This window comes from Corapipo altera, unplaced genomic scaffold (assembly GCF_003945725.1).
Source record: "Corapipo altera isolate COAL_440 unplaced genomic scaffold, ASM394572v1 23, whole genome shotgun sequence".
Taxonomy (NCBI): domain Eukaryota; kingdom Metazoa; phylum Chordata; class Aves; order Passeriformes; family Pipridae; genus Corapipo; species Corapipo altera.
Window position 1 is genome coordinate 5157008 of NW_020884878.1, and position 68056 is coordinate 5225063.

At 45.4% G+C, this 68056-nt stretch overlaps 2 protein-coding genes and 2 long non-coding RNA genes across 9 annotated transcripts; 3 read left to right on the forward strand and 1 right to left on the reverse strand.

Moving 5' to 3' along the window:
* Positions 1-11941: 11941 nt before the first annotated feature.
* On the reverse strand, positions 11942-36417 carry TRMT61A (tRNA methyltransferase 61A). 4 transcript variants are annotated; one of them, XM_027638338.1, is made up of 4 exons: positions 36204-36417; positions 32617-32976; positions 22548-22814; positions 11942-13356 (listed from the first exon to the last, which is right to left on the reverse strand). In XM_027638338.1, the coding sequence occupies exons 1-4, from the start codon at positions 36205-36207 to the stop codon at positions 13028-13030; spliced, it is 960 nt and encodes a 319-aa protein (XP_027494139.1). In that variant the 5' UTR covers positions 36208-36417; the 3' UTR covers positions 11942-13027. The 4 variants fall into 4 exon arrangements, with proteins under 4 accessions (XP_027494139.1, XP_027494140.1, XP_027494138.1 ...); XM_027638339.1 differs by lacking the exon at positions 36204-36417 and adding an exon at positions 35693-35798; XM_027638337.1 differs by lacking the exon at positions 36204-36417 and adding an exon at positions 35547-35652.
* Positions 35410-39487, forward strand: LOC113944798. 2 transcript variants are annotated; one of them, XR_003526801.1, is made up of 4 exons: positions 35410-35511; positions 36519-36697; positions 37741-37846; positions 39407-39487. It is a non-coding gene; the product is annotated as an uncharacterized LOC113944798 (long non-coding RNA). The 2 variants fall into 2 exon arrangements; XR_003526800.1 differs by lacking the exon at positions 35410-35511 and adding an exon at positions 35754-35851.
* Positions 37853-38613, forward strand: LOC113944799. The gene is made up of 2 exons (XR_003526802.1): positions 37853-38015; positions 38223-38613. It is a non-coding gene; the product is annotated as an uncharacterized LOC113944799 (long non-coding RNA).
* Positions 39488-40121: 634 nt separating the features above from the next.
* CKB (creatine kinase B) lies at positions 40122-49768 on the forward strand. Of its 2 annotated transcripts, none has more exons than XM_027638334.1 (8): positions 40122-40245; positions 41110-41322; positions 42454-42608; positions 43544-43676; positions 44587-44758; positions 46229-46352; positions 47047-47236; positions 47826-49768. In XM_027638334.1, exons 1-8 carry the CDS (start codon positions 40122-40124, stop codon positions 48002-48004), a joined length of 1290 nt encoding a protein of 429 aa, XP_027494135.1. In that variant the 3' UTR covers positions 48005-49768. The 2 variants fall into 2 exon arrangements, with proteins under 2 accessions (XP_027494135.1, XP_027494137.1); XM_027638336.1 differs by lacking the exon at positions 41110-41322 and adding an exon at positions 41785-41972 and having other exon boundaries at positions 40135-40245; positions 47826-48189.
* Positions 49769-68056: the final 18288 nt, after the last annotated feature.

Genomic DNA, 68056 nt, shown 5'->3' on the forward strand with positions numbered 1-68056 from the left:
TCTCATTATAATTAACTTTCCCTGCTGGCATTTTCTCCTAGTTGCCATTTGCTGAGCTGTTGGATTTCCCTCAGGGAGAAGCAGCTGCAAGACCACATCACATATACTCCGTAACATGGACTTTGGAGAAAAGTGGGAGGAAAAAGAGTTGCAGATTTGTAGAGATGCAAAAGACACATTTAAAGCTGTTAATGAAATGGCAAGCTTTTAAAAACAAAGCATTTTTATGAATAAGAGAAGCTCATTAAGACTTCTTAAACATTGCCGGCTCTAAGGAAGGGGCATTTTCATTTACCTGTGTGCTGTGAGGAAGAATTTTTTTAGATTCTTGATATTTACATTGTGACCAGGCTATATCTTGTGAAGATCTGGGGAAAAATGGCAGATCACTTTCTTTACTAAATTGAAGCATTGCCTGTGTGGAACTCAGGCCAGCGGGATGCAGGTGAGAGGAGCAGGGGATGCCCGAGGCTGCATCACACCACTGCCTATTTAATGTGCACTACCACAGTCTGTCTCCCTGCTAGTGTGTGTTACAGCTGAGCTTGGCTATTGAAACTCTGCTCCAGAGACCTCCAAACACTTTGCTTTCATATTAGATGAAGAGTACAGAGTGCTTATTTCATGCAGAGATGGGGCTGAATTATGTTGGACCTTTCCCAGGCTTTCAGAAATATAAACTGTAAACCTGAATGATGTAATTATGACAGATCTTTGTTTCACTGTACGTAAGCATTCTATAATACATTAATTTACTGAATAAACCACTAATATGCTGACTTTACAAAGCACCCTTCACTTTGCTTTCTGCATATAATCGATCATCATGTCCATGTGGCCTTCGTAGAGTAGAAACTAATATTATAAACAAGCATGTTAGAAGACTTAAAATGAATAATGAATGGACAATAGAATGCTAAGGGCAGAGCCACAAGCAGTGTCTGGCCCCGTGCTGGCTGACTGCAGAGTCCTTGCCTGTGATAATGCTGTGCTGGACCCAAATGACCCATCCAAGGTTGAACACAGAGACTGGTTTGGCAGCAGCAAGCAGGGACATTGGCCCTGCTCCATCTGCTGAAGCTTTCCTGTAGGTAATCACATTTTCCTTGATTTCTTTGTTTTGAATTTGCAAGAAACTGCCCTGCAGATGGAGGGATTCATTCCCCAGAGAGGGGTGGGGGCAGCCTCCCTGCCTGTGCCCTCTCCAGATTGGCACTGGCTTTCCTGGAGTTTAGCATTTCCTCGGCGACAGGCCTGACTGGGAGGAGGAGGAGTAAAAGTGGAAAGACTAATTTCAGCAAGGAACATGGAAAAAGCCTTCCCAGTTCTGGGGCGTGAGTTCCTGAAATCGCCTCCTCCCTCCTCATGTGCTCCTAGTGAGAAATGTGGAGACAGCATGGTACCTCTAGTGGGATAACATCAGCATCCCAAGAGGTGACAGGGACATATGGGCACTGCACACCTGTGATCCTCCTGCTCTTGCAGCTCAGAGCAGCACTGCCCCTGGGGAACATCCACCTCAGGGGGGAACTTTCTGTGGCTCCCCAGCCTTTGCTTTGCAAGTGTGTATTGATGGCTGAGAGGGATTGTTTGTGGTAAGGACACAACAGCTTCATTTCCCCCAAATAAAACCTTTAATGCAAGAAAACCCCATCCGTAACTGATGTCTGAAGTCGCAGAACGAGCGACGCAGGCAGGGAAACTATAGAGGTGATTAGGGAGATAAAGCAAAGGCTGCTGACTTCACTGCCTTTGCACATGCCCAAGTACCAACATGCCTTTTGGGGCATAAACTGACCTATTCAAGATGCACAAAGCCACGAGATGGGAAAGTTGTCCCTGAGGTGCCACTGCTGTGAGAGCACCTTGCACTGTTCCTGCTCTTGGGCATCAGCCCCAGTGCCACTGCACAGCCCGGGAGCTGCCTGAGGAAGGGAAGAGATTTAAACTGACACATTAAAGAGACCAAAATGAAAAGTTGTGGGAGCAATTGAATAAATGCTTCAGAGCTGCTAGAGCTTGCGCTCGAAAATAGCACAGAGGAGGGGGGTTTAAGCCCTGTACTGTATTTCCAAGTGGCCCTCTGGATAAATTGGCACAAATTCCAGAGGGATTTTAACTACAAGGACGAGGATCCAGAGCCTATGTTCAGACTGTCCACAGGCTTTAACCATGTCATGGATTTCAGTTCCATGAGGCAGGGACAGGAATTTGGGAAGGGAGAATGCTTATAATGTGCATCCTTGCACAAGGTTTATTAGGATTATTTTTAGGATATTTATCTTACCTAGCCAAAAGGGTATGAGCAACACAATCTCCCTTCAAATAAAAGACTACATGGTTTTGTGAGGAATGACACAATAAACATGTACTTAGTGAAAGGCTCGGGACTAGGGTTAACTTTTTTTTGTCTTGATTTTCCTGTTAAATAAGTAATTCTGCAGTTAAAGCTTGGTTGGTAGAGAAGTGTGGTCTTTTTTTTTGAAACCAACTTTAAGCTGCATCATGGGGAAAGTGTCTCTTGGACTTCCCAACTACTTCTCTTTCTGTAAGGTGGTGGTGGGGGAAGAGCTGTGAAAGCAGAGTGGATGTTATTAGGATTCAGTTTATTCCTGCTGACTTTCCCCAGCTACTGTGCTGCAGTGCAAAGCCGCTGTGCTCTGAACCGTGGGAAGGCACAGAGCTCCGCTGAGCAGGTTTGCTCCAGGTCCTCCAGAAGTGAAAGAGGAATTTGTCCTTCTGCTGGCAAAACCCACGGCTTATGCTGTTGCCCCCCAGAGCAGCACAGTTCCTTATCCATGGTTAAACCAAACCAAAATTCTTTGCCACCCACAGCCTGTGCCCCTGGGGAGCTCAGCCTGGTGCTCCCTGGGTGCTGTGGCCGTGCTGGAACTCAGATTCCAGCACCAGGACATTTGTCAGATGTTTCTGCCTCTTTCATCTGCATTTCAAAGATAATGAGCCAAACGCATTTCTAGTGTTATTCGTTTAAATTTCCTCATTAACTCTAATTGCACTGGGTATGGGAATGGGCCCTAATTGCACTGGGCATGGGAACAGGGACTCCAGGCAGAGACATGGCAGCCTCCGGCTCTTGAATGGCAAGGAAGGAAAGCCTTAGGTGGTGATGACAAGGGGGAATCGTTAGAGACACCTCATGTACAGGTATCCCCCAAGTAAGTGTGGAAGGTGACAAGGGCTGGGCTGTTAATGAGCTCAGACCAAAGAGCAGAGCCTGCCTGGCCCATCCAGCATGACAAGCTCAGTGCCAGTGAATGCACCCGAGAGACCTCCCATAAAACCAGTGGAATCAGGAGGGCACCTTGACTGTGTGTGACTAACCAAGCAGGAAGGCAAAAACACCTCCTTAAGGCACCTGGGATTTAAGGGTGTCACCTTATGCATGACAGGTTTAATTACAGAGAGACCTTTCCAAGTTTGTCCACATTATTCCATCAAATGCCAAGCCTGGGAAGGCAGCACCCCTCTTTGGGACCAGAGCTGAGCCCCATCTTCCAGTGCATTTTTTTAGGCTCTTGCCTGTCAGTGGCAGTTGTTGGACAGAGCTTGAATCATGGGCCCAGTTCCTTCTTTGTATGAACGCTGCTCTTGCAGGCAGACAGCTGATTTTACCTCTTCTCTGAAATTCTGTGAATTTTGGACCCCGTTCAAGACTGAACAAATCAACTGGGACTTTCCATTGTTTGCCGTGAGCTTTTCAGCAGCTGTTATTGTTCTTCATCATCCGCTGGAACATTTTTGATCAAGTTATTGTTGTCCCCTGAGGAAGCTTTTAGAAGACTTTCAGAAGGAAGAAACCTTCATATATTGGCAAAGCGATTTTTTGGTTTCATTCCCAGGGCCATAGTTAGACTTTTTCCTTTTTACTGACGTCATGGCTTTTGGATGTGTTCAAACTAACTCGTGGGTGAATTCAATATTCATCTTTGCAGCTTCTGCTACATTTTCCTTTTTATCCCACGGTGGTTTATGGCCACTAGTTCTTACAGAACCATGTTTAATTTCCACAAAAGAGTGAACTAAAGACAGAAAAAGGTCTTTATTCTTGAAATGGTTAAGAAAAAAAGTCAACTGCTGTTGCTTAGTATCCCAATGTCTTTATTTTATTTTATTTTAAGGTTATAAATCTTTTTCCTTTGCAAAGACTTCTCACACATATCTCCATCTGTAGCCATTTTTCTAGTGTGTCTGGGTTTTGTCTCTCTCTTTCTGTGTGAAGACTGATGGGCATTGTCAGCTTTTTCCAAAGCTGCAGATTTGGAGATCCAGAAATCTACTAATTAGTTCATGTTTAATCTGCATGATCTGTAAGGACAGTTCTGGAGTCTTGCAGATTTGTTCCAGCACTGTCAAATTATGCTGATTAGATTGGTAAAAGCCAAAAGAAAAGCATAAATAGCAATTATTTTAAATAAATTCCAGGCACATAAAGACTGATTTTAGCCTGGAGTGGTGCAAAATTTCATGAAAATTGCAGTGTGTATTTATTGCATTTTTTTTCCCTAAAAGAAGTGGAAGAGTTGGACTTACAGTTGTCAGAAAAAAACTGAAATGTGATGGGCCCTTCCTGGCGCTACAGTGGCTGTTGCCCTTGTTTTTGGGGTGTAATAAGAGTTTAAACAAGTAATTTAACAGTCTTGCTCTCTGGTCCATCACAAATTCAGGCATGGGAGCCAGGAGGTTTAGCTCCCCAGGCTGCTCTGCAGGTAGGAGGCTCTTTCTGTCATTGGTCTCACAGGACTGCTGCACTTGCTAAACACAAAGGATAAATACAGGGCAGAAAACAAGCGGAGTGCAATTTCAATGTTTATGGACTCAGCTGAGCAAGCCCGCTGGTTTTCAAAGGCTTGCAAATGTTTAGGAAACAAAAGTCAGACGGAAAACCTCCCATCTTACAAGTGGGCAAAAGTGCTGTTAAGAACCACTAGAGTTTTTCAAGATAAATCTTATTATGTGGTTGAAAACACAACTGGAACTTGACTCTGACTTGCAGCAAGCAGCCATTACATGTTTTGGGAAGTGTCACGGAGCTTAAGACCATCGCTGCCAGGAAAGTACAGAGGGGCTTTGGAGCAAATGGGCATGAGCTCCTAGATTAGCTCCACTTAGTCACGCTCTGCAAGGAGGTTGAAAACAGCTCCCGTGAAAAGTAAAAGCTTGTCCTTCCCTCGGAGAGGATGACAGTGGTCCTCTACGGCACTGCTCAGCCTGGAGCAGCCTGCTGAGTGCTGAGCTTCTGTCTCCTGGTGCTGCAGCCCCAACACCTGGTACCATGCATCCATCAGCTCACACTGCCCAAGACAGTAGCCCTCTTCCCTCCCCCTTTTGCATTTATGTGCTCTGAGTTTCACCTGCACTTTATTGCCCAGTCAGTCATTAAGAAGGACTCACCTGTAAAGTCCTTCCGCAGTTCTTCAGAAACTGTCCCCATCCTTACTGCCATAAATAGCTGTGCACCATCAGCAGACTCCCTTGGTTAAGTGCTCAGCCCTTTTTCCAGGTCATTTATAACAATGTTGAGCTGCACAAGTACCAGCACAGACGCTGGGACGCCATCCGTGACCTCCACACTCCTGCGAGACCCAACCAAGACCCTGACCCTCTGTCCCTTATCCCTGAATCCATTACTCAGCCTTATTTATCCTACAACTAACAGCTTCAGAAAATGCCTTAATTCTACTAGATTCCCTAGCTTTTTGCATGGGTGGCTCTGCAGCCTTACTCACGGTCTTTTAATTTTTGGGGTCTATTATTTTGGAGTGTACCACTGAATTCAACCACTCTCAGGTGCTCTATAAGAAAGTGGAGCAGGGACAGAGGAAAACACTGACTACGTGGTGTTTTTAGCAATTAGCAGCCTTTGTGGTGTTGCTGCTTTCTTGATTTTTACTTGAGAAAATCACATGCTGGCTGGTATTCTGTAAAAGTGCAACAAGATGTGACTGTTTTCTGCTAGTGTGACTGCACTGGATCCAGACTACCCAAAACCAGTGCCGTGTTTCATCTGGTGGGGAAAAAGCACAGGATCTATCTATAGTCACTGATCCTTCTAATTCACAGGGAATTTGGGAGGTTTTTTTCAGCTCTGATAAAACTAATGCAGCACATAAGCCTCTTTGAGTCACCCTCTCTGCTATAAGAACTACCAAAACCAGCTGATTTCTATGAGGCAGATGTATTTATAGGCTTGGGATAGAATATAGATTTTTAAAATGCCACTTTTCTGCTTCAAAGGGAGACTTACATTTTTAATCTGTATAAAATTAATACAGCTAATTAATGAAAATGGCTACAGAGTAAAATGAATTAAAGTTTCAGAAGATCACAAAGCATTGATATGGCTGCAGGCTCTGATTTAGTAATGAGTCATGACATGGTGAATATTATCTGACTATATTTGCATCCAGGTACTGTAAGAACTTGTGGGCACTGAGGTGCTGCCATGTGGCAGCTTTGCTCGGGAGGAGCTTCTTTCTGAGCATTAGGAGAGCACTATTATTTAGGAAGGACCTGTGACCCTTCTAGGAGTGGGAAGATCTGGGATGTCAGGTCCTGTTTTCCATCCTGCCACTGACTTGCACAATCCCCTTATGCATCAGCCTTTGAAAGCAGCATAGTGCTGTACAATTCCCAAAGAAGCCTACGCAACCAAGGCCCAGGTGATCAAGGGAGTTGTGCTGAAATCCCACTGAAATAAATAAGAAAGTCAGTAGGAGGTGGGTCCTGAAATCCCTTTACCTTCTTTGAGAAATCTCCCTAAAGTAGAGGTACCACCATGCTCTCACAACAGCAGCAGGTACTTCCATCTCCTGCTGCAGCCATTTTGCAAATCCCTTCCCCTCTCTGAGTAAATGTTTGCAGGATCAAAGTCAAACTGCATGAGAAATGAGGAACTGTTTCCTTACGAAGCAGAAATCACGTCTCACATGGAGATTTATCATGCAGAAGAATTGCACTTTCTTCTCCTAGGGAAACACGCTGCACCTTGACTCTCAGACTACACCTCTGTCAGAAGAGGTACAGAAGGAGCTGGCAGGTGCAAAGGCACTTAGTCTGAAGGAAACACCGAGCCCTGCATATTCCCTTGGAGGCAGAAAATGCTCCAAAGGATAATGCTCCAGACCCAGGCTGTTCCCGAGGCTGGGAGGAAGCCCTGGGCGGTCGTGTGCAGGTCACAGCACGTCTGATTTCCTGGTGGCTCGCTCAGCTGTGCCAGGTTTCATGCACAGAGCTCAGCCCACCTGGGCCTCTTGGTGCTGCTCTAATGCCAGCAGAGCACAGGGGCTGGGTGTAACACCAGCAACCCCTTCAGAGGGGACACAGTCCCATTTGCAGTCCATATAGAAACCCTTAAGGAGTCCAGTGCTGCCATCCTTGCTCTGAGGTGTGTCCACAGGCTGGTAATCAGCCGCAGCCACGAATATTTGTTCCCTCCACTGAAAAAGGGCACTTTCCCCTCTCTTTAAAGTGCTCTTAAGATCAGTGAGGAAATGTTGACAATAAAGGATCCCCCTGGGAGCACTGGGTGGTAAAAAGTGGAAGTCAACCTTCTGTCTGGGAAGATTTGTGTGCTTGTGGGTTTTATATTCCACTTAAGTATTATCCATTTTCTTAAATGTTTCCACCTTATCTGACAGAGGACACAAAAACACATCAAGAGAACATGCAGAAACTACAGCTAGTTTCTTGGTTAAACCTGATTTTTCAACAGAGGCAATCAAATCTCTTTCTTTTTCCATGCTCTTGCCCAGTTGTGTATTGAAGTGGGTGATTCTTTGTTGTCTAAACTGTGTATTTTGCTAAGATAATTTAGACCATACTGTGACTCCTGTAACAAAGCGTGACATGACATACGTGTAATCCAACAGGCTGAGCTGACTGCAGACTTATTTTCCTCTCCCTCTCTCCTTTCCACTCCATCAGTTGTAGATCCCACCCTACATGCTTTGTTAAAACAGCCTGATTGAACCAACATCCTCACTAATGAGCATTTCTGATCCATGGCTTTCCAGGGCAGAAGATGGAATTTCCCAGGGAATTGTGTCTTCACTGTAAATGTCCAGAAAGGAAGAACCTTCTCCCAGAAATCATCTTCTGCCTTGCTACTGCTTCTTTCCCTTATTCCTCCAAGCAGATTTGGTTTTCACATCCAGCTGATTCCTACAAATAGGTGGCTTTTGATTTTTTTAAATTATTCTGAAAGTGCTTTATGGACAATTTCTAAGGGCATGGGGGACCAGTTAACAAGTATTACAGAGCCTAAATCATCATCTTCCTCACCTCTGAAATGGAATACAATAAGTTCTGTCTCAGAATATTTTGGCATCGTAAATTTTCATTCCACATGCCCAGGGACCAGCCATGCTGAGTTGCAGACACGTGTTATGTGTAACTACTGCAAATGTATTTTTGACTTGAGGAAGGAGGGGGGACTACAGCTCCCCCAAAGCAACATGAGGGAGAGGAAAATGCCCCTGCAGACTTCCCCTTCCTGCACGGTGTCTAATACAAAGGGAGGTTGCTAAAGCAACAGTTTCTCTTAGCTGACTAGACCTAGTCATGCACATGGGCTTCATGCTGAATCAGGATCAGAATTCGGGAAAAGATGGAAAAAGCTCCTTCTTCTACTTATATATCTTTGACTGCTCAGTTTGCACCTCTGGGAGCAGAAGCTGTGAATTCACTCAGTCCTGGCCTCTGACATATCCTGCAGCTATCCAGGCTCCTGGGGAGATCTCCACAGCTCCACTGGAACTGCTCACGCAAACTGCCCTCTTAACAACTATAAAGGAATTCGGTATTTAGGATAAACCCACTCAGCCTCCACCGAATTAACTTCAGGCTCAGGTCTTCAGCAGCTCGAATGCTACTGCACTGTGCCATGGCAGCATCGCCGCTCTCCACAGGGTGCCTGGTCAGGAGCACTCAGGTGCTTCTCCCCTCAGCACCTCACAGCAGCCGTACCTGCAGGGCTGATGGGGCGGCAAAACAGAGCCCTTCTCCTGCACTCCACTAAAGAGAAGAGGAAACCACTTGCCTCTGCCCAAAACCTGGCTGTACAGCCCAAGTCTGTGACGCTGGGAGCAGCAGGAAGAGCTGGTGTATGGCAGCAGTACAGCTGTCGGCTCCGGGACTGAGGGCAGGGGCAGGGAGATGATGGGAAGGGACCATTCATGGCAAGGGAAGCCCAGTTGTGGGTGACTGACCTTAGCAGCCAGGTAGAAACACGCAGGTAGAGTGAGATGCCCACAGGGCAGTGTTCCCAGCTGGCTTTTGCATTTGTTTCTATCAGCATATCAGCCAGCTCACCTCAGAGTTTAAAGCTGTGGCCCTGTGGCAGAGGAGAACAGCCTGTCCTGAACAGCTGCAAAAGGACACGGAGCTCCTGGGTGAGATATGCAGGTAAAGGGCTGGATACCAGTGAGGATTATTTTTATTTCACTAATTAATTCAAGGTTTCTCTGTTCCCTGTGTTGATACTGATGCAGATTCATTCCTGTTTAGAAGCTGTCACGTAGGGAGAAAGGAAATAACACAGTCTGGCTCCCCTCTTTTGGCATCCGAACAACATAATTCCTCAGGAGCACTCGAGAGGCCAAGCAGCATGTAAATGCTTTCCCTCATGGTGACACAGATGGAACTTTCTGGTACTAAAACAACCCCCTTTGACTGGTCACAGCTGCACGTACCTTTGCTGTAACATCATGGTTATGCAATGCTGACTCTCCCACTTTGCTCTTATCGTGCCTCTCTCATACTTGTGCAAATAGAAGCCAAGACGGAGCCCAGCCACGGCCTCCGAGAGCCCAGTCATTTCCCAACCCTCCTTCTCTGAGCCTGCCCTGCTCCCACTGGCACAGAGGTGAGCTGGGAGCACCAAACACCCAGAAGGGCACAGTTCTCCAGGCTCTGTCCAGAAAGAACCTGGTAAGGCAGGGACACACAGGCTGCTCAGTGCACTCCTGCACCTGAATGATGCAGACCCTGCTTCATGAGCACCCGTATTCACAAAGACATCGCTGCATCTCTGGGCCCCCCTCCTCTCTAGGTCACCATGACTTCCGCACTCATCCCGTTCACCAGGACTAATGGAGCACAGATGTGCTCTCAAGGGAGCGAGCGTGAACCAGAACCCTCATCTCTGGAACACTTCCCAGGAAGAACCATCTCCTCACCATCACGTATCCCAAAGTACCTAAGGAGAAGGCAGAGCAGGAAATAAGGCAGAAGAGTGAGTTCTTGGCATTTTTGCTACTTTATTCCTTTAATGTTCTGAAGCAGGATTTATGATTTTCTTCAGAGATGACTGTTGTGCTAGCAGGTAGGCAGGAAACAACCACAGTGAGATACAGATCTGTGATGCTTTAATTAAAGCACAGGTAAAAACAGCAGCAGAGCTCTGAGTGTTTCACAAGCCTCCTCTTAGTCACTGCTGTGTGCCTTGCAGGCTGCAAGGTGTCACAGACTGCTCTCCATGCCAGCTTCCGGGGCACGGAGCACAACGGGACCTGGCTGTCAGGCAGAGCTGTGTCCTAGTGCTTGTCCACAAGGACTGAGGGATCCAAGTGCACAGCAGCAGTGAAAACGTGCAACCTGCCAACTGAACTGCGCCAGGGCAGGAAGAAGAGGTGTTTTGTTCCAGACTGGAGAAGACCAAAATGTATTAAAAAGAGAAATGAGTCTCTGGAAGTGTGGCCCAGGCACATTTCCTGCGGCATGGCAGGAAAGACCCACGTTTCTGATTTACCACTTTTAGGAGGGAATGTGGCCAGAATGCAGAACACAGGTGACCACAAGCAGCATTAAACAGTGGGGGGTCTGGCAGCACAGTACCACACATGCTGGACAGTGTGGGATCCTCCCTGTGACCCTGACAGCAAACCAACAGCAGGAAGCGGTGCTGAGCTGCTGACCATGGCTGCCATTGGCAACAAAAACACAGAAGCCTTTTTAATATTGCAAAGGCAGAAATGAAATCCTTCTCCTCTTACGCAATGCTTGCCCTTCCTCAGCAGGGATCAAATCAATAAGGGACCAAGCAAAGTCAATGGTTTATTTCAAGGGGTTTTGAATTGGGCTTTGTAGGCAAAAAGGCATCAGCCTTGTTTCAAACTCCATGAAGACACATTGGTATTTCCATTCCGTGTCTATTTGTAGGATAGAAATGTGACTTTGCTCCTTTTTAATCCTGTTTAAATGTTACATTATTTTAAAATAAGGTCTGTTAGGAAAAAAGAATCAAGTTCAGGGCTGGAATTATCCCTGGAGATGCTTGGGTATGCCGTTTGTTAGTGAATGAGGATCACCCCCAAGAAAGTTAAGAATAGCCTTGTGGCATTAAGGTTGTATTTCTCCATCCTCTCTTCTGGTGTCTGTCAGTACCTCAGCCATGCTCCTGTGGTGATCCCAGCACACACAAACATGTGCATATGCACACACGTGTCATTATAACACAGCCACCAAACCCCATACACAGTGTTAGCAGTTTACTGCATGTGCCTGGAGAACATTAGCAGAGGCAGAAAGGGAACTTTCACATAATTTAGGGAGAAATGCTGCAGTTGTAGGCCAACTTACATAACTGATTTAGCTCAACAGAATTGCTTTCTGCCTTTAATCTGCTCAGCAGTTTATCTTTGCTGTCGTGATCGGTTGAGCTTTCTTTAAACCGTTATGGATTAGCGTTCTGCTATAACACGTTAAAAGCTTAGCTTTGTTTATTTTTGTCAAGAATGGGGGAGGGATATCAGGTTAAATGTTCAGGCAGCAGTTTATGAATGGCTGTTTCTCTTACAGGGCAATCAATATGTTCAGGTACCGAAGGCAAAGCACAGCTAAATGCTTTGAGTGACAGCACTAGTGGCTGGAATAGAAATATCTGCGACTTTACTTTTAAAAATAAAATAAAGGAGGAACTTAATAAATTTGCATAATTATTTTAATCTATAAATACAAAATGTAATCCAGCATTCAAACAGTTCATCACACCCACCAGCTCTGTATGGAAGACCAAAGAGTAAATGATCTGAAAACTTAATTAATAAGGCTGGTTGAGGATTTTACTAAGTATGCATTATTGATGCAATTTGGAGACAGAAATCCTGCCAAAAGCAATCTTTCTGTCATTCAGCTGCAGGAAAACAATACACCATAATGCAAAGAAACCACCAAACAAATGGAACCTCAGCCACTTACAAAGAGGTGTTCAGATAATATTAACCAGCTGTTCAGTGAATTTTCACAGTGGATTCATCAAATATAAAAGTGGATGTTCCATTAGAAATTGACAGTTTGGATCCAGGTTCAAATTTCTACTACAAACTGATGAGCACAATATACCAATTTAAACTAAATCCATTAATTACCACACTTCTTTGACCTCTGTGTAATTGAAATGATTTGCAAATGCCAGTCTGGAATGGAGTAAGAGTTTGTGCTCCTGAACGCTGCCAATAATCCTCTGGAACACTATTCCAAGGAAACACTAATTCTGTGAACAGTTGTGTTGGCAACCCTGTAATCTTGGAAATTTCTTATCTAAAATGGAGGAAGGAGGCACTTTCACATTTTTAAGAGGAACACAGACACTAGAAAAGTTTAAAAACCAAAGTGTCTAGTGGTGCTAGGAAAAAACAAACCCCATAAACCTCGGAAAGTAATTCAGAAAAAAAAGGAGGAAAAAAATCCAACTTCTTTGCAATTTGTATGTTGTTTGTTTTGCCTTCTTATCGGAAGAAATCTTTATTCTGCTCATTCCACTGAATGGCCATTCACTATTAATTTATCTTCTTTCTGACAGCAAGTAGAGCACCATTCCAGAATTTCAACATTCCCTTGATGCTGCTCTGGTTAATGCTTGTGTGCTATTTAAACAAAGCATATTCCAACTAAATCTGACTATATATGGAATTCCCTGACAAGTAAAAATTTGGATGCCTTACAGAAAAGTGCCATGAAAACAGAACACACACAGAACCCACTCCAGACGGCACAAACTCAGCTTGTACTAAACCAGGCTCTTGGTGGCAAAGGTCAGGTACCCAGTGTGCCCCACCATCTCCCTCAGTGGCACGCCACTTTTGAACTGCACAGTCCCTTGCTGCAGATTAGCACCCGGGCTACCTTGGTTTGATGGGTTGCTGCTGTCAAAGCCAGTGCCAGAATTATCCTCAGCTGCTTTTCCAAGGTCAGGGATTTGCAAGCTAATTGTCCTTACATTGTACACTCGGAGCAGAATTTCCAAGGTGTTAATCTCTGTAAAACCATATTCTTCCATGGCTAGGCAGGTCCTTTGAACTTGTTCGATGCAGGGGGAGAAGGAGCAGATGCGGCCACCTGCAAAATAAGACAGGTGTTGGAAAATAGGGAAAAAACCAAAACCATACACTTTTAATCTTTTTTACAATGTCTCCCAGATGCCCGTAGAATTACTGTTATACAGACAAAGTGAAAACATTCCTCAAGAAAAACTCCATGAGGCAACTCTGTGTGTTTAAAGTATCAGCACAAAATCAAACTCGGACGACCCCACGAGCCACTTCAGACCCTTTAAAAACCGCAACAGCAAATTCATTCATCTCCCACATCCAATGTTGCCCACCACATTTGTTCACAGTAAAACTGTTAAAAATCGATCCCTTCAGAGCAGTGGACTCTTTTGGAATCACCATCCAGAGTTCTGGACTGAGGCCCCAAAGTGAAGCTGGCACGTACACAAAGCCAGAAGTCATTCTCCACACGCTGTACAGCGCTGCCTTCATTCGAGTACAGGCGCGCGTGCACACACCCCCTGACAAAAGCGGCTGTGTTTATTTGGGAACGATGGTATGCGTGTGCAGAATAAAGTGATCTCTCCAGGCCATAGATGGAGTGCTGTTAAGGCTTTACCCTTTTAGTCAAGCTGACTAGCACGACTCCTGAGCATTAAAGCTTACTGGATATCACATCGGGCAGGCTTACAGCAAATGCTGTAAAACTCTAGGATAGGACTTTTAAGTGACAAAGTTAACACTTGTCTCCTTGTCTGTGCACAGTTCTGATTTTTGATTCTAAATACAGAGTATTAATAGGCCCCTTACACCTTTCTAAGTGCTACAATGTCACCTTAGCAGCTGAGAATAGAATGATTCAGATTTACTCCAAAAAGCCACAGCCAAATCAGATCAAAGAATTATAAGGACACTGTCTGCCATAAAGCCAGGGCATGTGCTTTCACCCAGGACACAGTGTCCCCCAAGGCAACTGCCCTTCCTGAAAAGCTTTTGTGCAGGAGGAAGGAACACTGGGCAATGCAGCTTTAGCTATTGTTTTACTTATTACAACTAGGTGAAAATGCCTGCTGACCTGATTTGCATTCCCTCTCAGTCCTCTCCCAGGCTCATCCAGTCAAGCTTTCCAATGCCAGTTGTCTAAGTAGTTAAAGAACCCGTGCAAGTCAGAGCAAAGCATCCTGCTAAAAATAGAGGCTATGCTGGGACTATATGAAGCCTGCTTTATCTCAAACTCCCCTTTTTTTTTTTTTTCTTTTTCATTTCTCAAGTCAGATCTCTAAAAAAAGAAAGCATCAGGTCTGAAAGCATCACTGTAGCACTCTAGTTACTGTACAGCAATGATGTGCTGGGTACTGCCTGGGGAAGAACACTTTCCACAACCACTAATCCACCATACACTAAGTAGGATTTAATTTTAGTCCTGAAATAAAGTCTCCGCAGCAAGGGGCTCTTACCATGGATCTTCGGAACAAAGTACCCTGGACAATTAATTCCCTGGAGTGACAATTAAAACTCAAATCTAATAATCACCTGCAAAATTAATGCTGGTATGTGACTTTATTAATCAAGTCTGTGGATGCTGATTTAATTGCACACCCAGTCCGTTAGCTCCCACAGAATTAGATTTGTGTGTTCATCAGGATGGCCAGCAGTATCAAAATGTTTCCCAATCAGACAGCTAACCTTTTCTGGCCAAAGCACTACACACTTCTACCATGTCTGTAGATGTAAAACAGAAAAGCTAAGAAAAAAAATTCTGTTACATAATTAGAAAGCTACTGTGAAGCACATTTGTTATAAAGAAAAGATTTTATATTCTTATTGTGTAGGGAACTGAGCAAATGTCTAACTTAGCTAAATGTCAGATCACAATTACTCTTTGTCTGCAAAGCAAGAATTTGCAGAGCGACCAGAGACTTACTACTATTTCATTCAGGCTTTTTGGGTTCGGTGTTTTATATTGCAATAAAAAAGCGAATTATATTCACATTTACAATAAGTCTGTTCTTATTTATTCTGACTCCAAGGGGTTTAAGATATGTTTAGGCTTTTGAATTCACATGCTCTAGATTTACAGTCAAAAACTCAGAAGTCTGCACACAGCTGTTGCCATACAAGCTGCAAAGCCACCTACGGTTCTTGTCAAGGCTTCAATTAAAGGCAGAGCACCCGTCCTTGTGCCTCGGGGTGGTCAGCTGAGCACAGCACTGTCAACACCAAACTTGGTGAAGATTTATCAGCCTGCCTCCTCCCAGCTGCTGGGGGAAGTAGGGTTACAGAAAACAGGCCTCCAAGCTGTTTGGTTGGGAAGAAAGTTCTTGCTTGCAATAGCCAACATCCAGAGGGGAAGAGCAAAAAATAACGTTACTTGACTTACTGCGCTGCTGGAAGCTTCTCAGCTATGAAGAGTGAGAAAACAGTGGAACTGCTGGTATTCCATGTAACTGAGACCATCCAGTGGGTTTTAGTAGTTCTGCCAATTTTGTTTTTTCTCCTTTCATACCTATTGTTCTGGATATTTTTATACATCTCCTCCAAATAAATATACCTACGAATAGCTTAGAAGCAAACTCACCAAGCATCTATCCCTACAGTTCCTAACAAGTGGGAGAGGGGTCCCCTCTCCTTTTTCCTGTACACACTATCAGGCAGGCCAGATCTGACTTGCAGGCTGGATTTGTTTGATTAAGCAGATATTAAGAGAAGACTGGAAAGCTACAATTAGCAGAAGGTTGGAAGGCAAAAATGAAACTGCAGTTCCAGACTGTGAGAGGCTGTCTAAAATAGAAACATTTGGGAAGTTTCAATTGCTATGGTGTGTTTAGACCAGAAAAAAATGTAGAAAACCAGCATGCAGAAGGGCATGCTTATCTGTCCTAGGAGCAGAGACACTGTCATCTTCAATAGGCCAGATGCTTCTGAATTGTCCACACTGTGGGCTGCCCTCTGTACCCCCCAGGATTACCAGCTAGGCAACACCCCTTCTGTCACAATCACCAAACAGATATAAATCTAGATTTCAGCATTCACAGTTCTCAGATTCTTTGAGAGCCCTCTTGTCCTTTAGACACCAAGAGGCTTTTAGAGCTTAAAGGACTTGAATATGCATTGCTTTGTCTTGCCAAGCCAAGGATTCCTCAGTGAATGAAGAAAAGACATGTACTCCCTCGCTCTCCACTGGCTCACTGGGGCACCCTGCTCTGTCTGTGGATCACAAGGAGGTGGACTAGACTTGTGAGCAATGATAACATCTGAACGGCAACTTTATTGTACAAATTGCATTTGTGTTCTTTCAGAGATCTCCTTTTAGGAGAGCTACCGTTCCTAAATTTGGTTAATGAGATCTATGTGTCATCATAAATTGATATAGTAATTATGAGAGATTAATCCTGTTCACATTGGGAAGCTGTGTGAGCTTTTTGATCTGAAGAGCTGTCTAAAAATGTGTTTATTCATGTATAATGCATCTGACAAGTGTTACAGTTGAGGAGAAGAGAATAATGAGACTGTATGAAAGACTTAAGTTTTTTTCTACCTTCAATTTTACAGGGAGTGAGTTAGTTTGAAACATTTAATGGAGAGGTTAAATGTCCCAAATCCATAGGCTGGAACAAGCCCACACAGTCCTGGCAACCATTGTAACCAGCAAGAGGGTTGAGAGGATACGAAAACTGAAGTACGATTCAGACTGCAATGATTAGAAAAGAGAGTTTAAGGGAAGGGGCAAATTAAAGAGAAGATTTTAATCCACATAGCACTGTACATTTTAACAGACAGGATCTAGCTGGTAATTGAGGGACACACCATTGCACTCTACAAGAGGCCAGTGCCTCAGAAATTGCTTCTTCTTCAAGGACAGTTCCGAGAATATTCCTGTGCAACTCCAACAAACAATTTTGTTTCTGATTTGTCTGAGCAAGGACTAACACCTCTACCAGTTCTATTGAGCTAATAACTGCACTTGGTTTCAAGAATGGAAAATCTCAGTGCTACCCAATTAACAAGAACTCCAGTGCATGCTTAAGATACAGAAAACGTGTCCAAGCAATGTGCTCTTCTGTAGGTTATATGTCACACACGCTGCAGTTTTTTCATCATTCCATTATTATTCAGCAGATGCAAAAAGAACACATGTAGTGCAGCACCATTAAGTTTCAGGGAAAAGGGCCAGTAATTTTAGAAATGATTCCGTGATGTAAAGAATACAACACAGCATTTTTACCTCTGGTAAAAGAACACAGCTCTGGGTTTTGAGACTTGGCTGCACTGTCATAATTGGAAGATTACATTACAAAGATCTCAAGGAAGAAAAAAAATCACACAGGCATTATCATTGTGTAGGGGCGAGGCAGGAGAGTCACCGAGCAGCATCACTGTGGCATTTACTCTGTGCTAGTAGGACACTAAAAATATTGCCTCTGTAAAAGGGGACAGAATGTCCTTTAAGTGCGTGTGCTCGTGGGCGATTTGATGTAGCTTCCCTGACAAGTGAAATTAGAGGATTTGGCTGCTGAAAGAAATTAAAGGATATTTCTTGATTCAGAAAAGAGAATTTTCTCCAAATCACTTGCCAGCTCATTAATAGGATCTTGATGTGATTTTTTCTGCAAATGTGACCTTAACCTCTGCATTTGTAGGTGCTTCATCCAAAAGGAATTTATTCCTGCTCATTACTATGGGCTGGAAAAAGCATGCAACAAGGAAATTTAAAAATCAGTTGGCTCCAAATTGGGGAAGAAAACCTAACAACTTTCTTTAAGTATACTTTAATCCCGAACTACTTCTCACAAACCATGTAAAAGCCAGTAGCTTTGGCTGGTTTTCCACAGTGTAGATTTTGATGCAGAAATCCTTCTGCTTAATTCTCTACACGTGAGAGAGTCACCTGTACGTCAGGCCAGACCCACTGTGTGCACCTGACCTACCAATCCCTGACAGACCCAAGCCAGGGTGATGCTCTCACATGAGATACAACAACTGGGGCTGGCTCAGCAAACAGCCAGTGTTTGGAAAACAGAGGAAGCTGTTTTGTGGGTTAGCACCAGGTCCTGGATCCTAGTGGTGCAGCTTTGCACTAGACCAGATGGCCTCTCAATGTTGAGAGTATATGCTGCAATTAAAGTCAGTTTGTGGATCTTTAATCACCCCTTGAGTTAATTCTCCTTGAAATCAAAGCAGGTGCTACACAAGCAAAAGCTGGTGCTGGTATTTTAGCAAGCATTTATTGCTTCATCCATTTGTTCCAAAATAATATCCTGGGGACACGAGAAGTGGTGATACCAACCAGTGCACCACTTGCACGGGTGGAGGATGACAGCATGCCAGACTGTCAGGCTCCTCTTCCTGCCCCAACACATTCCCTGTGTGTTCCTGAGGTAGCCTGACCCCAAACAACATCAGCCTCGATGTCACTGCCCCCTTCTCAGTGTGACTCATCCTGGGGTACTCCCTACTCAGACACCACAGGTGCGAGAGTTTTGGAGAGGCCATGGATTTCAGCTGCTCCTCAAGGCCACACCTGGGTGGTTTAAAAATAGGACCACCAATAACCTCTAGTTCTCAAGAAAAATAGCCAGTGAGACTTTCTGAATGGACATGGTATTCTCTGAAATCCCAGGGGAGGAAGGAGGCAAGCCCAAATGAAAATTGAAACTAGCTAAACTAGGCAATGCCTTATCTGCACCACAGGTGACTGGGAGATGAGATATTATTTATGCTCTTATACAGCCTCTGTAATAACCAAACCTGGCAGGTTAGGACAACAATCAATGGCTATGCCAAGGGAGAAAAATGCAAACTAGACCTGTCCCTTGTGTACAAGAGAAACAAATAAAGGACTTTGGAAATTAAAACCAGCTGTACTACAGAGTACTGCTGAAGGCCTTCTGTCATGGCAGGAAACACAGAGGCCAAACAGAGAGATGTTCAAAGGGAACGTTACCTGCAATGTTTCTGGGGGGGAGGGAGAATTGACAGTACCATGTTGCCTGATTCAGGTGGTATCTCAAGGATCATAATTTGACAAACTCATAATTTAGAGGCTTTATGATACTCAAGAGGGAACAGAAAGTCTGAATTTAAGAGTAAAATCTTTAAAGAAAGAAAGGCAATAAAAGAGGGGTGATTTTAATAATTTTGTGACTCAGACTGTTAAACACCACCAAGGACCAACTTAAAATGCAAGAGGCCAACCCAACCTAATATATGGCTGTATTTTTTCATCTCCCTACCTAAAAATTTAAAATCTATATGAAAAGTATTGTACCAGTGAGTTTCTCCCTCATTTTCCACAGCCTGGGAAGAAATAGACAGTATTTATGAGGGTAGAGTAGGTGGGTGCAGAATTATATTCAAAGCACTACAGTATTCAGCTGTGAGATGACTGTGAGTCAAAAGTTTCAGGGCATTTGAGAACTATAGAATATTGAGGGTATTTTTGTTACTTCACAGTTTTCTCATTTTCTTAATTTTTAAAAATTTAGCCTGAAGGGGTTAACAGCAACTTTGCAAAAACCACCAAGGTCAGATACTGGGAACAGCAGCTACGATTACAGAAAAGCATTAATCAGCAGATGCTGCAAAAGAAAAACAGTGCAGGTCTGGAAATGAAAGCAGGTTCTGCACTGCAGCAGTGCCTGAGAGGTATTACAAGCAGCATTTCTGCTGGAAGTATGACTGGTGAAATCACCACAAAAGGATGCAGCTGAGATGCAAACCTGAGCGTTGGCAGAGTGCATCACCAGAGAACAAGAACCTTCTAGTCACAAACCCACTGTGCCGTTTTTTATTCTTTCAGCTCTTCAGAGGTTGGCACTGCTTTAAATGGGAGCCCAAGCTGCTGTAAGTAGTGTATTTACAGCATGCTGCAAGGCACAGTGAGTGATAAATGTACTCTGTAAAGAGGATCATTAACACTCAGCCTACTAGAAGCTGCAACTACTCAGGACCTTGAGCTTAAGTAGGAGAGAAAATAATTTGATAAGGTTTTGTTAAGGTTAAGAACTCTCTCTTACATACTGTCTCAGCTGAACTCTACCTTGGGTATTGTGGTTTTAATTGAATTTGCTATATATTGAATTTGCTTAGCTGTGCTTTCATTCAAAATATCTTAAGACTTTAGGTACTAAATTACCACTGTCTGGCAGTACAGCTGTGATATTTGCATGGCACATCACAACCACAGTGTGAATGGTTCAAATGTGACCCTGTCCAGATCCGAGAGAGAGAGGGCATGGACAGAAAAGAGTGGCAGGACTCATTTTCTCCAGTGATGCTTTATCACTGCACTAACCCTCGGGTTGAGTAACAGGAGTATGTGCACAGACTGTCCTTACTGCAGAAGAGCTTTAACTATTTGAAAACAAACAAAGGAGCACTATAAAATTATCTGCCTGTGGTAGGGAAAAGGAAGCAGTTACAGATAACCTGTTCTGTTTTAGATTTTGCAGCAGTAAAAAGATCACAAAACTGCCTGCGTGATTTGGAATAAAACAGACAAGTGTGTAAGTTTGCACATACTACTACTGCAATCAATTATATTTTATATGGAAAATAAAAACAGTTTTTGTTTCTATGGAAAATAAAAAAAAAAAATGCCCCGAGTCAGTCAGGTACTATGAAGCCCAGAAGATGAGCCTTAGACTACTACCAGATCTCAGACACAGGTGGCTGTTTGCAGCAAAAACTGCAGCAAGGATCAGCAACTTCGCCTTTGGAGTGGTTCATAAAGTGCATGACGACACTTCACAAACACAAAATGTGGGATTTTGAAGTATGATTTATATTGCCTCAGCAGATGTAACCACTTAGCATAGCACAGAAAAGTACAGCCAGATGGTACGGCCAGTTTGGGACTATAATACCTTTTCTAGGATTTTAAAGGCTGTAGTAATACAAAGATTCAAAACTTGGAACTGTTCAAGCAGCCCTGCTTAGTATTCCAAGCATGCACCACTTAAATAATTCAAATTGGTCTGCGCAATGCAGCGCCTTCTAAGCTGGTAAGTCAGCTGAGTGTTGTGCTCACTAGATTAGATAATTTCAGCATGGGAAGGGCATTGTACAGTGCAGTGATTTTTTTTTTTTTTCCCCAGGACATACTGGAAAGCTGCTACAAATTGAACTGTAACCACTGCAGGTACAGAGTGCTAACAAGTCTTACTCTACCTTTAATGAAAGTGTGTATTATACTGGGATCAGAAAGCTTTCCAGAAAATTTTCAGTAGTAACTGAGGTAGCCTAACAGTGGGGTTGGTCCTGACTCAGCAAGGTAGTGCACGTTCAGTGACCTTTAAGATAAAGCTTAAATCTTGTGATTTCAAGAAGATTTATCAATTCATTTGAAGTCAGGCCCATGATTACATATTTTAACAAAGAACTGGGCCTTGGCACACAATCTAATTTTACTAAATTCACGTCCCAGCATGGGCACTGTTCAGCACTCCATGCTCTCTTGCTTAGAAAAGTCACTTTCGTAGGTGGAAGTAATTTGGCACAAGTTAGTTCAGATCCACACTAGTATAACATTAAGTAGGGGAAAACTTATTCCGGGATAAAAGAATTATTTAATTCACTGAAGGTTATTTTTCAATAGGGAAAAGATTCATAATAAAGTGATGAAATCGGTGCAAAACCTCAACAGCAGTTCTCACTTGCTGTCACCATCCCAGAATAACTGGCATAAGCTAGAACAGCCTTTATGTTCCATTCCCACTGCATCCAACAGCAAACTTCTCACTCGCTCCAACCGCAAAGATTTAGGGCAGAAACTGGCAAGCATATTTAAGTGTAACCACATTTTTTTTTAACATTACCAATGGGGTGCTCTGTTAAATAGGCACAAATCTGCAATGATTGATGTGAACTGAGGCTGAACACCTTTTATACAAACACCTTTCCACTGAATTGCCCAAGAAATTTGCTTTCAGCATTTATTGTTACTTCTGCTTCCCACACACCTCAGATCTAGCAAAATGCACTTGGACAAAGGTTCAAAGGGTTTTTTTATGAACTGCCCATGCTAATTGTGGCAGCTCGCACAGGCCTGTAGGAAAAAATTGTTCTTCTCCTTTCAAATCTTCCACTGTAAATTGAAGATGCCTTTTGAAGGTTTTTCAGCCTTAGAAACGCCTAGAGACTTTGACATTTGAGAACAGTGATCACACAGTGGAAGGGAGCAGATCTAGCGCATGGCTCAAAGGCAGAGATGTGTGTGTGCACGGTGCTTCCTGAACAAAAAGAGATAAATGCAGTTACCTTCAGCTTTTAACGCTGACTTCGCATGTCCTATGGCTTCCCATGGAGATGGAATATCCAGGAACACTGCGTCTGCAATGTTTGAGACACCAAACCCGTTTTTGCAGACGTCCTGGTTGGTCACGGTGACCAGGTGATCCACCCCGTGCTCCCGAAACTCCTCCCGCGCCTTCTCGGCCCTTTGCTGGTGGAATTCCACCGTGTACAGGTGTCCTGTGGGAGCCACTGTGCGGATGAGAGCATGGGAGAGGGATCCACTGCCTGTGCCTAGAAAAGACAAACAACTCGTGAAACGCCTTTTGTCAATGCCAAACATCAGAACACAAGTCTTCTCCATTAGTCCTCCTGCTTGGAACACTTATTCAAAACCCAAATGAACAGAAACCAGTGGCTCAGATACTGAAAGAGAACAGTTCTTCCTTCACAAGGAGAGAGGGACTAAGAGGCCTAGGAAACAGTCTTTAGGGTCCTCAAAGCATTGCATCTGGCAAACTCAGGACCTGTCCTATCTCCCTGGAGTAAAAAATTAATGCCAAGGGTCAGCTATAGCTTTAAGAACTGCCACAAGAGAGCGTGAGGAAGTAAATGCAATGGGAAAAATTCAGGGAAATTAACTGGAGAAGGTTTTTTTTTTCAAAGCACCAGGCTCTTCTAGGGTGAAAAGAGATTAGGGCAAATTTTAACGGATATTCAAAATCTTACACTTCATTAAACAAAGAAAAGATTTTGGCAAGGGTCCGTGCTTGAAAAGTCCATTAATATCCACGCAAACAAATGGCCTACAGGATATAGAGTTTGCTTTGCCCAGACCTCTTAAGAGACATCCTCAACTCGCACTGAAATTATCCAAAACTAAGGCCTGCTGGCTCCTTGCAGCCACAGTGACTGAACATCTGCTTTCACGTGTCACTTACACACGTACACACCTACACAATCTTAACTTACTGCAATGAGATCCATCACAAACCTGAAACTGTAGGTAACTGCATTTGCCACGTACAAACAGGGACTAACAAGGCACAGATTTTTCCTTGTTTTGGTTTGATAATTTAGGAAACTTATTTTAAATGATCCATTGGAGTATTAAACAGATGAGTGACTAATAATGAACATTTTCACTGAAGAAAACACCCATATACCAATTCCCATTGCAAATTATACTCACTCAAGTGGCATTTAGGAGAGCAACCCCCCAAATTCAAAACACCGCATCCAACCCAATTCAAAAACCCTCAGCAAATTATCTGTGTTAATTGATTCATAATTCTGTGCTGGGAACACATTTCTCCTGTAGAAAGAAAATCTATTTCTAGCCATCTTCAATGATTGTTCAGGTTAAATTTCAACCTGAAGCAAGTTCTTTCAACTAACATAAATCTTAAAACACTTATAAGGGGCGGAATCTGACGTACAGCAGCTCAGAAAGGAAATTAATTAAGGGGCACAGGGGCTGGTACAGCTGCTTAATTGGAGCAGTGCTTTCCATAATCATACAGGAAGTCCAAGTTCACTGACAGATCCAAGGTTCTTGCCCTCTAGTCACACAAGGGGAGAAACACTGTCGTGGCAGTGTATTTAATCCGACAGCTCTGAAAGGGGAGACCTTCAGACTGTAAACAGAGCTCAGGGCCCAAGTTTGCCACCGGATCAACCAACGCCACCGCGGAATCAGCTCAGCTCCTCTGCTTCCCTCTGGGAGGGCTCTGACCCCAGTGGGCAGACTGGCACCCCCACCCCCAGCTTTAGCAGGGCAGATTAGAGGGGGAGGAAGGACCTACACATTTTTGCACTGGCTTCAGAGAGGTCCAAGGGAAGAGAGAAACTGCGACACATGCATTTAATAAAGTGAAAATCCAGGCATTTGTGCCAGTATTGAAATAATGCAAACAAAAAGCAAAACACACTTAAATGTGCTCACATCAAAAACTATCTAGTTAGGGCACTTGTAGGCTCTTAAATGTCAACACAAACTTTTCCCTGGTCAAAAGGAGCACAGCAGCCATGTGGCTGAGAAAACTCAAAGATATATGTGCATAGAGAAGAAACAGCATTCCATTGACTTCTTTTTTAAATGACAAAAGCAGGGAACTGTTGTTCACAGAGTGCTAAAGGCTGAAATTCTGCCTTTACATTTAATGACATAAGGGAGGATTACACTACCGAGAACTATTGTAAAATGAGGGAATTTAATTATTTTACCTCTCAAAGGGGTAATGCTGCACACTTTCTCCATCTCTCTCTGCTAATCTAGAGGAGTGAACAGAAGGCCTGTCAGCACAGCTGGGCTGTAAGCAGAAGAGAGAGGCAGCTTGTGCATGTATCCAGTTTCCTTTTTCATATTCTTTTACATTTTTAATCACTTTCCTTTTAAATCTGCTCTTAAAAACACCACAGAAGATATGGTTTGTCTACTTCATAGGAAAACCCATTAAGATTTTTTGTCTTCTTTTCTGATACTCCTTTTTTATTTACAAACTCCAAGCCAAACCCTGAACTAAACCCAGGACTGCCTGGAAGTCACTACTTGCAGGTGTATTACAGCAGAGCTTTTGTTAAAAAAGGTTGCCAGGAATTATTTATTGTTGACTGGCTACTGCAAACATGAGAACAATACATATGTATCACATTTTAACATATCAAATTCTATCACATTAACATCGTTAATGAGAGTATTTCTGATGCTGCTGCCTGCCTTCTCTGTAACAACACCCTCAAAACTGCTGAAAACAAAGAACAAGGTGGTGAAGAATTACACACCATTGTCGAATCTCTTCTTGAAGACATGACAGATTCTGAATCCAGATCTGTGAAATGATTATGACCCTCTACTCTCATGTGCCTGATAGTTCTGCACACTTGATGTGATCCATTAATAACATGAGAGTCTGGCATAAGTCCAGACTCACCACATGCCCCTAAGGTCCAATCAGTACTGTCTACAGAGGTCAGGAGTTCAACCCTATGTTTCTGTGATGTTGTAGAAGGGGAAATGAATGTTTATGTTCACCTTCTTCCCTGTATATCTGCAATGTTCCACATTTCTGTCCTCCCACCACCTTCTCAATTAATTTTCAATTTCTGTTTGTGCTTATTTTGAAATCACTACTAAAAAAAAGCAGTATTCAGCAAAATAACTCAAAGAGTCTTAGGCACCAGTTTTCACTAAGTTCTAGCTCAGTACCAGTTTCACTGAGAAATGAAAGTATTCTAGCATGACAGGGAATCAGTCAGGACAGCAGCAAGGAGTACTACTGAAGCCATGTACTAGAATGCTACCAAACCAGAGATATCATAGCTGAATTGCCTGTATAAAATACAGGCAAAAACCTGAATGTCAAAAATCACTATTTTACATCAGAAGAGGCAAGATAAGAACTGGAAGAACTTCAACAGATTTTCATTCGCATACAGGTGCAGTGAAATGCCTCTGTTCCTCATCTGACCTAGAAGAAGAATATAAGACACCTAGAACAATAGAGTTTATAACTTTTACACCAGGATGCTCCCTTTCTGACAGCCTGCACTATAAATAGCCTTGAAGACTGTTTGCTCTCTACCACAGGACAATGCCCATCTAACTACTCCATATTAATCATGAATGGATTCTACAGGAGAAAGGTAAAAGAACGACAAAACAAAGACATTCTTAGCAGCTGCTGCTTTAGAGCTCACTTAGGTGAGCACTTGTGTCATTGCTAATTTTCACTTGGAAAACGTGATGCTCTTTCACACTGACTACTCTGTGATCTCAAACATCTTAGTCAAAGAGCAGACATCTGCATTGCAGGCATTCATGAGACACCACAGGGTCCCCAATATGCCACACTCCAAGCTCAAGATCTGAGGAGGTGGCACTGTGCAGGGGATCAGTGTGCAGACTCGGAATGTGGTCCATCTCAGTTCAAAGACAGGAATTAAAATCCTCTGTTAAACACACATGGGTTAGGTGGCTTACAACCCTGCACACTGATGTAGCCCTTCTTGGGCTCAAGCACATGCTCTTCTCCTTCTCCAACACATTTAAGCTCAGGGGAGCGTTTCTGCCCTCTTCTCCCAAGACAAGGAAAACACTGCAGTTTTAGAAGGATTTCAATCCTAGCAAGTGGACACCTAGATGAAACACTCTAGCTCAGCACCTAGTGATACTTCCAATTGCAGACAATAAACTACTGACCAGGCAAACTCCTTGATCCTGGCCCTGACCTCCAACAGATCTGTTCTTCTCACTTATTTATCTGTTTTTCTCCGCTTATTTAAGTAATGGCTTTTCCACAGAGAAGCCTCCACACAGCTACCTGGAGACAATGTCCATGTTAAGATCATTTCTCACCTTCTCAAAGTTGCAGTGGACAACATTTGAGCTGTTCAAAAATAACACATGCTATTTCATCACAGAATACCGTCAAGAGAAACACAGGTGTCACCACAGCATCGAGCACAGTGCTTGACTGATATGGAATACAGAGTACATTTTTACACTATTTTCTGTTGTCTGCTTTTCTTATTGCAAAGGGATATTTGTCTAATCTCCTGGAATCCCATCCATGCCATAAACATAAGTGACCTGATTCTGTGTTCCACTAGCTTTCCTCTTTGCAGGCTACTGCTTGGCTTGTCTTCCCTAGAAATTTCTCATCAGGGGATCTTCTTTTTAATAAAGGAACTACAAATCGTGATTTAAGATCTATAGATGTTTACAGTGCCAAACAAAATCATTTTGGAATAAAGCTGAATAAGCTCCTAAGTGCATATATAGGTTCATATTGCTTGGAAACACGAAAAGAGAAAAGTACACAGTATGTTATTTAATTCTGGGTCTCTACAATACCTAGTAACATTTTAATATAACTAAAGCTTCTGATGCAAAATCTGGCTACCGAAGATATTCTGAAATGAGTAAATACAACAAAACAATGACAGTGTTGCTGTGTTTGTCTCCTAGCTACGCCACTTAGACCTAGCAAATTGTAAGATGGGTCATGAGTCAGCCATGAGAACGGAAGGAGCCTCAAACCAAGGGAAAATTAATCTTTAGACAGAGCTAACAACTCCACAACTAAAATCTGTCAAGAAACACTGAACAGAGGAAGACTGCTCACTGTACATGACAAGTTTATGTAACCAGAAAATCATTAATGACTTTTAATGAATATATGAAGAGATATTAAGCATCAGATGGAAATTAACCCAAAGATCCTACTGTGAAGATAGTCAAGGGCACAAATCATGGTGCCAGAGGTCAAACACAGCAAGAGCAAGGACAGAGAGGAAGAGGAAGAGAGGAAGGGAGAGAATTTCAAGGAGATGAACTGGTGGCTGAAAGAGAAAACAGCAAATCAAAAAGTTCCCTTACAGTCAAGGAGTTCCCTTTACAGAAGATTAGCTCGCTCTCCTGCCTACCTGTTGTGGACACCACGCTGAAGCAGGAATTTTAGGCAGCAGGTTGGAGGTCAGAGAGGGCCACTGCTCACTGACCAAACTGAGAAGTTGAGAGAAGAATAGTACGGAAGCTTGAAGGCTGGCACTGCCTACAAAAGGATTTAAGAACTAATATTTCCTTAGAGATTCAAGAGTCTTCTACAGAATGGATATAATATGGTTAAGTTCAGAGATGCATGAGAAGTGAGCTCAGGTGAAATTACAAGATGAAAGTGAGCCCAGAAAGTCTGGAAACAAATGTTTTTAGGGTATGGACAGCATTCCACATCAGCTGCATGACAGCCACAAGTCTGAATACATTGCAGTGATGCCTCACGTGATCACTTTTGGTTCATAGAATCATCACAGAATCACAGAATGGTTTGGGTTGAAAGACATCTTAGAGATTCTCTAGTTCCAACACACCTGCCATAGGCAGAACACCTTCCACTAGATCAGGATGCTCAAAACTCCACCCAACCAGGACTTTGACACTTCCAGGGATGGGGCATCCACAGCTTCTCTGAGTGGCCTGTGCCGGTGCCTCATCACCCTCACAGTAAAGAGTTTCTTCCTAATATCCAGTCTAAAGCTGCCCTCTGTCAGCTTAAAGCCCATTACTCCTTGTCCTATCACTCCATGCCCTTGTAAAATTCCCTCTCCAGCTCTCTTGTAGCCCTTTTGGGTACTGGCAGGTGCTATAAGGTCTTGCTCCAACAGGTCCATGTCCTCCTTATGGTCCTTCTGTTGAGGGCCCCAGAACTGGGCCAGTTCAGTGCTTTGGTGTGGCAAGAGAATACTGTGCTCTGTGACATTTGTGTTGATAAGGCCATTCTAATTCTTCAAGAGGTGCTATACAAGGATGAGGTTTTCTAATTCTCTCACTCTAACCTGAACAGCTGCTAAGAGGTAGATAAGGGAGACATTATGAAACACAGACATTAATTAGTATGAGCACATTCTAGAATCAAATACTTCCAAACTTTGGTCTATACATTACACTAAAGACAGAGCTGCAAACAATTTACATATTCCTATGGCACAAAAATTGTAAAGACATGAGCAGGATTTGTCAAAAAGTCTATAAGCACTTCAGAAGAGTCATTAGCAGACAGATGACTTGCTGGGACTCCACAACTATTAATGATTTATTAAGTGTCCATGAATCATTAAGTCGTCACTAATTTTTTATGAGTGTACTTTTAACAAAATCTATACCCTGGCTGTGAGTTTGAAAATTTCATAATTGTTTTTGAGAGGCTCTAGTGTAAGGCTGGGCAGCAGCTCTCATTATCCCTTTACTTAGAAACCATGAGGACCCAGAACACTGTTCTCAGCCTTCAGAAATTCAGTCCATGAGCTCAGAAACCCATTGCTGTGTGGCAATGAATAGGGTTTAGCAATTTTTAATTTGGGATTTAGCTGAAGGGAAACAAAAAAATCCAATTAACATTTTCGCTCATGTGAGTCTGATTTTGCTGAATGCTGAAGGATCACTGGGATGGTGCTTAAAGTACTTTTAACTAAATTACATTTTGTCTAAATACTATGCTCCATCAAAGCCAAAATATTTCTGAGATTTATCAGATTAAATGAGGTTTCACAGTGCTGCACTGTGTAATTCTGAGGGTAACCCTGAGCAATTCTGAGGGTTAGGACAGACATTTGTTTAGGTCTCACCAGGGAGACAGGACAGTAAAAAAGCCTCCATCTGTGGAGACTAGAAAGAAAAACACACATTTGTTTTGAAAAAATATCTGAAAGTTTTCATATTGGTTCCAACGTAGCATAAAAATAAATGTAAACCCCTCAAAATCTATTGACAAATGGAGTTGTTATATTACAGGCAGCCTTACCTGGGAAGCTGACATCAAGACTAGTTTTGGAGAGTGACACAAAAAAGAAAGATTCAGCTTATTCCTTTATCTAGACAGTTGCTGCACATGCAGTGAACACAAACTGGATCAGAGTTACCTGACAAGAATAAACTTTCACACTATCAGGCCACTTACAGCAGGTATTTAAGCAGCTCTCTCGAGTATCCTTTAATTCTGGGAAGATCAGGCTGCTAAAAACTGTATCCAAGCAGGGAATTCCTCAGACCAGAAAGCAATGCTTTCAATAGATCTTAGCTCCAATATTAGTGCTAACATTTTTAAGATCTTAACATACCTTTATAAATTAGAAATTAGCAGAAGACAGAAAGAGGATCATATTCCTACACCCCCGTAATGAAACATCAGGCAGATGCAGAGTTCCCTGACTGAGTATGCCTGGATCATTTTAATTATGCATGTACTGCTGACAAGCTTGCTCTTTATGTGTTTATTAAAGATTATTAAAAATAGTAAAAACTGTATGAATACGTTTGTATCTTTTATGACAAACACAACTAATCAATTTAAACCATATAATTCAAGTGATATAAAATTAAGCCTTCTGGTTATTCTACTCCATTTTTATAATCACATACAAAAGATCATTTATACTCGTATTCACAGCATTACAACACGACACAGAGGGTATTTCATCTTACTATTTCGATCCTTTCTTCACACAGTTGTGGAGACTAATGCACAGTTCTGCTTTGCTTACACTGTGTAAATGCAGGGCACAATTCCACATTCCAATCAGCAAGACAAGAGGAAAGGAGCCCGGGCTCTTTACAGAGCCTGCTTTGCCAGTACATACAGCAACTGTGTGTTTAAGTTCAACTTCAAATAATAAAAAAGACATACCTCCATGCTAATTAATGCTCAAAACACATCTAGAACCAGCAGCAGCAGGAGCAGACTCAAGTGTCATTGCTAGACCAGACTTCCTGTCTTGTTTCTACTCATGGCCACTGGGCTGGTTCTGTGTAGCACACACGAGGTTAACTGAGAACTAATGATTTTGGATCACTGAATACCATCTAATTTGGGATGGCACCAAAGTAGATTACATCACCACACTGGAGGCTCTAGTTGTCAATGCCTGTAAAATTTGTAATTCAAAGCAAATCTGAAGTAAGATCTCTTGCTTCAAGGTTAACCAGACAGATTTCATGCAGTACTTCCCTTCTTTGTGAACAGTGAGCCTTTCAAGCAAGACAAGCACAATTTCAGCAGTAAAACTGTTCACTTTTCCTGGACAGCTTAAGTTGCAATACATTGATAGCACAGGCATTAAAATAAACCTGGGGGCAGCTTCCCATTAGCAAAAAGAATTATTTGTGGCTATGATTTTGGACTTGTAACATTTTTGGAAATCATCAAATGTTTCCATTTCTTAGCTCTTTAGATAAACAAGTAATCTAACATTTTCATTCTCCCTAGGCACCTTTGACGTTACTGAAAACATTTTAAGTGCTGCTCTGTACATTTGACTATTCCAAGGGAGCAGGAACACGGAACAATTCAAATCTCCCCCTCCCCCAAATAATTTGTTGTGGGTTTTTTCCCCATCCTGTCTAAACATAGCAGGGAGGGAAAGAGGTGAAGAGCTCCCTGATGAAGCTACTCCCCGTGACAAACCTAAAAATGCCCGATTGTTCTACAAACCAAATTCCAAACTCAAAGGACCCAACCATCTTCACAGTGTCAGAGGCTTCTGCACATGGCTTTGCCTGTTTCGAGTGCTGCTGTACAGCAACCAGCTCAATGTACTGGTTCTTAACCAGGGTACAACTGGATGCAGAGATAAGTGGTCCTTATGCCTGAAAAGTTGCCCAAAATTATGTTTGAGTGGGAACAGGAAATGTTAAATGCAGGAAAGTACAGTGCATCACAGTCCTGTCATGCTGATCCTTTGTCATATCTATGCTTGAAAGGGAAGCATATGAAACTGCTTCATAAAAACACTCAAAGGAAACAGCCAGAAAAAACAAGGACAAGCTACCTCATTTCATATTTTTTCAAACTATAGAAATGCACTCAAATCAAGCAAGCTTTATACTGCCTGCACTAATAAAGTTATGAAGACATTATTATGAACTCTGTGTAATCAGGAAAATATCTATTTATGTAAAATTTCACTCCTTACTTCCAAATTAAGCAAAATCACGAAAGCTGTAATAAATGAAACCAAGTTTTGAAGAACACATCATCCATTGTATTATATCAGTGATTTTGCATGTAGTTGTGGTGCTACAAGTAGATCACACTTGGGAAGAGAAAAACAAAATATATGTACTTACATGGTATCACTTCATATAAACACTGCCACTTTATTTCCCTCATTAGTTCAACACTCTATCATCAGAATCTCTTCCATGAGGCCATCTCAGCTATATTCTCTGAAACTGCAAATTCAAAGCTCAACTTTTTATTCAAATCGTGTATTTAAAAACATTTTAAAGTACTTAACAACAGTTTTAGAAAAGGGAAGTGAAAATGTGTACATACTTGTTCTAAACAGATGAATTAATCAAACACATACTCAGAGGTACATCCATACACAAGGCCAGCTTACTGAAGTAGCATCAGTTGTTGAAGAAATAGCAGCTGGTAACATGTGCACATGAAATAAAATTATTCAATGTGTAGGCTCAGAAAATTGCATCACAGCGGGAAAAAGCTCACCTTTCAGCAAAATATAAAGAAAACCCAGTTTTTTCATGGAATTGTTGGTGTTAGTTCTTAATAAAGGATTTCAACATAGTAATTATTACCTGATTCACATACTATGGAGCCTGGCTTCAGTTCTAACATCATGGTGATTATAGAGATGTCAGTGGAATACAGAATCTGTGTCCTGTGAGGGAGATTCATGGTCCACAGTTCTGGAGTTGGATGAAGAATGAACACCCATCCTCCCTTACTGCAGGTCACTTTGGAGCCGTACTTCTTGCCTATGAGGTCTGTGGAGTGCCTGATGACCCCATACTTAGTCTGTGTTACAGTGCCATGCTGGACTTTCACAGGAAACATGGATTCGTGGCCCAGGAACACAATAGCTGTGTCACCATCCTTTATGGTATCTCCATATTCAACAAAACTCATTGTGACAGTTGTTGGCTGATGACTGACGCCTAGAAAAGATTAAATAGGTCAGGAGAGTTTCGCAGGATCTGAAAGTACAGACATAAACCCAAATAATTTTATTTTCCCCAGTACAGAACAAAACCACACTGTGCAAATAAGACGTTAGGAAGAGAACTCCAGGAGGTTCAGAGACCTCCCCCCCCACACACACTGCACTCCTAATCCAATTAAAATCAATGGAAAAACCTACAGATTTGAATATAACCAGTATTTTTCCTGGTTTATGGTACATTTTAAAGAAAAATCGGGAGATACATTGTAATTTCTCAGCCTGCTCCAAAATGCTACTGAGAAACTTGTACAATTAGTGCAATTAGTACCAATTTCAGTACTTTGTCCAATTCCAGTTCATCAGCACTCAGAGCATGTTATTAAGCAGTAACTTTTATTCCCATTTTCTTGCTTATTTCTTGGTGATTTACAATGTAAAGACACACTACTACTTGCCTTGACATAAATCACTAGTTATTAAGACCACTAACTAAAGTTTACTTGACAGTTCTCCAACTGGAGGTTTAGAGATTGGATAAACACCGTATCTGCATTAATTTATGCATAAATTTTACTAACTACATGGGAAAAAAGAATACTGTGGTCTTTAATTTGCCATTGGGGGTGCAAAGTAATTGTCTGGGAAGCAATCTGGGCTGCAGCTAAAGGTAAACAACCAGTTGCAAACTAATGCAAACAGTTTTATCACTTCAGCCCCGTGGTCTTGGAGCTGTTTAGAGAATTACAATTAACTTTTGTTGGCTTTGAGTAGACAATCTAGAAATCAGAAGGCAGCTTACAATGAAACCTGGCATTGCCTTTCAGATAAGGCAGCTAAATATGTAAGCTGCAGGTTGTTCAGTTTGTGGAATTAATTTTTTAAGGAAGTAATGGTGATCCCAAAGTAAGAAATTAAAGCCTTTGACAGAAGGCTTTGAAAGTCAAATTTCCGCTACTTCTTCCACAACATAATCAAAAGCAGCATAACTTTTAGTTTCAGAGTAATGATTTGGTTTCAGCACTTTTGCATTGAACGTGTAGCAGCTTGGTCCTGCTTCATTGTTTTAATTAAAAACTTTCAGTTCTGGAACTGTAGTCTGGTTTTGTTGACCAGAACTCCACGTAGCTCAATTTGCTGTTAAGCAGCTACATTTATAATTTCAGTCACTGACGCCGATAAACAGATGTGCTTGTGGGCAAAACTTCCAAAGCTCATGACACGATTATTGCGTAAGGTGTTCAGATGCCAAAGCAGAACAAGCCTGTCTGGATGTATGGTGAAACAGTAAGAATGAATTCAGAAATGTATACATACAGGATGTTGTGAGATAGCACAAATGCTGTGTTTTATAGCTTGCACCTTCTGATTACATTCATGTCTTAATCGCTCATAAATGATACCTATAGTTCTCATTGTAGATACTATTAATGCAGTGCAGCTTTCAGCTCTCAGAACAGTGCCATTTGAAAGGATCTCCACTGTAGTCCATTTCTTTCACAGTATTTACTGCAACTACACCCATGTGCAAAAGCAACATTCCTGCAGCATGTCTGCAGGGACACAGAAAGAGCTCCCTTTGATCACACAAACTGGCTCCCAGTTTCTTTGCCTTCCTTTGAGCCACTACACTTAACACAGCTCATTGTCACAGCAGTGAATCACAGAATCATAAAGGTTGGAAGAGACCTTCAAGACCATCAAGTCCAGAAAGTCCAGTCCATGTCAGTGCACACTGACATCCCAAGTGACTCATCTCTCAGGCTCAGATCTCTACCTGGCACATTATATTCATTTACTTGGGGTAAAATTGGTGTCTGTGACAAGTTTTGGAAGTTTCTTTGCCTCCCCTCCCCCCATTGCAAGGAACAGAGTTGAGCTACAAACACTTGAAATATTTTCCATTCCCTCCCAGTGCAGAGGCTCCTGCACTGTGTTACACTTCTCCTCTGGGCAGCAGACAGGGGATTAGAGGAGCATTACTGCTGCCACACGGTGCTGCCAAGTGGGGGGCAATGGCAGTGTGTGTGTGTGGGAATGGCAATGGGGGAATGGGAGTAGGGGCATGGCAGTGGTGGGAATAGCAGTGGCGAGGAGGTGAGGCAGGGCCTCCTGCCACGGGATCAGGACTTTTCTGCGGCCTTGCCATGGCTGCAGCGCCCTAAACCCAACGACCCAGGCGATCCCTCGACTGACATAACTCTGACATAACTCTGTGCTCCGTTCAACCACAGCCCAGGTATACCTCTCCCTCCCCTGAGCAGCTGCCACAAGAACCTGGCAGGCTGCCTCTTCCCCCTCCTGCAGCCTGGCAGCTTGGCATGGGGGCAGGGGAAGCTCCCGAAGAGGAGGAGGAGGCAAGCACAGCCCTCTCGCCCCCCCGGGCTGGTGAATCGCTCCCTGCCCGCGCTCCGACAGGTGACCCCGGTGCCAGAGCCCCCCTCAGCCCCCTCCCGCGCCCCGGCAGCGCATCAGCCCGTCCCTGCGGCCCCGGGAACCTCACGGTTGTTCCGGGCCCGAAGGATTTAACGCGGTATTTGCTGCGGGAGGGGGATGAGAAGCACGGACCGGGCAGGGAAGGGGTCAGAGGCGGGATTAGCCTGCGGCAGAGCAGCGTTAACCCGTGACGGCTCCGCGGGGGGCGGGACCGCCCTCGCCCCAGCGCCTGTGTCCCCCAGGCAGCCGCCGGCAGTCCCCGCATCCCGAGCCGTTACCTCCCCAGGCCCGGCCCGGCCCGGCCCGGCTCGGTTCTCCTCACACGCGGAGCCCGCCCAGCGCCTCCTTCCGCCCCGGTCGCAGGCTGCTGACGCTCCCGTCGCCTCCGCCCCCACCAGCCCTGCCTGGAGCCGGGGAGTCGCCGCCGCTAGTGCCCGGTGCGGTCAGACCCTGTTCTCGCCGCCCGTTCCCCTCAGCCCGCCATGCCCACAGTCCCATCGAGGCGCCTGTACCCCTCAGCCCCCTTGAGTCACCTGTACCCCTCAGCCCACCATGCCCACAGTCCCATCGAGGCGCCCGTCCCCCTCAGTGTTCCTTGCTGGGACCCTGAGTAAGGGGGGACAGCCACTGACTGCCCTCAGCAGCCCCCCAGGCACCTCTCGATGAGCTGGCCGAGGTGCTCCTGCCTTGGGCAGCTGCCCTCTCTGTGAAACTTGAGAGGTCCCAGTGGGTCACTGTTGAAAGCCATAATGAGGACTGGTGGCCCCAATGGGAACTTGAGTTCCTCACCCATCCAATGTGTGAGGAATCTCGAGGACTACCACCAGGAGGGCTGAAGCCCCTTCCCCAGGGAATGGCTTTGCCTTTGCCATCAGCAGACCCAAGCCTTGCCTCCAGTGCTTGGGGAATGGAGCTTCCAGAAAGTTCCTCCTGCCCTCCCCCAGGGCAGCCTACTTGGGGAAAGGCAGCTCAAGGCCAACCAGGCTCCTCACAGGGGTTTCATAAGGCTGCAGGAGAAACCACAATGTGGGCTCAGAAGCAGCAGAATCGTTATCTAACCCCCTAACAGCATGGTACTAACTCCTACTTGTGTCTCATGTTTAGGATTGAAGTGATGTGGAGAGCCCTGTGTGCCCTGGTGGTACGGGGGATGTAATCAGGAGGCAAGGAGAAGCAAAGGAGGAGAGTATTGCCTCATCTTCTGCTCACAACAAGCCCAGGCCACCTGGCATGGGAGGGGTATGGGCATAGCAGAGAGCGTGTGAATCACCCTGGACGTGCAGGTAATGTTCCCAGCTAAATCAGATAATGCTCTGTACTGTGCTGCATTCACCAGTAACCTGTAATACACAAAAATGGAGAAAGTCATCCTTTCACAATCACGACCACAGTAACGGAGATCTGTTTAGATGATGAGCTGTGACTTTTTTTGTGGTTCCATCAAGTAAAAGGGATTTTTTTTTCCCATTACCTTCAGTGAGAACATATTTTTTGTTATGATGTTGACCTACCCATAGCATAATTGCAGTAGTCTTTGTTAGTTATGAAACTCTCCTCCATCTAATCTAAACATAATGTATGCAGTTTCAGAGGTTTCTTAAACTGCAAACTCCTACTCAGCTGTTTTTCTGACTGGCAATCATGGCTCTACTTTGCCTTTATATTTCACCCACTTTGTTTAATTTTCTGACATTTTTAGTGTCATTGGCTATATTTGTCATTGTTTATGTTCTCATGTCCTTTCTTTCCCGTGATGAGCTGATGTTCAGATCACTGTGGGCCTGACTGTGTGCAAGATTGAGACACTTAGCAACTCCTAGTTTCCATAGGCCCTCAGCTCACTGGAAACTATCAGTAATTTTCAACAGACTGCCTAAGAAGTGAGAAAAAGTACACCAAGGATAATAACTAGGCAATTACATTTTAAGTGATAAATATAAATGGGAAGAGAAGTTTCACTTGACAAGTTAAGCAGATGCAACTATAACCCATTTCTTTAATTTACTATTACATGAGTGTTGTGTTTAATTTTCAAGTGCTGTTTAGTTGTCAATTAAGAACTGGAGACAATTCAGTTGTTTATAGCAAACTACTTTCTCTTGCTGTTTCCTAATTCGGAATATTCTTCTACATTTTTAAGAAAATGTTTATATCCTAAATCTTCAGCTTCATCTTACATTCACGCAGGTAATTTCAGAAGACACATTCACTAGCCAGCACCCATCCTCTCTTGCAGTTGTACACTGCACAACATTTATAATTAAGCCTCTTAGGAAGTTAGCTGCATGGCCCATGATTAACTTCCCTTAATTCTTCATTGTTAAAGCTCAGTGCAGAGATCTCTGGAGTAATCACCCCACCTTTCCATCCTGAGCTGCAGAACTCAACATGTATAAGTCAGTATTCGCTAAGATACCATCCCAGCATGGAAAGTGAGTATTGGCTCCTTTATCACAGTCTAACAGGCCATACAAGCTTATCCAAAGCAAGTGCTTCCCAGCAGATGAGGCAGATAGAGCGGGTGATCAGAGGCTGTTGACACAAGGCACAGCATCTGTAATTAAGTCACCAGGGAAGCTGGCATGGGATGCTCTGACAAAGGTAGGATCCAGTTTACACACAGCTTTCAGCAGATCTTAAAATGCTGTCTGAGTAAAACCCAGCCACTTCTGACTTACTGCACACTAGAAGTTTGTCAAGTAGTGGTGAGGGAAAAGGGGTAGAGAGTGCACTGTTTATTAAACATATAAATTGGACATATTTTAGTGGTTTTGCACCCGTGACTCTCTTTCCATATCTGCTTCTCAGACCAAAGTTCTGTGAAAAACAGATGTCTGTTTGTGTTGGAAATGCTGTAATGTATGGCACACTGAGATCTACTACCTGCTTATAATGACTGGTGTTCCCTGTTCTGCAAGACTGGGAGGGAAAGAGCATATCCAATGAACAGAAGTAGATCCTTGGATTTTGGATCTTGGTGACCTTGACTCCACAAATCTACTGAACAATTACATTACAGAACAGTTGATTGCTTCTTTGTTTGTGTGGCAATAGATTATGGAATAAGGTGAAAGGAGCCTTCAGAACCTACCCTGATATGATTTTTTTTTTCTTTTTGTGAAGAACACCACCACAAAAATATGGTATAATTTAAGAAAATGGTTTTAGTTTTATTTCTATTTCAAATAAAATATTAAAAATACATGTTTTACATTAGAAAAATCCACAATCAGAATTATGTTTGCAGCTGAGGTAATCCAGCAATGCTATATTTATATTTTAATTTATTGAGGACTCTGGGTACAGTTTTATGCTTACATTCATTTAATACTTGTTTAGCCATGGCATTACTTACAATTTACACTATTCTGAAGTGTGAGCGTTGTGTGAAACTAGTAATATGTAGGGGAAGATTCTGTGAGGTTAAAAGTGCAGAGCAGTCCTAGAGAGAGGATTTGTTCTTTGATCCGGAAGATAAGAGGCCGGACTTGTACAGATGCTGAGCCCTTGGCTTCTCCTGGAGATCTGTATATTCAGCATCTCAGTCTACCAGACCTGGAATAACTCGGAAATCTGGATGGCAGCCAAACACAGTATATTTTTATTTCAGGCAGTCTAGGCTTTTTATTTTGCAATGATTTTTTTCTATACGTACATTATTATTTTTAAATCCTAAGCAGTTCTGTAAAGTGCCCTCACTTCTTGTTGTTAGGGTGAGGGTACTGGTTGTGGTGCTGAAAGGATTGTGGTAGGGAAAGAGTTTTAGGTCATGTCTCCTGACATTCACAACTTGTATCAAGGAAGGCAACTGTGGGACTCAGATCCTCATTCACGTGGATAAAAATACACTGTTTGGACAGGAGGATAATAAACATGGGTTCTGCTGAGAGAAACACACATCAGAGAAAGATAAAGATACTATTATGTAAAGGTGAAAGTCAGATCAAGACAGTCATTCACATTGTTAATATATTTATTTCTGCAAACATCAGGATTCTCAGCTGCATCTTGCCCTTGGGACAAACCGGCTCACGAAGAGACCAGTGGAAGTCACTATTTTTGAGAATTTCAGGTGAGCTTTAGATGGGTCGGATTGCAGAGTTCCTGTGCCCATCTTTAGCAGGAAATCACCCACTCTCCAATAAAAGCTTAAGACTTCTTTTTTTTTATGGCACATGACAAGCAGAGGATTCGCTGTGCTTTACACAACCACCCTACTTCCTTTCACATTAAACTGTAAAACGAGCCCACGGCTTCGCAGGTGCTGGAGGCGAGGTGCAGGTCCTCCCTCAGCAGAGCCGGGCTGCTGGGGGCTGGGCGCCAGATCCTCACCCGCCTCAGGGGCAGTTACTGACAGTTACGGCCAGTGCTGACATTACATAACCCTCAGTTTTGGGATGGCACGTTATCACACCCGCGGCTGAATCCTCGACCGAGGTGTGAAGAGCCAATATTCATGGCAACGAGCCATGTTGGTGCACGATGGCGCAGAGAGATGGAATTCTGCCCACACATCGGCGCTCAGCGGAGGCGCCGCGGCTCCCTCGGCTCTGCGGGAGCGGCCCCAGGGGGGGTCCCCCCGCCCCCGCGCGGCCTCCCCAACGCCGAGCAAAATGGCGGCAGGCGCGGGACCGGCCGGCAGCGGAGCGTTGGCCCCGCCCTCGGGCGCGCGGCCCAATGGAATGAATGGGCTATAAATAACGGCCAATGGGGCGGCGGTTAGCGCTCTATATAAAAGGGACGCAACGGCAGGATCGGGGCTCCACTCCGGCTCGGGCGTTGCGGGGCGCGGAGCAGCGCGGACATCCTTGCTATAGCTGCGGAGCCCTCGGTAAGTACCGGGGCAGCCGCTATGCAACCTTAAGACAAGGGATTTCAATTTTTTTGTATTCTTCCTTTTTTTCTTTTTTCCGTTTTGGGTTTTTTTTTTTGTTTTGTTTTTTTTTTTTTTTGGTCCTTTTTTTTTTCCCCTGCTCTGTGGGGTGGAGCCGGTCCGGCCGAGGAGGGGAGCGGGGGACGGCGCGGGGCAGGGGCGCAGCCGGGGCGCGGGGCGCGACGCAGGTGCTCACTGGGCTGGCCCCGCTTTAAAACCAGATTAACCTGGTATTTAGCAGGGTAGTTACATATGCTCGCCCCGTCCAGGTCCCCCGAGGGAGCCGTCTGTTGTGTAAGGGCTTGTCGGATGCCGCCCGCCCCTCCGCTCCCTGGCCGGGGAGCAGCCGTTGGTGCTCAGGACCTTGTGGTCCGGCAGCACTGGGAGGAGGCGCGGCCGCGCTCCGAGGGCGCAGCGGAGCCGCCCCGCTCACCTGCCGGTGGACCGGGGTCCCGGCGGAGCCGAGCCACCCCTGCCCCGCGGCCACCCGGCCGCTCCCCCCGCCCCGCAGCCACTCGCGGGGTCTGCCCGGCGCTGCCGCGGCCGCTCCCGGCGACCTTGAGGGCGTCCCCTTACCCGGGAGGCGGGAGAGCCCCTGCCCCTGCGACCAGGAGGGTGAAGATGGGGCCAGGCTGGTGGAGGTGAAGAACTTCTGTTTTTTTCCTCCTTCCTGGCGCTTGTGGAAGCGGTGTAGCAGCAAAGGTGTGAAAGGCGCGGGTGGAACACGAGCCAAGGTGACCTTGCCTGGGTGCCTGGCGTTCCCCCGGGCGGTTCGGAGGCTACCAAGCCCCCTGTGATAGGCTTCCCCTCTTTCTCCCTTAGTGACTACGGTAGGGTCAGCCATGCCCTTCTCAAACAGCCACAACCTCCTGAAGATGAAGTACAAACCTGAGGATGAGTACCCTGACCTGAAAGCTCACAACAATCACATGGCCAAGGTGCTGACCCCGGACCTGTACAAGAAATTGAGAGATAAACAGACCCCCAGTGGATTTACCCTGGATGATTGCATCCAGACTGGGGTTGACAACCCAGGTAATGGGACCGTTAGATCTGCATAATGATCTGTTCTCCCTCCTGACTGGAAGTGCTTCTTGACAACGGCACCCAAAACTCTTGAGCTACTGAGGGGCAAATCTTGCAAAGCATTGAGAGACTGCGCTAAAGGCATGGCCTTATTAAGAGGCTGTGCTCCTTCAAGCCATGTTCCATGCTGTGATCTGACATATCAATTCCCAGACACTTCAATTATGTAACTACTCTGCTAAATACTTTAAATCTGAAGGAAAAAAAAAAAAAACCACCAAAAACCTCTAACCAAATACATCCTAATTATAATGCAACCAGGGAGGGAGGAGGGGGGAAATGTTGGCTTACCTGGCTGTCCTGGTCTGTTCTTATTCCAAACTGGTTATGTGATGTTCTCTAGCACTTCTATGAAAAAGGGGGAGCAGATGTGTTTACATGTTAACATTACAGTATTTATTTTTACTCTAGCAATATCAAAATGGCCCAACTAAATAATCAGAGACTGCCTCCTGATGAGGAGTACCCGGACCTGAGCACCCACAACAACCACATGGCCAAAGTTCTAACCCTGGATTTATACACGAAACTGAGAGACAGAGTCACGCCCAGTGGCTTCACCCTGGATGATGTCATTCAGACTGGGGTTGATAATCCTGGTAAAACGCGTTGAGAATATTCCGTGTGAACCAGCTGAAGTAACTGGTGCTTTTGAATATGGTGACTTAAAACTAATCTTGTGGAGGTGGTATTTATGAGCAGACTACAGAAATGTAGCTCTGTAGCAGAAGGAGCAAAAAAGCGAAGCATGCTTGCTTACAGCAAAGCATGATTGTTTAGACATAACTTCTATCCAGTGATCTAAATTAGTTAGTAAAATTAGATGTGCTGTGCAAATTTGTCCTAAACCAAGCTTGACAAAGGAGCATGGTTTAATGACAACAGCTATGGGTTTCCATAGCACTGCATTTGATTAACTGGATGAAGTGCAAAATGTAGGGTCTCTCCAAATGTTTTTATGTAAGAATGAATTTCTAAGTGACTAGACTTGCCACTAAAGAACTTGCCTGGTTAGTGCTGCGCTGGAGTACAGCCAAACGTCACCCAAACTTAGCTCTTCTGACTTTATTACCACTTCAGGCCATCCCTTCATAATGACAGTAGGATGTGTGGCTGGTGATGAAGAATCCTATGACGTGTTTAAGGAGCTCTTTGATCCAGTTATTGAAGACAGGCATGGTGGCTACAAACCAAGCGATCAACACAAGACCGACCTGAATGCTGATAACCTGCAGGTATAAACTTCTGATCGATTACAGGTTACTGGTCTGAGGACTGTAAAGTTGTTGGCAGCTGCCTAAACTGATTGTTCAGGCTCTGTCCCCTCACTTCCATGGAGCACAGACACATGGGCTGTGAGTCTGATGCAGTCAGACTGAAGAGTTTGCTGCTGTAGGATGTCAGTGGCTGGGTAGAACCAGGTAGCTGGCATGCAGCAGGAGCTTGCCTCAGGTGCTGCTGTGGCACAGGTTGTGCCAAACACCTTCTTTATGTATTTCCATGAACCATGGGCTGTAGTAGTTAAGCCTAAACAACACTGTCCTAGGAGTCATGGCCTGTCATAAAAATTAAACACTTCCTGCTATCTGATCTTGGATCTTAAATATCAGCTGATGATATTGTCATAGCTGATGATGGTGTCATACTATAGAATAGATATTATGGCTAGGAGTAAGGATTTCTGCCTGTTTTATGGATTTCAAATGTTACTGTAAACTCTAGGAATTCCTGATGACATGTTGATGGGCTTGCTATAGGTCATACTGAAAATAAGAAACTTTGGAGAACAGTAATAAATAAGTTTTGTTTGCAAGAGTAAACACCTGCCTGAAGAAGGTTCTGCCTCTTGTTGATACTTCTAGATTGCAGATCTGAAGGGGTAAGAGAAGCCCAGATTGTAGTCTGAAATGGACATAAAACTGGTGGTCTGGTGGTATCCCTGTCCTTTAGGACTACTTAGTAGCTGTACCCTTGACCTCTAAGCAAGGGTTGTGTCACACATACTTGACCTAATGCTGAAGGAAATAGTCCTGCAGCAAGACATGGTATTACAGACCAAGTAGTCAATACCTCAGGTGTAAGGTGTGTGTTCAAATGTATGAGAGCTACGTGTATTTAGGGGAGGTATCTTGGTAACAGGGTTGTACTCACTGGTTTCCTAATCTTGTAGGGAGGTGATGACCTGGATCCCAATTATGTGCTAAGTTCCCGTGTCAGAACTGGGAGAAGCATCCGTGGATTCTGCCTTCCCCCGCACTGTAGTCGAGGAGAGAGGCGGGCTATTGAGAAGCTCTCTGTTGAAGGTAAGTGAGAACTGGGTGCATCAGGGAAATATGTCTGTCCTTTGTGCAAGAGCTGTTCTTTGCAGTTTGAAAATGGAGGCAGTTGGCAAAAGCCACCTCCCGGGAGACTTGGTCTGAACATGAAGCCTTCCCTGGAAAAGGCTCATTGCATTAGCATTGCCTCAGCATTGCAGTGTGTAGCTGAGAGCAAGAGCACGTGTCAGAGGGAAGCTGGGCTGCATTCGGTTGACCTTTGCTGATCTCAAGAGCTTCTCTCTATGTGTGGTGAAAGAAGTTGGTTCGTCAGGGCTCAAACCTGAAATGTAACAGGTATGTGGCAACTACAGGGCTTGAGTCATGGGTGTGCAGTATTTTATGGCTGCTTTTAATTTACTTTCATTAATGCTCAGCTTGTTTAGAGGTGTAGTCTTGCTGCAAATCTGCAGCTGAGTAGAGTAAGTCCTAGTTTTCAGTGAAACTCTTCAGCTGGAAGTTGTTTCTGTTACCTTCCAATGCCATTAAGTGAAAGAATGATGATATGCTCAAGGTGCATATTCTGGAGGCTGGGAGAGTGGTTGTTCCAAAATCTCTCAAGGGCAGGATAATAGTCCTTGACTAGAATAATACTGTTTGTTATATTCATAACCTTGGTTCTCCTTGGAAGAAAGCAGTCCACTTGTAAGTTCTGCAGCAGTAACGATTCTATACCGCATGTAAGGGAACAAAGACTTCTATAAGCCTGGAAGGTGCAGACACATCATCTGATACTGCCTCAAGTTCTGCAATACCACAAAGGCATTGCCATTGCAGATGAAAGCAAGGGAGGAACCAAACGCAGCAGATCAGACATTGCCATACTGTGTGTGTGGTCTGTAAAGTGCTGGGAATGTCTAACACCTTTGGTCCCATCCTGAAAGTGCCTCTCTTTCAGCTCTGGGTAGTCTGGACGGTGATCTCAAGGGAAAGTACTATGCTCTGAGGAACATGACTGATGCAGAGCAGCAGCAGCTGATTGATGACCACTTCTTGTTTGACAAGCCAGTTTCTCCTCTTCTGTTGGCATCTGGGATGGCACGAGACTGGCCTGATGCCAGGGGCATCTGGTGAGTATGTCTGGAAGAATGGAGTTGTATGAGATCTCTGCAAAAAAATATTGTAGCTTTGGTGGTGACTGGTACTGTTGGGCTAAACAGCAGCTTCAACTTGTAATACTGAATCTATTGAGAAACTCTGGGGAAAGTTGCAGCTCAACCTGCAGAATTTGGACAAGTGTTATTATGCTGGTAGGAACAAGCCAGCTTGGCTAGCCTGGAACCAGAGCCTGCCCATCCAGCCCTGGTTAGTGAAGCACCAGAGGAAAATTGAATCAGCTTATAAAAGTAGATCACTTCTAATGGAGCAGATGTACCACTACATTCAGCTCTTGTCCAGGAGTTGAGAGTAACTTGTGGTACAAACCATAGCAGTGTCTTAGCTCAGAGTTGATCCTGGATGCATAGTTACTCCCTTGGAGTCTCATGACTTCTGCTTGCAGAAACTCACTGGTGCTGGACTAGTATGACTTTACCTGTATTAGTGATGAGATTTACCCCTGTCCCCAGAGACTCAGTGACAGGAGTTGACTGATGCAGAGGTATGGAATGGAAGGATTCTGCTTGTTAGATGTAGGTCACCTACATAAAACTCTGCATCTCAGGAGCTTCTGCAGCATAATTAGCTTGCTCCCTTGTAAGTTAAGGGCTAGGTTTTCATCACCAGGAATGCTCCAGTCTTATTACTGCAGCTGTTTCAGTACAACCCAGAGGAAGCACGCGTTGTTTCTGTAGGTCACCTTTAAGATTGCATCATCTACCTGCAGATTGCCAGCACCAGATAGCGCTGTCATCTGAGCATGACTAATCTACAGACTTGAAGGGTAATGTCTTAGTGTTGTCTGCATAAATAACTTTCCTTGGGTACTAGCTAATTTTTGATCCTAATCAAGTTCAGAAATTACCAGCATGATAAATATCATCGGAGGGAGTACTTGCTGTCAGCTGCAAGCTGGGACAAGAGAGTCCCATTGTTCAGAGATTTTTACAGCATCCTGAAAAGCCCTGATCAAAAATTAATAGTGAAAATAAGATATAAAATGCAATTTAACAGAATCTGACAATTCTGATAAAAAAGCTCTGTTATACATGGTCAACATGGTATAGTGATGTCCATAACATAAGGCTGCCTCAGAGTCTGTAATGGTCACCCTTTTGCAGACTGCTGAGCAGATGAAATAGCTTAAATTTGTAAAATGGGGCCACAGGCGAGCTAGGGGGTTGAGCAGATTTTAGGGTTTGATATTGTAAGAGTAGGTAATGCCATGTTATTACTTTGATCCGTTTAGATAAAGGCCAATTCAAACTACCTCTTGAGAAGAGCAGGTCTATACTTAACTGCATAGACAAAAGAAGTAAGATCCGTTTCTTTGATGAAGCAATTAAGTGAGCCTCTTGAAATAAAAGCTACAGTGATGAGCAATTTAGTGCTCTTCAAAATGAGAGGTGGGAAGACAACGACTTGTTTGCTTTGTCCCCTAGGCACAATGATAACAAGACCTTCCTTGTTTGGATCAATGAGGAGGATCACCTTAGAGTTATTTCCATGCAAAAAGGTGGCAACATGAAGGAAGTATTTCATCGCTTCTGTACTGGGCTAACAAAGGTAAATCAACGTTTCCTGAGCTGGTATGTGGTTCTCTAGTTAGAGCTGAAATGCAAACTTCAAGCCCCCTCCCGAGTCCTGCATGGTTGTGTTTCATAGCCTGGATCTCTGGAAACATCATGATGAGGTTCTGAGCTGTGAGGGCTCCAAAACACCTATATTGGTAAAAAGCCTTGCAGCTATGAAATCTAGAATACATTTCTGATATGGTGGCACCCTTATCCAAATGTCTAAAATGTACTTTAAAGAAATTTCACATAGTTCTCTAAAGTTCTGAGACACCTTGGGTGGGAGGAGAAATTGCATGAGGATGGGAAAAGCTGGACTGAAGTTTTTAGGCTGGATGCTGTTCTCTCCTAGTTTTGATATGAACTTCATCTTTACCAGCCCCTTTCCTGATCCTTACAGATGTGTCAGCTTGACATGTACTAAACCAAACTTTCCAGGAGATAGTGATGTAAGAAATGTAGCTTTTAAATTTAGCCTGTCTCAGCACTAGGAGCAAGATTAAGGCCTTAAAAGCCCCTTGTTGGTGGCCCTTTTTTCCAAATGGAGGGGGCTTATGTGACTGAAATAGCTGTTCCAAGTGTTGTGGCTGTTGCTAGGTGACTGAAGCTGTAAATGAGCACTAATGGATGTCCTACATCCTTCAGGCAGAGAACAATCTCTAAACATCCATTCTTTCTATTTATAGATAGAAACTCTCTTCAAGGCCAAAAACTACGAGTTCATGTGGAATCCACACTTGGGCTACATCCTGACCTGCCCATCCAACCTCGGAACAGGGCTCCGTGCTGGTGTGCACATCAAGCTGCCACACCTTGGGAAAAATGAGAAGTTTGGAGAAGTCCTCAAGAGGCTTCGGCTGCAGAAACGAGGCACAGGTGAGAGTTGATACACTGATGGCCAGGTTGGTGTGCCCTAAGACACCATCAGAAGCCTGGCTACAGCCAGAGCTGTGTCTTGTTCACACTGTCCTTGCCTGTCAGACCATCCAAAAGGTTCCTTTGTAAAGCACATGGAGAGAAAAAAAAGTCTTTAAATCATTTATTGGAGGAGTTGGGGATGCCAGTGCTCTGCTTACACTGTGCTGTGTGTGGCTCTCTGGTTGTGTCCTGTGTGTCGTTCTGAGCACCAGATAAGGTGGACCTGGTGGCAGCTGTTTGCATTGTAAGCAGGGATGGAAATCCTGATTTACCCACCACTGGAGCTATCTCCTAGTCAGAAGTTATTTCTGACCATGGGTTAGCTTGCTCATGGGTCAAAAGAATAAAGACCTGGCCTAGTGACAAGGTCTGTGGTTCATGTTGGCAGTCACATGTGACCTTTATCTCCCTGCACGCAGGAGGAGACACCAGTGGCAGCTTGTAGAGAATCATCTTGCTGTGTCCCCACCTCCAGCTGGTGAGGGAAGAAAGGCAGACTCACCTGCTCTGGCTGTGGTCAGTGTTCTAACTAAATCTCTTGCTGCAGGTGGTGTGGACACAGCTGCTGTTGGAGGAGTGTTTGATGTCTCCAATGCTGATCGTCTTGGCTTCTCTGAGGTGGAGCTGGTGCAGATGGTGGTGGATGGTGTGAAGCTGCTCATCGAAATGGAAAAACGCCTTGAAAAAGGCCAGTCCATTGATGACCTCATGCCAGCTCAGAAATAAAGCACTTTATTCTCATGCTTCCTAACTTATTGGATGAATAATAAAAGGTCACTCCAATTCAAACCCTTGGGGTCAGAGCCCACTTAGTTACACTGTAGAGAAGTCTTCCATCCATCTGTGTTAGAGTTTATTTTTTTGATGGTTGAGATGTTGCTCAAAATGAAATAAACTATTGTTTGGCCTGAGATGTCTTAGATATGTTAACTGAATGTCTTTGAGATTTAAGTGACTTGGTTTTCATAGTTATGCTAGATGGGCTGGTTTTGTGTGCAAGCACATCTTCCTGGCTGTGCTGCTGCAGACCACCTGAGTTGAAATGTTAAAGCAGAAGTTGAACCTTTAACTTGATTGTAGTTGCTGTAAATTTGAGAACTAGTGTTAAACATGAGTCACTGCAAACATGCCCTACCTCCAAGGCTTTGACTTGTGCATCTGCTCCTGCCAACTATAAACTGTTATTATCCTGAGTACAGCAAGCCAGGCTCACTCCTGTGTGGGAGAGGAGACAGGGCTGGGTGTGCAGAGGGCTGCTGTTCTCCGTTGGCTCCTCCTGGGGCTACTGAGCAGTGCTTTGAGGTCAGACTTCAGCCCATAGAACTGTTGACCCTGAGCTAGTTTGTATGAAGAAGATTGTCTTCATTTTCAGGCTCTGCAGAGAGGTGGTGTAAACAACCAATTACTCTTTTGATGCTCAGGAGTGAGGTGAAATCTAGATTAATTAAACCCATGCTTTTCTGTAAGTGATTTCAGTTCAGCCAGGGAAGAGAGGGGGGCTGGAAGCTGACAGGAAAATACCAGATAATTTGGTTTCTTCAGCTGGCTTTTTATGGCCCATGCACCAGTTGTCCCATGAAACTAAAAATGAGCAGTATAGTCAATTACAACATAGTAAGTTAGTTTTATTTTCCAAACTGGGTCTGGCTTGCAAGCTCAGGCTGTTCTCTGGGTGTGTTCTTCAGAATGGCTGTACATGTCTGCTTGCAGCATGGAAGCATCACATTATTAACCTACAAGAACAACATTTTCCAGAAGTATTGATAACTATGAGCATCACACCCTTAGAAACAGCAGCTTTGCAGCTCATGCAGATGCACCTGCTCAATAGCTCTACCCACAGCTAAAACCCAGCTTTGATAGAGGGAGCATGATGAAAGGTTGATGCAGAGCTCCACGGCATGTGGCTTTATATAGGTCTGCATAGCTAACTGAAGCTTTCTTTTGTAAAGGCTGTGATATTTCTAAGGCTGTGATTGCAGGCTGTCACTTAGCTGAGGAGATGACTCCAGCTGGGGTAAAGCTAATGTAATTTTGGTGAGAAAAGGCTGAGTGAACATCTCTGATCAGATTTTTTTTCTTTTAATACAGCTTTCTATGTGTTTCAAATTTAACTGGGTGGGGGAGAGGAGATCACATGTAAGAGTTTTGTTCTGTGCTGGGTGTTCCTATATTTGAGTTAATCAGCACAGGGATTTTTCTGTACGAAGCTTGTGAGAGCAGGGAAGAGAAAATGGTGCAAGAGACAACCGGTTGGTTCTGTATATTCTTTAGATTCCCCCATGCTGTGCTTCATGTCACTATTCACAGACGCTTGGCAAATAGCTGGTTTTGCTTCTTGTAATCAGAGAGTGTTCATTTAGTGGTGCCTCTCCTCAACACGGCGTCGTTACTGCACTCAGCAATTACCTAATGGAAGGAGATGCCTGAAAACTTGTCTATTTTTTTCTAGCTATATCAGCTGGACTAATAAAAACATTTCTCTCTCTATGCATCTTGTTTCTCCTATGTTCTTAGCCCTTGGGAGCTGCTCCATCTGTCTCCTTTTAGCCCCTGAGTCCCTGCAGTCTGAGACAGCACCAGTAGCTGGCTAAAACATTGTGGTCAAAGCAACAAGCCAGTCTTTAATGCTTGAATCCAACTAGAAAATACTTCCTTTTAATTGGTTTTCATTCCCACCCACCACCTTTGCTGTGTTCCCTCCTGTTGCTGCTGTGAGGAATAACATGACCATGCCTTTGTTGCAGCTCGTACAAAGCAATTGAAAATATTCCAGAGAAAGAATATGTCGTGGCAAAAGGCTGGACACAGCAACCTACCCAAGCTGGGACTTGCTAAAAACTTCTGATTAAGAGAGAAATTAAACCTCCCACCCCTTTCCCTTAAAAACTTTGGTTTGGATCTTGGCATTACTCACCATTGTGCCCTGGGTACCCGTTGTGGATTGTATGGAGCAGCCACTTGCTTGTTCCTCAGGCACCCAAAATGGTGCCAGGTAATGCTGTGGGACAGGGGTTCTTGGTCTTAAACCAAGGGAAGGTTATTGGTCACTGCTGTGCTTTGTACAGGGGAACTGTGATTTGCCTTGCTGATGGAGCCACCTGTGTCCCATAGCTTTTGTGAAGGAGCCATCTGGCTCATGCTCCTGTCACATCCTTCAGTGATGGCATCATTCCTCACCAGGCCTGGGGCAGTGCGCAGGCTCCTCTGTTGTCCCCAGCAGTGCTGGAGGTGTGTGGGTACAGGCTGGGGGAGGACAGGGACTGAGAGCCCTTGGGACCATCTCCAGGCTTACCCGTGGCATTTCAGCTGGGTTTCTCTCACCCACAGATTGAGGAGCAGCGATAGTTGCTGCCATCCTGCTGCCTTGAGGCAGCCCCTCGTCACATTGCCCTCTTGGCTGGCAGGTTGTCTGAGGTGCTGCAAGACATGCACCACTTTTATAACGTTTCCAAGGGGAATTTCTGTTTGTTATTGTCTTTTCCTTCTGCTTCCCTCAGGGAGCAGCTGCCCAGCCCTGGCTGGTGTGTGATGCCAGCACCAGGCAATGGCTGTGCTGGCAGCGGTCAGTCGGCCAGTCCCCTTCCTCTGGGCACGTGTGACACAGCAGCATGCTGCCTGCTGGCACCCCAGGGTCCTTGATCGAGAGATCAAGCTGCTTGGGAAACCACTTACCTCTCAAGTTACACTTACTGGCAGCAGACTGCCCATAAATGCTCCTTATCCCACATCCGTGCTATCTACTGGAAAATGATTCATGGTCTCTCACCCCCTTGTGGACTCAGCCACAGGAGGGATGGTGGTAAAGCTCAGCACCATGGCACCAGCCCTGGGCACCCTTCCATGATGTGGGAGGCTCCCAGGCCTCAGCAAAGTGGTTGAGCTCCCCACATGCTCCCTTGTGCCTCTGGCCAAGCAAGGGGACAGAACAGCTGCTTCACGAGCAGGTCCAGGTGCTCCAAGGAGGCTCCTGCTTCTTGAGATGAGGTGACCAAACCATGTGCCTCCTCTCTCACAAAAACAAGGGATGGAGCAAGGTGGTTTTACCTGCTGGATGCCTGGTGAGAGCCCTGCCTGGGGCACAGGAGGCTCCTGCTCGACTCCTGCCCTCTGCAGAGGATCCTTGTTTGGCTTGTCTCAGCTCAGCTCCAACCACAGCCAAGGGCAGGGCAATGCTTTCCTCCAGCTCTCCATTTTGTCCAGGATCCATTTCTAGGCCAAGAAGGAAAAGGAAGGTGCTATTGCCTAATGACTCCAGCACCCACCTGGGAGGGTTTAGGCTCCAGCCTGTCCTCAGATGAGCGCAATCAGACTTTTACGCAACATGGAATAGGTTGAGCAGAAGAGTTTGAGTGATTTTTTCTTTTCTTTTATCTCCACCCACCCGCCCCCACACAAAAAATGTGGTAGCATGGCAGGCAGGGCTGTCTTATGAGGATGGAGGCAGCATCACAGCCTTTTCATCTCCTGTTTGCTTTTCTTTTCCCCTGGGGTAGCAGCAGGCCAGCAGGCTCCTTCGGCTCCTACATGTTCCTCTGGCTAATCTGCCTTCTCGCCTCTCGTAAAAAAATGTAGTTACAAGGCTGGAAATAGCCCTGCTGACCATTTTCTCCAGCCCTCCAGCAGCAGGATAGGGCACTTCCCCACTGTTATAGGGCTTCATCAGGTTTTAGTTGACCCCAGTGGAGGGGGAGCCCAGCCCAGTGATGGGCTGAGATGAGAGGCTAATCAGAACTGGGCCTCTTCCATTGCTTGACCATCTTCCCCTGTTTTTAACATGTTAGGATTTATTTTCTTACACAGAAATCACACAAGCCCCTGACCAACTCCAGTTCAAGGCACAGGCCACTTACCCTGGACTCCCAGCCCACCAGCACCTCCTTGGCTGCCAGCAGCGAGGGCTGCCCGAGGTGCTGGTACATGAACTACTGTGCTTCCCCTGCCTTTTGAAAGACCATCTGGGTTTTTATTTTTGTCCAAACGCTGCATAGAGCCAGGCTGAGTGCACCAGGTGAGAAGTCCTACCTTGCTACACCCACAGAGCGGGCCTAGTGATTAAATTGGCAGTGTGGGCTCAGCCTGTGATCGACAATTAACAGGGAAAATCTGCAGTATCAGACAGGGTAAAAATAAACAGAGAGATGCATCCAAACCTACCAAACATCTTTGTTTTTCTCCTCCAGCCAGTGAGTAAGACTGTGAGAAACCATTTATAGATATATATATGTGTATATTTTTATATATATATGCATGTGTATGTATATATATCTGTGTGAATTAAACTTTCAAAGGGCAAAATGCTTCATGCTCAACACCCAGGAAAATGGGTAGAAAAATGTGAACATTGAAGTTTTTTAATGAATGTGAAAAGTTCAGCTAAAAATACAGAACGGGCAACCCTGAGCTTTCTGTGACACAATCTCAGAATGAAACCAGAACTGAAGTTCAGTTTGACAGAAGGACCTTGGCTTCTCCCTGTGTTTAGTGCCGGTGGGTGTGAGGTTTGGCTGCAGTCTGGTTGCTTTTTCCACATCCATTATTGATGACCAGAGAGTGAAACTGAGAATAACCTGTGCTGAGGAGACCTTGGAAGTGTCAGCTTATATTTTTGCAGTGACTTACTGAGATGGTGTTTGATGGTGGTACTCGAGCATGTGGTGGCTTTCCTGGATTACTTGGGAATGGACGATCTGGAAAACAAACTCACCTGAAACCCCATGTTCTTTAGCCTGGCTTGGCAGGGCAGTGAGCACATACTCTGAGGACAGGTTTGATGGGGTGTAAATAGTGCCTGTTTGCAGTTCAAGTGCTGCTGCACGTCCAAACTGCAGCAAAGCTGGAGGGAAAACCAGTAGCAGGTTCAGCTCTAGTGCCAGCTCTGCCCATGGGAGCTGATGGAGCCTGGGCACTGGTTTCAGCACAAGGGTGATTTGTCTGCTACGCTGACCCAGCTGGCCAGAGACAGGCTGGAGGCAGCAAGATGCAAACGAGATGGCTTTGGGGCACAAGTGGTGAAGTCATTTCGGGCAGGAAAGCTGGTGTTTCACTAAGTCCTTGTGGTTTGCCCACAGAAACTGGCCGGTCTCCCTCCGCGCTGTGGTGAAATCCCCTGAATCATCACTAATCACTGCTCGGGATGACGTTCCCAGGCTGCTGGGCACAGCACGCCTGCCACTACCAGGAAGCTGGCAGAGCCATCCCGGTGCTGGTGCCAATCTAGAGGATGTGTTGGGAGCGAGGGACGGATGGTGTCCAGACGGGCAGGAGAGGAGAGGTCTCCGGTGGGAATGAACACCAGGAGAGCTGTGGAACTGTGTTGCTCCGTAAGTGGGCTGTATTGAGCAAAGGGCATCGGGATACCATCATCTTGGATCGTTGCTGTAACAGCCTCTGAGCTGGGACTTGTCTGGAGAGAGATGGCTCCAGAAATACTTGTGGGAATGTGCATGAGAAGAGAATTGTGATGGACAGGAGCACTCATGGCCCCGGAGTGTCAGCTCCTCGCAATGGGACAGTGATGGCTGGCTTCTTTTTTTTCTTTTTTTCTTTTTTTTTTTTTTTTTTTAAAGTAAGTCATCATTTTAAGGAGAAACATTGTTGAGCTCTTGAGGATGCTCTTTTCCCCAGAGCTGGAATGAGCGCCTTACCTCCTTCCCTCTGACTCTGGGATGTCCTTCCTTTCCCCCTGCTCGGCCGAGGGGACAGGCTGCTGCCAGCACCCCTTCCCCTCCTTGGTCTGGTGGGTGGCACAGGGTGCTCTCTGCTCCCACTGAGGGGTGGCTCCAGCCTGGGAAGGGGCCCTGCCCCAGCAGTGACCCAAACCTTGCACTTGCCTAGAGGGTGGGAAGCAACAGCTCAGTGATTTCTGACTGCTTAGAGCTTTGGAAGAGGCTTGAGGGTTTCTTACAGCTGTCCGGGAGACCAGAGGAGAGCTGAGGAGGGAATGCAAGGCCAGGCATGCATGGACACATGTGCAGGGGCTGCAGTGTGTCCAGCTGCCTCTGTGCTCAGCTTCTGTGTCCACCAGGTGCTTGGGCTCCTCTCCATTCTGCCTGTGGCTCTCCAGAGGCTGATCTCCAGCCCGCACTAGCTCTCACAACATCCCAGAATGTCCATCCTTCCCACTTCCCTCAGCTCTTTGCGAAGCCCTATCCCAGCAGCAGGAGGTGACTGATGGAGATGGCTGCACCTCCCCACTGTCCCAAAGGGCTGTGTCCTGGCCAGTGTCCCTGGCCACTGGTGACCACACAGACCATTTCTCACTGCAAAGCACCTCCTGACAGCATTGAGTGGAAGCGAGTCAGGTAGATGATCAGCTGTGGGAGGGGAGGCAGTAGGGGCTGCACCAGCCAGCTCTGGGCAGGGCTGTGTGAGAGGCACCAAATGCAGCAGCTGCTGTGAATCTCTGAACTGCCTGCTGGCCATCCCACTGCTCCCACTCATTCTGTGGGTTGCTGTGAGGTGGGGCAGGGCCAAGGGCTCACCTGGGCACAAGGCTGAGCCAGCAAGCAGGGACTGACCAGCCCAGAAACACACTGTGTTTTCTGTGCTCTGTTGGCATGGGGGGCTGTTTTCTGAGAATATCAGAGGGGAAGGGCCCCTGTGGAAGTATGGCGCTCTGCCCTGGCTCATGTGCCTCACTTCGTGGCAGTAACTAAATTTTGGACAAAATCAGGCCCCAGACCCATTGGGAATTATCAGTTTGGCCCCATGAGTCACCCCTAGAGCATCCAGCCTGTCTCCCCGCTGGCAGTCGCAGATGCTCAGCACCATTTTGTTGCTGGTGGTCACTTGTGTCCTCACATAGGCAACAGGATTGCATGTTTTGGGCTGCTACCCCACTGTTGGAAAGGTGCCATGTCCCTCTCCTCTCCTGGGGGGCCCAGGATGGCTCCAGGGGCTGAGCACCCCTCCCTGCAGCCTCCTACTTCTTCCCCTGGAAATGCCTTTGAATTGACTTGGGTAGCTGGGAAAACCCTTGCATGTGGTACAAAATGCACTGAAGTTGTGTTTTGTTTTTCCTTACAAGGAATAAAGATTGGCCCTGGAGCAGTATTTATGAGAAATGACACCAAGCAGTGGGTCAGCTGAAGATGCAGATGGCCATGGTATCTTATCCAAATACTTTTATAAAATCAGTGCCAAAGCCAGCAATGACATGTCTTTGTGGATAGTCTGTGTACTCATTCAGCCTTTCCTGGGATACCTTTACACCCTCATTCTCTTTTGAGGTAGTTTCCATTGCCATTGGTATGTGCACATTGAGATTTTTTTCATACAACTTAGCTCAAGAGTGAAGCCTCCACTAGGAACAACTCGTCTGGAGAGTCATCATTTCCTGTAGGAGTTGTTTAAGTGCCCACCTAATGTACCTTTCAGCTCAGTTTATTCACTTCCAGTTAAAGCCAGCCCTGAGCAGGGACCACCAAAACCACAGATTAGATTACCTAGAAGAGATTTGGAATAAATACATCAAAAAGATATGGAGAAACAGTGAAATACAGTTATAAATCCAAGAGATATTTGAGGCTGAATGGGCATGGGAACACTTATTAAAAGACTCATAAAACTAGGAAGTGAGGTAAAACCCTTTTTTAAAAAAAATTTTAAGATGCTAAGAAACATCTTCCAATGGGTACCAGCGAGGAGGGGAAAAAACACTAAGCCAGTGCTAAGTCCCATGACACTTCCAAACACAAACCTCCACCATTAAACTTTATTAATCCTCCCTTCTGATTTCTGTATGGGTCATTTAACATTACTTAATACTGAGCTTAGGGGAAAACCTAATAAGCCAACCACTAATCTTTGAACTTGGCATAATTTTCTCTTTGCTATTTCCCAACATGTTCCATCTTGTCCTTCCGCCCCACTGAGAAATCCCTGGGGAGCTGGCAGAGGGAACTGGACGGCGGCAGTGATCTGGCCACAGCTCACACTGGCACCCAGGACACAGTGGGTGGCTGAGGGGCTGCAGTGTCCAAATGAGCTGTTGTGGAAGATATTGTGGGACTTGGAAATGATCCTCTCAGAAAGGGTAACCTGTGGTGAGAAACTATTGCCAAACCACACTAGGTCTGGGCCCCTTGTAACACAAGAAAACTGATACGAATCTATTTATTTTAAGCAATGGCACTCACACTCTGCATGAAGCATGCAGCTAAAGTATGTTTTACAAGCAGATGAAAGCTTGACAGCATTTTCTCTCCTTTCCAAGATAGAACAGCCTTCTGCCACACCCTCAGGTGAGGGAACATGATGCTGACCCAGGTGAAGGAAACCTCCAAGGCTGAGCTTTGGGGGCATCAGCAAGTGAGAACCCCAGAGTCTGGATTGGAAAAGAAAACAGGATCACTCCTTCAGCTTATGCCAGGCCTGATGCTAACTATACTTTGTGCTTCTATGATGTTGCATTTAGAAAAGCATCATTCAGGCTTTTAACTGGCCCTTGGAGAGTATCATTAGCCTCATTTTACAGCTTCTTGGCTGAGGCTGGGGACACGGTGGCCGAAGGGGCTCTTGGACACCATCCTCTCCTGTGTCACTCACCCTCTTCAGAGGTGAGGGTTACCCTGGTCACTCTTCTTCTTCAGATGGAACGTAGAAGAAAAGGTAAAAGATCCTGGTTTGAGATGCAGAATCCTCCCCTGCTCGAGTGTGTCTCTCTTATGTACAAACTCACAACACTGGGCAAGGATTTCAACCAAGTATTTTAGTCCCAACAAGCTGGATTTTATTTATGCCCCTTTTAGTCTGTTCCTTCCTCAAGATTAAAAAAAACTCAACAACAAAAGTAAAAATAAAGTACAAAGGTCTCAAGAGAGCTCAACCTTTCCTCTCCCTGCTGCCTTTCCTGCAGAAATAGAAAATTCCTGCAGAATTTCTCTTGGGAATGGAAAAGACTGTAAAAAGCACATTATTGGAGGTGAAGAGCCTTCTGGTCCACATGCAGCTGGAGACCCTGGTGTTTCCCACAAGTCATGTCCCACCAGCATGGGGAGGGTACTAAAGGGGACATCACCTTCCAACCCAGCTTGGGACAGACTCTTGTGCCAAGCCAAGTGCTGACAGCAATAACACCCTGCAACAGATGTGGCCAAATCCTGGTCTGCAGTCCCCAAACTCATTTTTCAAGGTGCTGGGCTTTGTCCTCCAAGTTTTGGCCATTTTGGGATGTGGGACCCCTTGTCCACTGTACCCTGGGGTGTTGGTAGTGGCAGGATGGAGCTTTGCTGCCCCAGAAAGGCTCAGAGGGCTTGAGGGGCAGCAGGAGTAGTTGCACAGAGCAGGGACCACAGCAAGGCTACAACCAAAGGAGTCCCAGTAAGGAGAAGGGGTACAAGCAGGGAAAGGCTGGGGAGAAACCTTCCTGCAGGGTGAAAGCAGGGTCAGAAAGCCAAGGCCAGAGCTGAGCTGCCCTTGCAAGCTGTGTTCCCTCGTCCTCATGGAAACGGGAGTGATGCCCTCCAGCCTGGCTGTTTTCTCAGTTTATTTTTAAAGGCAGCTCCTGTTTACGCAGACGAGCGTTCCGTTCCGGCAGCCCCTTCCCAGGGAGGAGCAGGGCAGTGCTGTGGGCAGAGGAGGGAGAGCTGCCCCTGGGCTGGGTGAGCACTATCTAATCAGGGCGAGGGCTGGAGCCCCATAAATGGCAGTGCCAGCAGGCCCCAGCCCGCGTGGCTCTGGCAAACTGGTGGTAGCTCCTGTGTCTGCTGTAGGTCAAAGTCACAGTCGGTGGAAGCCTGGAGCACAAGCTGGTATCTTTTGATTTCCCCTCTACACTGAGCAGGCGAAGAATCTTCTAAATAAAAAGCCTCCCTTGGCCCGTGCGCAGGAAACAGCCGCCTTTCGAGTCGCTGGGTCGAGCAAGAGACTTCCAAATCAGGGCATCCCCGTCCCGCTGCGGCCCCGCTGCCTGCGTGCGAGCGCTGAATGGGGAGTGCTCTCTTCTCCCAGCGCTGGAAACGGGTGCCTGTCTGTTCCTATTAAAGGATATTGTTTAATCTCCAGCTGGGCTGATGCTTATGCAGGCTGGAAGCTGCAGCCCAGCAGAAATCCTTGGCAAGTCTCATTAGGACATCAGGCCTGTTTTTGGGGATGCCCATGTTTTTGTGAAGAGTGCAGAACTGGAACAGAGCAGGGTGCTGCTGTTACAGCCAGGGTGCTTGCGGCAGAGCTGATGGGTCCTGGGAGCTGGGCCCTCATCCCACTGCACGTGTGGTGCTTTCATGGGGCTGCATCCCCTGCCCTGCCCTGGGACAGACTCACACCAGTCTGGGCTTGCAAAACCCACAGGCCTGAGCGATGCTCTGTGAGCCTGAATGTCACTCTGCAGGTGACAAGAACACTGGGCAGGAGAGGGGGACATGGCACCAACCCCTTGGGGTCCTGCAGGACAACCCCCACAATGGGGGTGACAGACCAGGTGAGCACCCACCAGACTCGAGGATCTGGCACCAGGGACTGCCCTGTGTACAGTGACGGGGTCACAGCACACCAGTGCACCCACCACTGGGACCCCCAGCACCCAGCTGGGTCTGGGCCAGGCTCAAGGGCACCTGGCAGGTGGTGAAGGACTTGGTCAGTTCCAACCGCATTGCTCTCCAAACTCAGCCTGACCCCACAGCAGCAGGCTGTGGATGGGACTCCACTCACTTTTGGAGCATATTTCCAGACCATCCATCTGCAGTTCACAGACTCAGGGCCACAAGAAGTTACTGCAATTTGGGACTGACCTGTTTTAAGCCACCAATGGTCCCTACTGTCACCTCAGAGTTGACCAAGCTGAACGGGGGCAAACCTGACATGATGTTTGCTGTAAAGCATTAGGGTTTTTGCTGATGTGTTCACCCCACTGAGGTTCAGCTTGGCCCAGAGATGCACAAAAGCTGCAGGTGATGTTGTCCAGGAGCAGCGAGAGGGGACAAGAACTCCCTTGCCTTTTCCTACGTGCACACCAAGGCATTGAGCTTTGTCTTTAGCTCAGGCACTGCCACGTCTGGCCACCAGTGCACTGAGCCACCCCCACCCCTCCTGTCTTCTCCTCCTTCCAGCTCCCCAAGGGCAAGGAGGGTGCAGGCTCATCACAGGAGCAGATGACTTTTTCCACGGAAACAGATGCCTGCTTCAGCTGACGTGTTGTCTTTGTGTTGAGTTTGATCCCACCTATTCTGATTGCCACTGTTGTTATTATTTCCATAACTGTTTTTCCTCCAGACTTCTGGCGTGTTCTTGCTCTGAGAACACATTACTTCAGCCCTGCCCACTCCCAGGGCTCTGAGGCTTCAAAAGGCGCCTGACAGACCTGTCCTTCCTGGTGACAAGTGCTCCTTCCTTTGGATTCCCCAGGGACAATGTCTGCAGCACGTCACAGGTAGGGCGGAGCTGCCCAAGAGAGCAGGACCATGGCCATGGCAGGAGTCCTGGAGTCCTGGCAGCCAGCCCAGGAACAGCTTGGGCTGGGGCAGGAGGGGAAGGGGTGATGCCCCCGGCTAGCACTGAATCAGAGGTGGCTTCACTTCTTTGCCAAGGAGAGAACTTTCATTGAATTCAAGCATATGACAGTTTAAGCAAGAGCCAACACTCGAGATTTTTATGGATTGCTGCAGACTAAGGGAGTCACAAAGCAGCTTGCTGCTTCCTTCAGTGGTGGCAGTGAGATGGTCACAGTCATCCAAACGGGGAGACTTCAGCATGCATCCCCCAGCTCCCTCCCTGGCACATGCATGGAATATCTCGGGTCCAGCTGATGCAGGTGGGCACACTTTGGCTGTGGCCAGGGCTGTAAAGGAGACACACAGCCCTTTTCAGCGCCTTCAGACAGACACCAGCTCCTTACAGGGAGGATCCAAGAGACTTTCTGGCTCCCCAGGGACATCACTGGCTGACCATCTGAGTTGACTGAATATTTAGGACCTCCAGGAAGGTCAGCAGCAGCTTGTACACAGGGGCTGTGGTATTGTGTCTCCTCTTAGTTCTTTGTTGAGCATCGTGACTATAAAACAAGCTTGAAGCTCCTCTTCACATACTGCAAATCCCTTTCTCTTCCCTTCTCCATGGCAGAAAATCTCAGGGAAGTTCTCACAGCATTGTGAAAAATTATTGCTTCACTTAGCCAAGAAGAAAATTTGGGATGTTCTCAAACTACTCCACTTACATCTACCAACAGAGAGCTTTTGTTGTCCTACACTTCAGCCTACCCACACTCATTGCAGCGGCCAGAAAGAGATCTAACTCCAGGCTTGGGAAAGTCTGACTCCTACTCTTCCTGCCTTGTGACAGACACTTGCAGAAGCTGCACCACTCCCCCTGTGTGAGATCAGGACCTTTCCTTCCTCTTTCGCACAGGGGCCAGTCTCAGCCACATGGAAGGGCAGCAGAAGAGCACCCAGCCAGCCAAAGGAGAAGTTGGTCTAGCAACTAAACAAGAAATGAGGGCTAAGAAGCATCTTGGCCCCAACCCAGCCTGGATTCAGACCAGAATAGAGAAATGAAACCAGCTGAGACAGGAAGAGACTTTTTGCTATGATTAGGCAAAGTTTTGTCCTTCACTCCCCAGCTCGCTCCTGTCCCGGGGTAGCACCCACCCCTGCCAGTCAGGGCTCCACGACACAGGGTAAGACAGCAGCAGACCAGGGTGCTCTTCTGTGGAAAACCACATCTAAAGAAGGAGGTGCCGGTGGGTGATCTTATTCCTTGTGGGTACTCCCCCATACCTGGCAGGCCAGACCCTTGCTATGGGCAGGCAGCAGTGGTGACCACTGGGGCCATGCACTGGTGTCCCTGTTATAAGCACTGGGAGGAGGAACAAGTGACTGTCCTAAAAACTTGCCCAATCCTGGGAGAAGTGTGCCAAGGGAAGGAACTGCTGCAACTCCCTTTTCAAACCCACTGATCTATTCCACCTGCTTGAAAATAGAAGCTGAGATCAGATCACTCCAGCCTTTCCTCCTCTAGACTCGCCCCCACTTTTGCTCAGTCTCCTGCTCCAGGACATGGCCTAGTTAGGGACCCCCGTCACTCACAAAGGCAGGTTTTAGAACCTTTTCCTGAATCTCAGCACACTCCAGGATTTTCCACATGGCAGCTGGTGAGTGGGATTGCTGGCAGGCCTTTTTGTCTCCAATGGCATCAAGGCTGAGCAGGGCTGTGTTCTAGCTCCTACTGGGTTTAACACCTCATTTCCTTTGCTGTCCGCCCCAGAAACATGAGGAGAGGAGGTTGCCTGCCCTTCAGGCTCAACAGCAAATTGTGCAGCACCACACAAGCACTGGCAGCTACAGACAGAGGAACTGGTTTGGGGGCCCAGATTTGCTGGTGGCCACAGACTCTTTGCACATACACAGATTTCTAAATGGGCCCGAGCTGCTCATCAGAGCAAGAAAGCAGGGGGAGGTCCTCCAAATATGCACAGAGAGGGTCTGTGAGCTGAAGAAACTGCTCATAGAATCACAGAATAGTTTAATAGTTTGGGTTGGAAGGGACCTTATAGATCATGCAGGTCCAACCTCCCGGCCACAGGCAGGAACATCTTCCAGTAGACCAGGCTGCTCTAAGCCCCATCCAACATGGCCTTGAACAGTTTGAGACAGGGCATCCACAGGTTGTTAGGGAAACCTGCTTTTCTGCCTCAGCCCTTTGCTCTTGCACCAGAAGCCAGGCTGGAGGGTGCTCTGCAGCCAGGGTGGGTGTCAGGCACCCTTTTAAGAAGAGACTGAGGCTTAGTTCTCAGCTTGGATGTCATACCAGCCTAGGTAGTCACCATTGGGACTGGGGGTACCTCCTCTTCCGTGCTGCACTTCCACACCCTAGAGCCTGGCTGTGAGGCATCCAGAAAATCCTGTAGCATAGCCAGTGTGACAGGTGCAATCAGCATAACCACAAATTTCAATGCAAGGCCGTGCTGATCCAAAGCTTTACTTCCAGGTTTTTGGTTTTTCATTTAGTAGCATGCCTATCTTTGGTTTGGTCCAAATTTAGGAACTTGTTTTCATCCCCTGCTTTCCCTGTACTCTGCTGCTAGATCAATGAAACTCAGCTTTGCAATGAAATGTGGAATGCTACTGCTTCCAAGACAGAAAACTGGGAAAAGGCATCATCTGAGTGACAAAAAAAGGCAAGGATGAAACATTCTTTATTCTCACATGTTGTCAGAGGACAGAAGGGGAGGGTAAGATAGAGGTAACAGCAAGTTAATGAGAAATGCTGGATGCTGGTTAAATAAACAGCGTGTGTCCCCATAAACCTTGGCTCTTATCCCTCTGCTTTATTTTTATCCTTGACAAATGCTTTTGTCACTGCCTTTACTTTTACTGCTTTGCAAAGGTGGTTCCACATTCCCTTGCTTCTTCAGCAGAATTAACCAGATATGAGACAATTTTTTTCCTCACTATTTTATATCATGAAACGCCCACCCTGGCACACCAAGCTCATCATGTCAGAGGCAGAAAGAAAATTGGAGAAGAGTCTTTGGTATTTTAAGTTAGCCAAGCCAGAGCTCAGCTCCCCTTTGTGCACAGCAGAATTCATCTCTATTCCATCACAATTTACTCCGAGTGCAGCTCTGACCTGGAAAGTGACCCTTCAAGACGAGCTGCCTCTTGATGGGCAGCTCAGGCCCCTGCTGTGAACTGTCACAGTTTTTGGGCTGGTTTCTCAGTGGAACAAGCCTTACGTAGGCACACACTGTGTGTGAGCACTTGGGCCCTGTAGCTGTGGAACCTGCAAGCGAGCAAGGCAGACCGGTCAGGTTGGAGATAAATGTCCCTGCCCGTCCCCTGAACACAGAGCTCAGAGGAGGAAGAGGCCTCTTCCTGCAGGCCCTGGGGGCTGCAGCTTCACTCCAACAGAGCGCCAGATGATATGGGAAATGGTGCTCTGAGCTCCAGACTCAAATCCACACAAGCCAGGGGCCATTTCAGGTGCTGCTCACCCCGCTCCTCTTCTGCCACTGGTAACTCCCATCATCTCTTCCACCCTGCAATACTACTTTGATGTCTCTCCTAAGGAGAGCCAAAGGGCCACAGGGGTGAAAAACAGGAGTGGTTTCCTACAGCAACAGAGCCAGGACAAGCTTTTCCTCCTGCTTACGGTGGCCTCACACTGAGGGCAAGGCCAGTCCCTGAAGAGCCGCGGTGACTGGACAGCCCTGCCCCTGCTCATTAGCAGAGCCCACACAGCCCCTTGCTGGGCTGTTCTGTTGATGTACATGTTGCCCACCACTGTGCAGGCCCCCACGTGTGCAGAGCATTCTGATGAGGCGTTTGATTCCCCAAGGAGAGGCCTGGAAAACACCCAGGAACTGAAGTCATTCAGAACCGATGACTCTCTTCTTCCTATTCTAGGGACTGCTCTAAATTCAACCATTCATTACAGCCTTGACCTTAAGTGAGCTAAACTGTTCTCCAGGTCTGAAGATTCACTTCAGCAACTGAACACCAAACAGGTCCCACTGCACTTGCCACGCTTTGTACCGCAGACCAGCATGGAGATACTTCAGGGGCCCTGGAGCACTTGTACTCTTTCCCAAGCTAAAGGGCAGTCACAGATCTGGTCTGGAGAGACTCATGGAGCTCTGACACCACAGGAGACCTCAAAAAGGGACTGTCCCTTGAAGCGAGACTTAGTTCCAAGTGTTCAGCCAGAAGGGTTCAGCCAAGCCTTGTCTCTGGAGATAAGGAAAAAGCAACAAGTTTTAGAAGCCAGGGATAAAGAGGTTCATCAAGGGGTCAGTTAGATAAAACCACTAAAATATATTTGACCCAATGAATTTGCTCTGGTGGCTGTTCCCAGACCGATGATGAGGAATAGAACTTCCCAACAGCAAAGTTCAGCTTTTGCTGCTCCCACCACAGTCACACACGGAGCGGTGAGCGCTGTGCACTCTGTGACTCCTACCACAACCAACGCTCCAGGCATTGCCTTGGGAGGCTCAGAAAAGGGCTCAGCAGCAGCAGAAGGAGGGGATGAGACCCAGGGCTCCTTCACAGAAAAAACATGGAGCAGCCCGAGACCAACCGAAATAAACAGCTCCTCCACTTCCACTCACCAAATCCAAACATCCCAGTGATAAATATTAGTACCAGCCACTATTAATTCCCCAACAGCAAAACTTGGATTACAATGCCAGTGAAAGTTGGAGCAAAACATGTGATTTGGAAAAAAGACCCTGAGCAAATAAGGAAGTTTCACTTCTTGCCTACTTGAAGCACAAGCAACACGATTTGTTTGAAGAATAAAACACACTGCAGGCATGGAAAATGCCAGGCATAAAGCTTTAGAGAGCTACTAATACAGTGGAATATAAATGGCAAGTGATCCCAGATTATTTCAGAGAAGGCTGGCTGCAAATTACAGCCTTGATTAGACCAGTTACTAAAGGATGAACAGCAAAATAGCTTCAGTAATTAAATTTCCAAGAAGGAAAACAAAGATCTTACTTGTAAAATGAGCTGAAAATTAATTTAAATATTCAATATGACCTTTGCTCTTCGCAACAGAAGAGCATACTGCCTGACATGGTCATTTTCTAGGAAAGGAGACTGAACAAGCTTGAACAAAGAAGTGGAAAAGGGTTTTGCAGCCCTACAGGTTTTCCACGGCAAAGGTAAAGCCCATTAAAACTACACCTCAGCTCCAAAAGCAATAAAAAATAATGGAAAATTAAATGCAGCATTAGAGTATACTTCAAGGAGAAAAATACACAACTTCCATCAATATCTTGTGGTCCATTTTCCTCCCTATGCTTTCAAGTCCAAGGTGTCCGAGTGGATGGTAGCACCGATAACCGATGAGAAATTGCATGGAGTGATCCCGGGAGCTCTTCTCTAAAAACGCTCCAACTGAACCCCAACCAGAGCTGTTTCTGCATTTGAGAGACATCCTGTGGCCATTGCAGACACTGCAGCGTCCCTCTGCAGCTCGCCTTGCCTTACAGAAGGGACTATCCACCCCTCCACCCCTTGGTCCTGCCGGGTTCCAGCGGGTACCCCACACCCCGCCAGCCCCTGCTCCTCTGGGCACCACAGACACAGGACAATTGTAACAACGCCTCCAAGCTCCTGTCAGGCGGTGTTTTTCCCATCTATGTGGAAACACGTGTGAAAGCACTTCATTTCATATGCCTTTTGGCTGGGTAAGCCAGGGGGAGGAAATAATTCCATGCTTAAAAACTTTGCTGTTTGTTGCTGGTTACAGCGCTCCCACTGAGCTGAGGTCTTGGTAAGAGACATCTCCAGGCAAACAGGACTTTACCTCAAGACAGGCAAATGATTGAAAACTGTTTGATTGTAACACCAGTAGTATTTTTCTTTCTGATTTTGCATCCCCAGGCGTTTCAACAGAACTCTTTTCATGGTGAGGTACTTTGTTATCTGATTTTATTTGCCCAATACATTCAGTGTGATCAGCAATTACAAGGAAACACAAACTGTGCGAATATTTTGGTTTTATGCCCTGAATTTTTGTAAGGATGTTAAATGGTAACATAAGGGTATTAATGGAATGAGAACTGCAACATTTCTATGCCTTGAAATTCCATGCTGTGGTTCCCACAGCAACCATAACCATGGCCACTCTGCATGGATTTTACATCCAAGTCGGAATACTTGGTTCCAAGTGCTCAACACACGTAAGCAAAACCCAAGCAGAAGCATTTTTCTCCCCTGCAATAAACATCTTACCTGCCAAGTCACAACTACTACAAGGTATCAATGGCACTTGTAAGGTGAAGGTGAACTCCCCAACAACTGACAATTAATGCCTGAACTTGCCTTCTACACACAGATATTTACAGGATTCATGGTGTTGGTATTGACACCCTTCTGTTTTCAGTTATTGCTGGAACAAGAGCCCACTGTTTGTACCAAAGGTTAAAACATTCTTAGAAGGCTAATAGTTAAGGGTCTTTCAAATTGTCTTGCTTCAAATACCAAACTGTTTCAACTTCAGAAGCACTGAGTGGTGAAGACACTGTTCCTCCATGGTTTTCCTCATTTTATCCAGACCCTCTGCTTGGAGGCAGTACCTGGTAATGCACTAAGAAGATAATGGCAGAAACAGGAGGATGAAGACCATGAACTTCTCTGAGTTAGTGTACTGGTTTGCCTTTTTCTGCTCTTAATTTTGCCAGAAGTAAGGAGCACACACACACAGAGCAATTACTCTATCTGCCTTTTTCTTGGTTTTCTCTAAGCATTTACTGCTGTTGTAATGTAGGACACTGATTAACTTCCAAAAATTCTTAATAATTGCACTAGGTTGAGCTTTATCCAAAGCTCACACCCCTTCCTGCTGGATAACAGTTTATTCTCTGAAGTGATGGAGTAACGGTCAGTGATGAAATCAGTGAAACAACTCACTGCTACTGGAGGGAGAAACTCCAGTCAAAGGTGGAATTTTCACAACCACACTTGATCAGATTGTCAGATCAGGGGTTTAACTGGCAGCACCAGTGATCTGTAACAACATGAGCCCATCTTTACTGGAAAGCTCCAGGGCTTTTCTATGGAAATGTACAGAAATGAGGTTGTATGGACAGTTGCAAGTCTACGTGTTTAATATTAAATGTTAATTTACAGTGGTATCAGCTTTCCAAAACCACATTTATTTTTAAAGATTTGCAGTGTAAATTAGAAAACAAAATTCACATTAGTATGACATCCCCCCTCAGATAGCAGAAATACCATCTACTACGAGATTCTCTAAATATTTAACTCTTTAGGTTACTAAGAAAAGACGTGGTCTTGGATAGCTGATAACAGACTGTACAGCAAGAAACACCCAACCAGGCCATCCCTGAAACACAGAGTGACAGCAGTTCACAGAGGCCTCTGCCCATACCCGAGCCCTTGAGGCACAGACACCATCCTGACCAAGCAGGTTTTAACTCAAAGCAGCCGTGTACAAACTGCTGCTCCAGACCAGGGCTTACAGGGAAAATGGCTCTGGGTTGGCTGCAGTCCTAATTAAATTGCAATCCACAACATGGTCTATGACACAGCAGCTGTGGGAAATACTGATTAAAAGCCTCTACACGTTATCTCAACGGGCCCATGTATAGCTCAGCTTTTAACTGAACTGGAGAGATCTCCATTTAAATTCCAGATCTGCTACGATCTTTCCATATGACTAAAAGGACTCCTGAACCTCTCATTTCATTTCTGCAACATATATATGGATACTAATTTCAGATATTTTAAAAAAATAATCTAATTTACCTTGACATGATAATGCTGTAATGAAAAAAATTAGGATACAGTATCTCACTATATGTTATCTTGAAACCTCACTGTAATACAAGAAAAAGGTTAACCGTGCCCAAATTTGTACTAAAAATCTTTGAACTCACAAAGATTGGATGCTGCATCTTGAATAGAAGTGGTGTGCAAAACACTTAGACCAGCAGGACTAGCTGTTCCTCTAGGCTACCTCTCTCTACTTCTTCTCAACATGGCTGAGGACCTCTGTTTGAAGAGGTCAAACAGACTGAAGTGTTTTAGAAATCCTAAGTACAGGGAAGGTTTGCATGAGAAAAAGGGTATCTTGACTTGTTTGTTCATGCTCAGTGTTCAGGTATTTATTTTATGTATGTATCTTTAAATGCTTTTATTTAATGCAGTAAACTCCTGCAACCCAAACTGTACAACATTTTTCTCTGCCAGACCCAGCAATCAAGAGACACTCTCAGAGCTGGATGACATGGGTTTCAGCAATGGAAACCTTTAGTCAGGAGCCCATTACAAACACCCCCCAACACCACTTGGACCACACATTCCAGGGCAC

Excerpts from the sequence above, each read along its gene's own strand:
- TRMT61A (XM_027638338.1), bottom strand. Across the intron at positions 22,815-32,616 it reads CTCCATAGTATGTGAATCAG|GCACAGGCAGTGGATCCCTC; the intron begins GTAATAATTACT and ends TGTCTTTTCTAG. Across the intron at positions 13,357-22,547 it reads GTCAGCGTTAAAAGCTGAAG|GTGGCCGCATCTGCTCCTTC; the intron begins GTAACTGCATTT and ends CTTATTTTGCAG.
- CKB (XM_027638334.1), top strand. The coding sequence starts at position 40,122 with ATGGGGCGGCGGTTAGCGCTCTATATAAAAGGGACGCAACGGCAGGAT. Across the intron at positions 42,609-43,543 it reads TGAATGCTGATAACCTGCAG|GGAGGTGATGACCTGGATCC; the intron begins GTATAAACTTCT and ends CTAATCTTGTAG. Across the intron at positions 46,353-47,046 it reads TCTGTACTGGGCTAACAAAG|ATAGAAACTCTCTTCAAGGC; the intron begins GTAAATCAACGT and ends TTCTATTTATAG.